Source organism: Choloepus didactylus, chromosome 4 (genome assembly GCF_015220235.1).
Source record: "Choloepus didactylus isolate mChoDid1 chromosome 4, mChoDid1.pri, whole genome shotgun sequence".
Lineage (NCBI taxonomy): Eukaryota > Metazoa > Chordata > Mammalia > Pilosa > Megalonychidae > Choloepus > Choloepus didactylus.
Genome location: NC_051310.1, coordinates 168,686,036 through 168,758,124, shown reverse-complemented (window position 1 = coordinate 168,758,124; position 72,089 = coordinate 168,686,036). Strand labels below are relative to the sequence as shown.

At 41.4% G+C, this 72,089-nt stretch overlaps 1 protein-coding gene across 1 annotated transcript; it reads left to right on the top strand.

The window, feature by feature from the left end:
• Positions 1-19,122: 19,122 nt before the first annotated feature.
• On the top strand, positions 19,123-45,625 carry EGLN3 (egl-9 family hypoxia inducible factor 3). The gene is made up of 5 exons (XM_037834794.1): positions 19,123-19,839; positions 39,458-39,577; positions 41,136-41,272; positions 42,984-43,057; positions 43,902-45,625. The coding sequence occupies exons 1-5, from the start codon at positions 19,483-19,485 to the stop codon at positions 43,931-43,933; spliced, it is 720 nt and encodes a 239-aa protein (XP_037690722.1). The 5' UTR covers positions 19,123-19,482; the 3' UTR covers positions 43,934-45,625.
• Positions 45,626-72,089: the final 26,464 nt, after the last annotated feature.

Genomic DNA, 72,089 nt, shown 5'->3' with positions numbered 1-72,089 from the left:
CACCATATCTAAAATAGCCCATTTTTGGAAGACTAAATTTGAGGACATTAAAAATAGATTTACATGACAAAGCTAAGAGAAGGGAAGTCAGAAGACCAATAACATACTGGGAAAAATGTTTATATCATATTACAGACAAAGGGCTGATTTCCCTAAAATGTAAAGGATTTCTACAAATTAATAAGGAAAAGACAATGCCCTAATAGAAAAAATGGGCAAATGATATAAACAGGTCACGAAAAGAAAACAAATGAAAACACATAAGCTGCTTAAACATATGGAAAAGTTCTCAAATTCACCTCTGGCTAGAAAAAGAAAGAAAGAAAAACCAGCGATACAATTTTTCACCTGTCAGATTCTCAAAGTTAAAACAATAGTAATACTGTAGGTGATGGCTATTTCATGTATCAACCTGGCTACACTTGTCTGCTTGTAACGGTGAGGGTACTTTGTAGACGGAATTTGCATTTATCATCAATTGATTGCATCTACAATCAAAGAGGACATCGCCATCAGCAATGTGGAGAGTCTCCTTATCCAATCAGTTGGAGGTCTTCAAGGCCAGAACTGAGGGTTTCAGATGTCTGAAAAAGAATTTCTATCTTTAGTTCAACATTGGCTCTTGCCAGAATTTCTAGCCAGCTAGCTTTCCCGGGGGAATTCAGACTAAGGACCTCAACCTCACCTTTATTGGATTTCATTTGCTGCCTGCCTTATGAAGTTTGGACTTGCCAGGCCCCACAGTCACATGAGCCAATTCCTTATAACAGATCTTTTTATAAGGAATTCCTTATTATTAGGATATATCAGATCCTGTTTGTTCTGTTTCTCTGGAGAATTCTGACTAATTAATCTGCAAGAGTCTGGGAAACAAGTACCCTCTTATCTTGCCTGTGGGAACGTGTATTGGAATGATTTCCATAGAGTGTAATTTGATAATATTTATCAAAATTATAAATGCATAAACCCTTTGACCCAGTGATTTTACTTCCAGGAATTTGCCCTACAGATATGCTCCCACGTGTGGGAATTGATGTATATACAAAGGAGATACCCATGGTGGTGTTGCTTATAATAATAGCAAAAGCTGTAAACAATCTATAGATCTGTCAAGAGGGGAATGGATAAATAAATTATGGTGCATTCATGCAATAAAATATTAGGCAATTATTTTTAAAATGAGATAGATCTGTATGTCCTGATAAAGAGGAATCCCCTTGACATACTTTTACATGGAAAAAGCAAGGTGTGGAATAATGTGTAGTGTTTGCTACCTTTGGGGTTAAAAAAGATTTCTGTGTGTGCATTTGCTTGTATATGTTTGGATATCTCTGGAAAACACACAAAGTTAGTGAGAACAGTGGTTGCCTCCTAGGATGAAAACTGGGTGGAATGGGGTGGGAGGGAAACTTGCTTTTTCCATGGTATAGGCTTTCCCCCTCCCCCCCATTTGCAATTATTTATCTATTTTTAAATGCAATTTTACTGAGATATATTCACATACCCTATACTCCATCCAAAGTATACAATCAGTGGCTCACAGTATCATCATATGGTTGTGCATTCACTGCCACAATCAATTTTAGAACATTTTCATTACTCCAAAATAAAGAAAAAACATAAAAAAAAAAACCACCCAAAACATCCCATACCCCTTTTCCCCCTATTATTTATATATATTTTTGTCTTTATTTTCTTACTCATCTGTCCATACACTGGATAAAGGGAGTGTCAGTCACAAGGTTTTCACAATTACATGGTCACATGATAAAAGCTATATAGTTATACAATCATCATTAAGGATCAAATCTACTGGATTACAGTTCAACAGATTCAGGCATTTCCTTCTAGCTAATGTAATGCACTAGAAACTAAAAAGGAATATCTATATAATGCCTAGGAATAACCTCCAAATGACCTCTTGACTCTATTTGAAATCTCTTTGCATTGAAACCTTATTTTGTTTCATTTATTTTCCTTCTTTCAGTTAAGAAGTCGTTTTCAATCCCAGGATGCAAGGGCCAGGCTGATCCCTGGGAGTCATGTCCTTTGTTGCCAGGGAGATTTACACCCCTGGGAGTCATGTCCCACATAGGGGAGAGGATAGTGAGTTTATTTGTAGGTTGGCTGAGAGAAAGAGGTCACATCTGAGCAACAAAAGAGGTTCTCTGGGTGACTCTTAGGCATAATTATAAGTAGGCTTAGCTTCTCCTTTGCAGGAATAAGTTTCATAAGGGCAAGCCCCAAGATCGAGGGCTTGACATTAAATTGGGAGTTCCTAATGCTTGCAAGAATATCAGGAATTCCCCAGGTGGGAAAGTTTAATATTTCCACATTTTCCCTAAGTCCCTCAAGGAAACTTTGCAAATACTTTTTTATTTTCTGATCAAAATACTCTGGGATGTCTGTACAGATTTATTCCCTATTCTACGTTCCATGTAATTATGTTGTTTAAATAAACAGACCATACAGGTTAAAGTAGACAGTATGCTACAGAGAATATAAATTTTGTACCAAATAAACATCTCTTAAACAACAGTTAAAACTAAGGAATAGAAGTGACTCTTGTAATATCTTACAATCTTGGAACCTTTATAATAAGCCTTACTGAAGATTCAGTACTACTGCATTGCCAATTGCCCAATCTCTGCCCACATTCTATCCCCTTATAACCTATGCCCTCAAATTCAATTCTCAGCATTTGATCATTATAGTTAGTTCATATTAGTGTGGCCTTACAATATTTATCCTTTTGTTTCTGGCTTATTTCACTCAACATAATGTCCTCAGGATTCATTTACCTAGTTGCATGCCTTACAACTTCATTCCTTCTTACACCCACTCAATTTTCCACTGTATGTATACACCACAGTTCACCTTTCCGTTCACCTGTCAATGTACCCTAAGGTCACCTCCATCCATTGCAAATCATGAATATTGCCGCCATAAACACCAGTGTGCAAATGCCAATTTGTGTCCCTGCTTTCAGTTCTCCAAGTATATACAAATAACAGGGTTGCAGTATCATATGGCAACCCTATACTTAGCCTCATGTGGAACCACCAAACTGCTCTCAAGAGGGGCTGCACCATTCTACTTCCCTACTAGCAATAAATAGGTATATATCTCTCTGTCTACATCTTCTCCAGCACTTGTATCTTTCTGTTTATTTTTTAAACAGTTTTATTCACACACCATACAATGTAACCTAAGTGAATAATCAACAGCTCCTGGTAAAATCCCACAGTTATGCATTCACCAACACAATCTATATGAGAACATTTCCATTTCTTCTGCAAAGAAAGAAGAGGAAAAAAATATATATATAGAATAAAAAAATTAAAAAGCAGAAACAATAACAGTGGGAATCCCATACCCCTCCCTTATTTCCCCTTCTATTAACATTTAGCTTTGGTATGTTGCCTTTGTTACAATTAATGGAAGAATATTACAATGTTACTGTTAAGTATAGATCCTAGTTTGCATCTTTTCCCATATACTACCCCATTTTCAACACCTTGTAATGGTGACATTCATGTAAGAACTGTCTTATATTTCTATATTTAATCAACATCATTATCCACTCTAGGTTTCACTAAGTTATACAGTCCCAGTTTTTATCCTCTCTTTCCTTTTGTTGTCATACATGACCCTAGACTTCCTCTTTCAATCATACACTCAGCTTTGTTCACTAACATACAATTTTGTGTTACCATCAGATGCTATTGTGCTACCCATTTCTGGATCTTTACAATCAATGGTGTTGAACATTTTGCACTCCTTTGGCATCAAATACCCAATCCCTACCCTCTTTCTGCCTCCTGATAACTTGTGTTCTTAACTCTAACTCCCAGAGTTTGTGCATTATAGTTAGTTCATATTAGTGAGACCATACAGTATTTGTCCTTTTGTTTCTGGCTAATTTTGCTCAACATAATGTCCTCAAGGTTTATTCATGTTTTGCATGCATCACAACTTTATTCTATTTTATTTTATTTATAGCTGTGTAATATTCCATTGTATGTATATACCACAGTTTGTTTATCCACTCTTCCATTGATGGGCATTTGAGCTGTTTCCATCTCTTGGCAATAGTGAATAATGCCACTATAAACATCACTGTACAAATGTCCATTTGTGTCCTAGCCTTCAGTTCCTCCAAGTATATATTTTGTATATATCTAGTAAAATTAGAAGTATAGAATTTCTATGTGATTGCTGGATCATATGGAAATTCTATACTTAGCTTCCTGAGGAACCACCAAACTGCCTTCCAGAGAGGTTGCACCATTCCACATTCCCACCATCAGTGAATAAATGTACCTCTTTCACTATATCCTCTCCAAAACTTGTAGTTTTCTGTTTTCTTTCTTTTCCCTCTCTCTTTTTTTTTTTTTTTTTTTGATAATGATCATTCTAGTAGGTATGAGATGATATCTCACTGTGGTTTTGATTTGTATTTCCCTAGAAGCTGGTGAAGTTGAGCATCGTTTCATATGTTTTTGAGTCATTTATAGTTCATCTTTGGAAAAGGTCTGTCATCCCTTTTGCACATTTTTAAATTGAGTTGTCTTTTTGTTGTGAGTTGTAGGATCTTTTTATATATTCTGGATATTAAACCCTTATCTGATATGTAATTTCTAAATATTGTCTCTATTTTACTTTCCTGACAAAGTCCTTTGATGAACAAAAGTATTCAGTTTTGAGCAGATCCCATTTATCTATTTCTTCTTTCATTGCTCACATTTTGAGTTTAAGGTCTAGTAAACCACCTCCTATCACAAGATCTTTAAGATATTTCCCTACATTTTCTTCTAAAAATTTTATGGTCTTAGCTCTAATGTTTAGGTCTTTGATCCATTTTGAGTTAATTTTTCTATAAGATGTGAGATAGAGATCCTCTTTTCTCCTTGTGGATATGGATATCCAATGTTCCAAGCACCGTTGTTTTTTTTTTTTATTAAATTCAGTTTTACTGAAATACATTCGCACACCATACAATCATCCATGGTGTACAATCAGCTGTTCACAGTGCCATCACATAGTTACGCATTCATCACTCCAATCTATTTTATTGTTATTTTATTTTATTTTATATTTTGAAATAAATTCAAACTTACAGGAACAGTTGTGAAAATAATACAAACCCCATAACAGAACTCCAGAATACCCCAACCCCCCTCCACTGATACCCCTATCTACCAACTTTAATATTTTGTCACTTTACCATTTCTTTCTTTCCCTCCCTACCTATCATCCATCTATTGCTCTGTCTTCTAAACATATGAGACCAAGTTGTACTCATCCTTGAACAAACAATATAATTCACATATACATTTCCTATGAACAAGACTATTCATTTATGTAATCACATTAACTATAGTTAAGAAGTTCAAGAAATTTAACTTTGATAAAAAGCTTACATTCTATATTTCGTTTTTTTCCTTATGTCCCAGTTATGTCCTTTTGAGCCTTTTCTCCTCTATTCTTAGATCTCGTCCAGGGTCATCTATGGCATTTAATTGTCATTATCTATTTAGACTGTCTTTTTTTCAATTGTGGAAACATATCTACAGCATAAGTCTTCCCATTCCAACACCTCCCAAGCATTCCATTTAGTGGGATTAATCACATTCACAAAGTTGCCACTATCCATTACTAGAAATTTCCCTTCACCCCAAACAGAAACCCTACACTCATTTTTTATTAACTTCCCATTGCCCCTTCCCCCATTCTCATAACCCATACTCTACTTCTTATCTCTATGATCATATTCTCTGATACTTGCTTTGTGTTTACTGTGGGGTGTAAATTTAGCATCTTAAGTCTATAACAATCTTCTTTTCTTTGATACCAACTTAACTTCAATAGGACATAAACTATGTCCCTATACTCCTCCATCCCCCCACCTTTATGTAGTTCTTGTCAAAAATTACATATTTTACATTGAGTCCAAAACCACTGATTTATCATTACACTTTATGTATTTTAGATCCTGTAGGAAGTAAATAGTGGAGTTACAAATCAAAAATACAGTAGTATTGGTATTTATATTTACCAGGTGATCTTTACTGTAAATCCTTATTTCTTCATGTGGTTTCAGTCAATTGTTTAGTGTCCCTTCCTTTCAGCCTGCACGATTCCCTTTAGTATTTCTTATAGGACTGATCTACTGGTGATGCAGTCCCTCAGCTTTTGATTATCCAGGAATGTTTTTATCTCCCCCTCATTTTTAACTTCCAGGTGTTTATGAATTTTCTAAGTCTCTGATGGTTACTGACTTCTATTTTTATTCCATTGTGGTCAGAGAATGTGCTTTGAATAATTTCAATTTTTTAAATTTATTGAAGCTTGTTTTATGTCCCAGCCTATGGTCTATTCTGGAGAAAGTTCCATGATCACTAGAGAAGAATGTGTATCCTGGTGATTTGGGATGTAATGTTCTATATACATCTGTTAAATTTCTCTATATCTCTCTCTCCTTTCTTTGTTTCTCTGTTGGTAGGGCTCCCTTTAGTATCTGAAGTAGGGCAGGTATTTTATTAGCAAAATCTCTCAGCATTTGTGAAAAATTTAAGCTCTCCCTCAAATTTGAAGGAGAGCATTGCTGGATAAAGTATTCTTGGTTGGAAATTTTTCTCTCTCAGAATTTGAAATACGTCATGCCACTGCCTTCTTACCTCCATGGTGGCTGCTGAGTAGTCACTACTTAGTCTTATGTTGTTTCCTTTGTATGTGGTGAGTTGCTTTTCTCTTGTTGCTTTCATAATTTGCTCCTTCTCTTCAGTATTTGACAGTCTGATCAGAATATGTGTTGGAGTGGGTTTATTTGGATTTATTGTATTTGGAGTTCACTGGGCATTTACGCTTTGTGTATTTATATTGTGTAGAAGGTTTGGGAAGTTTTCTCCAACAATTTCTTTGAATACTCTTTCTAGACCTTTACCCTTCTCTTCCCCTTCTGGGATACCAATGAGTTTTATATTTGGACATTTTATTTTATTTATCATATCCCTGAGATCCATTCAATTTTTTCGATTTTTTTCTCCAGTCTTTCTTTTGTTCTTTCATTTTCCGTTCTGTGGTTCTCAAGGTCACTGAGTCATTGTTCAGCTTCCTCTAGTCTTGTATTATGAGTATCCAGAATCTTTTTAATTTGGTCAACAGTTTCTTTTGTTTCCATAAGGTCATCTTTTTTTTATTTACTCTTGCAATTTCTTCTTTATGCTCTTCTAGGGTCTTCTTTATGTCCTTTATATCCTGTGCCATGCTCTTCTTCATGTCCTTTATATCCTGTGGCATGCTCTCATTGTTTGTCTTTAGTTCTTTGATTAATTGCACCAAGTACTGTGTCTCCTCTGATCTTTTGATTTGGGTGTTTGGGTTTGGGTTATTCATATCGTCTGGTTTTTTCATATGCTTTAAAATTTTCTGTTGTTTTTGGGCTCTTGGAATTTGCTTTACTTGATAGTGTTTGTGATGGTTGGGTTCATGTGTCAGCTTGGCTAGGTGACCCAGCTGTCTGGTCAAGCGGGCACTGGCCTGACGATTGCTGTGAGGATATCTGAGGCTGGTTAATAAACCAACAGGCTGGTTTGTTGGATCATCAGTCAATTGACTGCAGCTGACTGATGACTCATCAAGGGGCATGCCTTCCACAATGAGAGAATGCAATTGGCTGGATTTGGTCTGGGTGATCAGTTGAAGGCGTATAAGCGGGATGGTTAGAGAACCTTCACTTCTTCTTCGGCTGCCCAGTGAAGCATTTCCTGGGGAACTCATCGAAGTTGCCAGTTTGTTTCCTGAGGAGTTCATCGAGCACGTTCATCGAAGATCCCAGTTCATTTCCTGAGTAGTTTGTCGAAGTTGTCAGTTCATTTCCCGAGGAGTTCATCGGACATCTTCCTTGGAGTTGACAGTTTGCTGATGGCTCTGCAGAATTTGGACTCATGCATACCCACAGTTGCGTGAGTCAGTTTTACAATTTGATAATCAGAGACATCTCTCATTGATTCTGTTTCCCAAGAGAACCCTAACTAATACAGTGTTCTTTTAGGATACAAAGGATTATTGAAACCCCAATCTCTAGTTTGTCAGATCTACAGCTTGGTGGCGTACACTTTCTCTAACTAGCCAGCAGATGGCATCCACGAGTCACCTATTCCTCTCAAGTCAGTTCTCCCCAACTTTGTTACTCCCCTTTGAAATTCACTGTTATTCTCTGTTCAGTGCATGAATCCCCACCCCAACACCATTCCCTCCTTCTCTACCCAGTTTCTCCTTAAGGCTGTCAGTCTCCACTCAGTCTCAGTGAAGACTAACTCAGGTAAAGCCCAGGTATCCTTTATCCACTTTCATTGCACCTCCCTGTCTTGTCAGATTTCTGTGTCCCTTGAAGTGCCCTTAAGGGCCTCGGGCCCACTGTTCCTGACTGCAGAGTTGTTTCTTTTCCTTGAGTTTTCTGACCTGTTATTTGAAACACAACTCGTCTTCCTCATCTTATGTTTAACAGGAAGATGGAAATATACTAAAGTTCCCAGGTAATTCTCTAAGCTGCTCAGTCTTTTCAGAGACAAGCAGCCTTCAAACAATGCCTGGGTATTCATTTTCATTTGTTTCCTTTTTGCCAAATATCAGACAAAACAGTTGCTGCTATTGCTGAGCTTTTGAGAAATGTTGAGGAGAGTGGGGAGTAAACCAGGGTTGTAGGAAAGATAACAGTCACATAAATCAGGGAGTGAGGGAGGCAAAAAACATTGAGAAATGGAGGGGTAAGCTCAGGAGTTGCTCCACTGTATTCAGCAAAATGTGATCCCATTTACTTTTCTAATTTCTTTCCCTCCCTCCTTCCTCCCTTTCTTCCTTTCATAAAGAAAAACAGCATAAAATACTCTATTAAGTTTATTTTTAAAATTATTAATATTATTTTGTGGTGCCTTTGAGGCTCTGTCATCACTTGATAAAGTTGCCTTCAGACTTAAAAAAAGAAGACACCTCCAAGCAGTCCCCACACTGAAGATTCCAATTCAAATCTACAATGTTTGGGGGAAAGCAATTTATTTTTAAAAAATTGAATTGAACCTTGAAGAGTTATATCGAGAGTGAACAAAAGAGATATGGCAGAAACCAGCAACTCTCCATCAATCAAGGAAATATTGTCAGAAATGCCAACCTCCATCACCTTCCACAGCCACACTCCACTTCCCTTCCCAGTAGAAGCCAGTACTTGGAGAATAAAGCAGATTCAGAGTAAAAAGTGAGCCACCAGACAAGACTCAGACTTGCAGCTCTCTAGTCAGAGAGAAGAGCCCTAATTGTTCATCCCACTAAAACAACTCCATTTGATAAAGACTGGGCTGTTGGGCTTGGAAGCCCACACTGGCAGGTGCATTAGCAAAGCCTCAGGGCCACGGAACAAGGGTGGTGGTGGGGTCGACAGCTCCAGAACTCTGCCCTTAGCCTCACTAGCTGGTCATGGGGAGAAGTTGAAGTAGGACACCAGCAGCCACAGTGTGTTCCTGTGGTCTGATTGATGGGCAGAGTCTCTGGGATACTTTCATTAAGGAAGTAAATGGGCAATGAAAGACCCAGAGGTTCCTATGAAGTACTGAGATTAGGCCCAACCACATCAAAAGCCTTCCAAACAAGATGAATTAGAAAGAGGGCTTGGGAGGCATCTTTTTCTACTGAAAAGAGCTGGACACTGTGCAGAAGGTAGAGCCACTTCAGAAGGAAAATGAGGCCATGTTATTACAACTACAAATGGGTTGGTGCCCTTCAGGAGACTTGATGCTCACCACTCCAAAGCAAGTCCAAGTACCTTCTTCTCGCCAGGACTACACTATAGCTTCTACCTGGTGTTCAGGTTTCTGTCATGCCCATTCCCCCCCAACCATTCTCTACACAGCTCTCAAAGTCATCTTTTAAAAGACAAAAATGGAATCTCACCTCCTCCACACTAAAAACCCTCCAACAGCTCCTGATCCCACTGGAAAAAAAAAATCGCAACCAGATTCTTTACTGTGGCCATCACAACCCAAATGATCTGGCTCTTCCCCTCCTGTTCTACCATTCCTCTCTCTCTCCACCCACACTGTGGTTCCTTAGGGGCTGGTAAACTTTTTTTGTAATGGGCCAGATAATAAATATTTTAGGCTTTGTAAGTCATACAGTGTCCACTCTGCTGTTGTAGTGCAATGACAGGGGTGGGGCTAGGGTGAGGCAGATGAGACACCTAGGGCACAAAATTTAAGGAGACACTCACATGCAGGGTTAAAAGTGCAAACAACAAGCATAGACACACCAAGAATGGGCATGGTTGGGTTCTGATAAAACATTATTTGTCCAGTAGGCTGTTTGCACTAAGCTCCTGCTTCAGGGCCTTTACACTTGCTCTTTCCTATTCCTGGAATGCTCTTTCCTACAATTTTTGCATGGAGAGCTCCAAGGGCTAGATGAGTCAGTAGACAGATAAAGTGTATATTTGGAGCACCCAGCAAGGAAGGAGCCCTAGAAATGAGAAAATACTTGGGAAAGAATTTGACTTTAGCTATTTCAAAAAAAATAATTGAAGTAGTTACCACAGGAAGAAAATAGTACTTTGTTGACCTTCTTTGCACTTATTTTAAGTGTTGGTTGATTTATTTTGAACTGCACGGGGATGGGCTAGAAACAAGTAGAGCATCATAATCTCATCAGTGTTTAAGGCCTCTAAAATCCCAGTAAGGCCTTGCTGGCTTTTTTTGGTAATTGGCCACTGCTCAAGTGTTGCCTTTCTCCCACCACTCACTCACTAAATGGTGGCCCTGTTAGCATCTGTCTATCACATTCTGTTGTTTTGTTTTCTTACAGCACCTAATTGCTACCTCAAATAATTGTGTTTGTTCATGTGCTTCCTTGTTGACTGTCTGTCTCCCCTTTTGCACGTAAGCCTCAAAAGCATGGGAATCCTGATTGTCTTGTTTCTCTTTGCATCCTGGGCCTAGTACAGTGCCTGGCACATGGAAGGCATGCAAAAAAAAAAAAAATATATTTGTTGACTGACTGACTGAATGCCTAAATAAAGAACCTTAGAAATCAAGAGGCAAAACTATTTCAAGAATGAGTTCTGATCCTAAGTGAAAGTCTCTGCTTATCCTTCATATTGCTTTAAAAGTGACTCAGAACCTGGCTTGGAGAACTGAATCAACTTTAGCTAATGAGGTTAAATCAATTAAGGCAAAAGCAAATTTGTCAACAGAAGAATTTGGACCAGATCAGATTTGGTAGAAAAGTTTGCTACTATATCATGAGAAGATTTTCAGCTCTTTATTTATCTTTTTCTTACTGCTCTTTAGATTTTAATTACATTTTGGCCTATTTTCTAAGGAAACATTTACAGCAAGTTAAACATCCAAAAATAAAGGATTTATTGAAATGAATGAAGTGGAAATCATCATCAAATACGCAGAGCAATTTGTTCAGTATATAGTGAACATCTGATTTGTGTCAGGCAATGTGCTGGGTACAGGAATTACAATGGTAAACAGGTCCCTGTCTTCATCCTCCTGGGGTGATACACACATGAAACATACCCATTTAAACAAGGTGTGTCAAGTGTTGAAAGGCACTGTAAAGGAAATAAACAAGGAACTGAGGAAGACAATGCCCATTTTATTGGAGTGGTGAGGAAGGCCTCTTTGAGATGGCACAAAGGAAATGATGAGAAGCTACTTTTATGAAGGGTAGGGAGAAATGTATTCCAAGGTGATGACATAGCTTATGCAACATTGCTTAGGTAGCAAAGAGCTTGACTCTCTCTTTGTTTCAAGAAAATTCATGTGGGTGAATCATGGTGAATGAAGAAGACTGAGGCACAGTGATGAGCCAGTCATGGGAGGCTTTGCAGACCACATTACTAAGTTTGAATTTTATTTTAAGTGCAGGGTTTTTACAAAGAAAAGTGGTGTCATTTTATTTATGTTTTAGGAAGAGCATGCTGGTTTCTGTGTAGCTCCTAGAGCTAATGAATGAATTCAGCAAAGTGGCAGGGTACAAGATCAACACTCTCAAATCCTTAGTGTTTCTATATGCAGGACTGACAAATGGAAGAAGAAATCAAGAAAAACAATCTATTCACAATAGCAACTAAAAGAATCAAAAATCTAGGAAAAATCTCACCAAAGATGTAAAGGACTTGTACTCAGAAAACTACAAAAAATTGCTAAAAGAAATTAAAGACCTAAATAAATGAAAGGATATTCCCTGTTCTTGGATTAGAAGACTAAATATTAAGATGTCAATACTACCCAAAGCAATTTATAGATTCAATGCAATCCCAATCAAAATTCCAACAACCTTCTTTGCAGATGTGGAAAAGCCAATCATCAAATATATATGGAAGGGTAAGGGATCTTGAATAGCCACCTTGAAAAAGAAGAATGAAGTTGGAGGAGTCACACTTGCCAACCTTGAAACTTATTACACAGCTGCAGTAATCAAAACAGCTGGTCTTGGCACAAGGGCAGACATATAGATCAATGGGAATAGAACTGAGAGTTCATTAATCAACCCTCACCTTGAAAGCCAACTGATTTTTGCCAAGGTGGCAAAGACCACCCAATTGGGAAAGAATAGTCTCTGCAGCAAATGGTGCTGGGGAAACTGGATCTCCATTTGCAAAAACAGAAGGACCCTAACTTCATACCATATACAAAAATCAAGTCAAAATGGATCAAATGCCTAAATATAAGAGCTAGAACTATCAAACTCCTGGAAGAATACATAGGGACACATTTTCAGGACCTTGTGTTAGGCAATGATTTCTTAGATTTTTACAACAAAGCACAAGCAACAAAAGAAAAAAATAGATAAACGGGTCCTCATCAAAATTAAAAACTTTCGTGCCTCAAAGGACTTTATCATGAAAATAAAACAACAACTTACACAATTTGAAAAAATACTTGGAAACCACATATCCCATAAAGGATTAATCCATAATACATAAAGAAATCCTTAAGCTTAACAACAAAAAGACAAACAACCCAATTAAAAAATGGGCAATAGACTTAAATAGACATTCCTCCAGAAAAGATATACAAATGGCCAGAAAGCACATGAAAGGATGCTCAACATCACTAGCCATTGGGGAAATGCAAATCAAAACCACGAGATGTCATTTCATACCCATGAGAATGGTTGCTATTTGAAAAAAAAGAAAATTTCAAGTGTTGGAGAGGATGCAGAGAAATAGGAACACTTTCATTGCTGGTGTCAATGCAAAATGGTGCAGCAGTTTTGGAAGACAGTTCGGCAGTTCCTCAGAAAATCATGTATACAACTACCCTATGGCCTCCAGTCCTACTACTAGGTATATACCCAAAAGAATTGAAAGCAGGAACTTGAACAGATATTTGCCCACTGATGTTCACAGCAGCGTTATTCACAGCTGGAAAAAGAAGGAAGCAACCCAAGTGTCCAGGATGGGAATAAGAAATGGTAAGTTAAGGTTTAAAATGTATAGGGTTCCCCCTTTTCAACATGAAGAAGTTAGACTGGTCATTGCCCAAATATCCCTGAAGATTGAAAGAATGATTAAATGAAAGGGAAGGGTTGTAACAGAGAAGACAGGATTTAACAATTGATTATGACTACTGAATCATTATGTAGATACTTCTTTTTAAAAGGTATCTAATGTATCAGAACAGTTAGAAGGAAACACCTGAAAGTGGAACTGCAATTTCCTCTATAAACTACTCGTTAAGCTGTACTTTGAAATTTATCACTTTTCTGCATGTATGTTATATTTCACAATAAAAAATGTTAAAAAAAAAAAAAAGAATGAGCAATCAAAAAATATATACAGGGTTCCTATTTGGAATGATGGAAATGTTTTCATAATGGATGGGGTAACACCGCATTGTGAATGCAGTTAACAGCACTGGAATATATATCTGAATCTGGTTAAAAGGGAAAATGTTAGATTGCATATATGGTAACAGAATAAAAATTTTAAAAATTTCATGGAATTACACTACACAGACACTGAGCCTTAAGTTAAACCATGAACTTTAGTTATGGTACAGTTGTAAAAATGTGCTATCTTCAATTACAACAAATGTTCCACACAAATTGCAGGGTGTGGTGGTGGGGTGGTATATGGGAGTCTTGTATTTTATGCATGATTGTTCTGTAAACCCCAACTTCGTAAATAAAAAATAAAATCTTATGAATAGAAACATCTTTGGAAAAGCCCTAAAAGTTATGCAAAAAAGTGTTCTTTAAAATACTCCATATTGAAATTGACACTACTGTGCTTCTGTTGTTGATGTCATGTTTCTAGCCAGAGCTTTCTAGACATTTTCAGCTCAAGCAAGAGTTGAATTGGAAAATATTAATGCACATCCTTGACATGTCACACTTCCCAGAATCTGCACATGGCCAGAATAATCAAAGAACAGATGAGAGAGGATTAAATTTTACCATATACTGAGAAACAATTAAGAATTGATATTGAAAGTCACTTTCTTTGCCATCCTGTTAGATCTGGAAAGGAACAGGATGGCTAACTCCACAGGGAAAGGGACATAATCAGATGCTTCTTTCTCTAAACCCAATTCATACCCATGAGCTCAAGATACACAAATGCACTTCAGGCACTTCCCTTTTGTTTTGCCAGCTCCATTTAAATTAACTATATTTTCTGTGTCTTGAGGGGTGAACTGAGAAACACAGCAGACTGAGATGGTAGCTCATTACCAATAGCTATTCTCAACATACCTACACATCACTGAATTTATGTTGGATTTTTGGAAATACTGGGTCATAATTGGAATGGAGCAAGGAAGAAATGCTAATTTGCAGCTTGGAAAATTCCTCCTATGTAGTCAACCAAATAATTTATGCTAAGTTTTGCTTATCTACCTATGGACCAAGATTCAATAAGGAAACCAATAATTAAAATTGTCATTGCAGGTTAAAGTGTTACAGTGAAGAGTTATCACAAAAAAGATGACTTAACTGCAAAAACATTTCTATTCAAAGCAAGTGGCTCAAACTGATATTTTCCTTCCTGATCTCACTACATTGGAATCTCTCAAATGATATCCAGCATTATTATAAACTCACTTACTGTGTGACCTTGGACAGGTTCCATAACCTCTCTGTGCCTCATTTTTGTCATCTTCACAATGGGGAATAATAATAGTATCTATTTCTTTGTGTTGACATAAGAATGAATCAAGGTAATACTTGTAAAGCTTTTAGCATAGTGCCTGGAATATAGTATGCTAAGTGTTACAAAGTGTCGGATAAATCAATAAATAAAATAGCCCTTGGCCACCTTAAAGTCATTCAATATAATGATAAACTTCTTGATTATACTGTTTGGCAAAAGCACAAAAAAGAATATTTAGGTACCAGTTATAAAAAAGGATGTGATGAAACTTTATAAATTACCAGTGTATGTAAAAGATAAAATGTAATGTAAAATGATTTAGCAACTATGAAAAACAGTTTGGCAATTCCTTAAAAAGTTAAACATAGAATTACCATATGACTTGGCAATTCCACTCCTAGCTACATACCCCAAAGAACTGAAAATAAGGACTTAAACAAATACTTGTACATGCATGTTCATAGCAGCACTATTCACTGTAGTTAAAAGGTGGAAACCACCCAAATGTTCATTAATAGTGACCAGATAAACAAATTGTGGTATACGCATACAATGGAATATTATTCAGCCATAAGAAGGAATGAAGAATTGATACATGGTGTAATGTGGCTCAACCTCAAAAACATTATGCTAAGTGAAAGAGGCCAAAAACAAAAGGTCACACATCGTATGATTCCATTTATATGGAATATCTAGAATAGGCAAATCCATAGAGAAAGAAAACAGATCGGTGTTGTCAGGGGCTGGGAGGAAGGGGAAAAGGAGATTAACTGCTAAATGGGTACAGGGTTTCTTGGGAGGTGAAGCTGTTTTAGAACTAGATAGAGGCGGTGGTTGCATAGCAGTGTGAATGCAATAAATGCCACACAATTATTCACATTAAAAATGTGAGTTTTACCTCATTAAAAAGTAAATAAAATTTAAAAAATTTAAAAAGAGGTTAGTAGGATCTCTTTGTTAGACTTGCAAAGGCAGAAGCATTCCAAGCTTCCTCTTCCACTCACCAGAGACATCTGACTTAGAAAAGTGGCTTAATGTCCAGCCCCTCTGGGCCTTGGTTTCCTTGTCTGTAAGAAAATGAAGTTGGATTGGGTGACCACTAAGATCCCTTCAAGTTCAAATTCCAAGGCAAAGAAATTCAACACCCCCCTCTCATCCACATGCTTGCAAATTACTGCATCTGTAATGGCAGATGCACACTGCAAAACAATGTTGGTGTAATTAAATTACAGGGAAATTAATTTGTTTTAGTTATTAATATGAAAAAGTATTTTAATATTTATTATTATAATCACTCAAATTAATGGACAAAGTAACAAAAACAAATGCACTTCAGAAATCAGCCTGAGATTTGCCACTGTGATGCTCAGTTGCAGAGCCTGTGCTCGGCTCCAGCCTGCCTGCTCCCCTCTGTGTAATCACACACTGTGATTTTTGCCGGTCTCTGTATCTCTGACTCCTCTGCCAAATGTATCACCAGCAGCCACAAGCTGAGGGAGATTCTTGATTGATTAATAGGTGCCCTTGCCAAGCAGGGGTGGTGCCAACAGAATAAATTCCTCTCTGAACTGCCTACACTTTGCAATCAGAGTAATCTAGAACAGTTTAAGGCCACCAGTCACTACACCTTGCTGAGAATTATTGTTACAATGTGGATGAACCATAGAAACGTACTCTTTAAGATTTTCTTCCCTTCCTCTTCGTTACAACTTTACTCTGAAATTATTCAAATATTATTTGAAGAGTAATCCACATTTACCCAATCCTGGGATTTAAAGTGGGGTCAACATGTTCATTCTGGGTGGCAGGCTTATAATTCTCTGTATTTTACTGGCCACCACCCCCCTCCACTTTTTTCTGGTGTTCTGTAAATTTCCTTCTAATTATTCCTTGTAGTATCAGGTATATTTACAAAGAACCTTTAGCTAGAAAAATTTTAACCAGCTCTCAAAGGTATCTGCCATATTCCCCATTTAAATTTCTGATCCTCTTCAGGGATATCTGCTTCTGAGATGTACACAGTACCCCAAACTGCCAAATTCACAAGCCACTGCCTACCAGGGCCCACACTCAGGCTGCCTCGGACTATATGTCTCCTGGTCACCCCATTATCCATAATGCCCCAGATCCCTGGAGGGACAAAGCAGTTCCTGTCTATGTGAGGTTCAAGTACAAGTGGGGAGAAGGACCTTGTTTCCTTTTGGTTTTGCATCTCCATTTCATTCCTTGCCGCACATAAGCAGTTCCTGCAGCTTTCATTTTAGGCTTCTGGCTTCAGCCTGGGCATCCACCATGGTTGGATGGGGAGACAAACCTGAAAGACAAAAATCCCATAGAACGCCTAACTGTCCCCTCCACAGGCCTCCCAAACTTTTGTTTGAGATGATCTGCCTGATACTCCCTTTTCCAGTGAATACTCTTTGGAAGACTCTTCAGTCCCTTATGCCAAATAGACCCCTTCATCAGGCTTCCAAACAGGCTCAGACATGTCCAAATCCCACATGGCAGTGGCCATGGCTCAGGGTCAGACCCCAGCTTCCCAATAACTATTTTTTAGGCACCTTCTATGTGCCAGGCTCTGGAGATGCAAGGATGATGGAATTCTGGTCATCACAAAGCTGCTGTGGGAATTTGGAGGACAGGTCCTTGAGTACTGGCCAGTTCAAGCCTTTACCCAGATGTAAAGGTGCCAACTAATTAACAAAGGAGCCAACTAATCACCAGTTTGGTAGAGAACCTCCTCTCAATGCAACTAGAAATTTTGAAGTTACTTAAACACTCCAACACTGACTTCTCCTAGCACCCATGTACCTCTGACTGCTTTTTGCCCATCATAGAGTAACAATATCCCTTTCTTATTCTACTCTTTGTTCTTGGCCTGGACTTTACTCTATCTGTCCCTCTATATTTCTTTCTTCAGATGTAGCGAGGGGAGAACTATTGGAAGGAGGATACAAGAAAAGGCTGTAGTAGATTGTACAAGAAATAAAATGATACCTATAAAAACGGTATATTCTTTTGTTCAATGTAAATGAAGAACTGGCGTGCAACCTAATATAAAATTATAAGATATGGAAATGGATATGCATGCAATTGATGAAACTTCCTTTCCTGATTCTGATCTCTCATGTTTGATATAATAGGAAAGGAAATCAATAATCCAGAAAGCAATCCGCTTACCTTTGGATAACGAAAAGTTTCATCCCTCCTTGATAATGCAGCCGCTTGCTGGGAAAAATGAGAGGAAGGATCCAGAACACAGTTTATCTTTTTGAGGACATACCTATATTGAGCGTATGATTAATTTAGAAGGTAAAATTTCAGAACATCATCTTTTCCTTGGAAGCTTGAAAAGTGAATGGATGAAAACATCCGGAAAAAAACAACATATTTTGCAGGGTTCAATCAGATATGACCCAGAAAGTATTTCTTCATTGTGCACATTCCCCCTCTTTGAGAACATAGGGCCTTGCCCATAGTAAGGATTAGGAAAACGTTAAAGTGCTAATTTTAGATAGAACTGTATTCCCCCTAATCCTGTCAGTGGTTTGAACCCACTGACCTGGGTCAAACCGCAAAGAAAAAGGGAATAATAAACGCATTAGATAAAGCTAGAATGAAACGACAGTTTATATATATACATATTTGTTCCTGGGTTTAATATTTTCTTCAAAAGCTTATGAGGTGACCAGCCCAGATTGTGGCAATGAACTGTGCTACTAATTTCATTTACACTTTCAGAGTTGGGATACAGATTTTCGAGTTTGTCACGGGAGTTTAAGCAAAACAACATGCAAATCGATAGCATTCTAAAAATTCCGTCTGTTCTCCAGCACCCCCCTCCCCCTTGTCACAAACAACTCAGGCAGGCGCGGAGCTCGCGGAGAGTCTTAGCGGAGGGGGATGGGCGGGGAGGGAAGGGGCGGGGACGACGGGCGGAGTAGGGGTTGTCCCGGAGGCGGGACAGCTCAGGAATCGGACCTCAGCCTCTAGCTGCCTCTGGCCGCCGCCGCAACCAGGGTGGCCTCGCATCTCTTCTAAAAGGGGCCCTCCGACTCCTCTCTTGGCCAGTCCAGTGCTGGGTCCCGGAGTCAGCGCTGGGTCGGGCAGCCCCGCACAACTCTCTGGGCCCTCAACAGGATCCCTTCTCCCCAGAGTTGCGAGCAACTTTCCTTTCTCCCTCGGCGCTGCGGTGGCTCGGGGACCGTGGCCGCCGCAGATAGTTGAAGACCTGGTCAGCGCTCCCTACGTCTTTTCCTCGCGCACGCTTAGGTCGTTCACTCTCGGGGTGCACGCTGGGGATCCCCGACCTCGGCTCTGCGGGCGAGATGCCCTTGGGACACATCATGAGGCTGGATCTGGAGAAAATCGCCCTGGAGTACATCGTGCCCTGCCTGCACGAGGTCGGCTTCTGCTACCTGGACAACTTCCTGGGCGAGGTGGTGGGCGACTGCGTCCTGGAGCGCGTCAAGCAGCTGCACTGCAACGGGGTCCTACGGGACGGCCAGCTGGCGGGACCGCGCGCTGGAGTCTCCAAGCGGCACCTGCGGGGCGACCAGATCACGTGGATCGGGGGCAACGAGGAGGGATGTGAGGCCATCAGCTTTCTCCTGTCCCTCATCGACAGGCTGGTCCTGTACTGCGGGAGCCGGCTGGGCAAATACTACGTCAAGGAGAGGTCTAAGGTAGGACGCGCGCGGGCACAGGCGCCCCGTCACTGCTGCCACCCGCAGGGACTGGGACCGTTCGGGAGTGAGTTGTCTGCTGTCTTCGCAGGGCTACAAGCTAACTCTAGTTTCTAATCAAGAAGTCAGCCTGTTTTGACCCCTAGCACCTCCGAGCGAAAGTCCATGTTAAGAGGCTCAGGTGTTTAATTATAATGACCTTCTGTTGACTTTGAAATAATGGCTCTGGTGAGTGCTAAAAGTAGACAAGCGGTGGCTTTTGGTCTGACTTTAACAAAGACTTCCGTTCTCAAAGACCCAAACGAAGGAAAGGATGTTAGAAACCTTGTGTGTGATCCGAGGCACACGTGTACTCATTATCTTAAATGCCTTCTTTAAAGTCACCCAAATATGTACCTTCATTGTGTTCAGAAGGGGTTCCTACAAAAGCACTCTTAGAGAGTTTGCAAAATCAATTGTGATTTTGCAATGTGGCAATTGGTTTGTGGAGTTCGTGGCAGGTGTGGGAAGAGTTTAGCATATGAAAGGGTAAAACGCCTCCGTATAAATTGTAAGATCCCCTCCTCTTCGTTCTGAGTGCTGCCCTTGGCTGGTTGGACCCAGCGACCACAAACTTGGTTGTGAAAACGTGCCTGACACAACCACTTTCCCTCTCCTAACTATCAATTGATGGCAAAATCCACTGAAAACAACCAGTTAAGTGATCAGGAGAGAGTAGTCAAGAAATGATGGAAAGTAAAGATATTTTTGCTCAGGTAGCCGGAAGTGTCTCCCTGGGTGGTGATTTTATATTGGATACATTTACCTTAGATCGACAGAAATACGGGAACATGTAGGTACCATGATGTTGTTGCACTTAGATTACTTTGGGATAGCCTAGCTAGTCTGCCTTTCTTCAAATGATAGTCCAGCCCATTTTTCCAGTGGCAGTTCTGTGATTTACACTTGTTTTATTGTGAACTAGTCAGGTGGATCTCTGAAGTATAGAAAACTTTTACTGAAACATGGTGAGGCTAAGCTTACTAGCCATGAAAGGGAAGGTGAACATTCTTCTATGTACCATCCCTTAAAAACAACTGTAATATTCTCAATTCAAGATTGATCCTGGGATGAAACCAACCATTGTTGTCTCATTTGTCCTATAAGCTGAGGGGAGTTGTCCTAATAAAAGGCAAGTGACAAACAGTGGGAATGTAGAAGTGATGGGATTGGGGTAGTGAGTGAAGGAGGGGAGAAATAGATTGCTATATACACTTTTCAAGCCTGGAGGACAAGAACAAGGTTTCTGAAAAGTATCATTAATAATCGGATGCAAATAAAGTAAATCTTCTTAGAAGAAAATGCTGCTTTTCAAATTTTACTTCAGTTTGGGGAAAATTCAGAGTTAGCTGAACTCTGTAGAAGAGTGCTATTACAGTGTTTCTTTGCTCTTCCATCTTTCTGGTGGTGGATTAGAAAGTTGTTTGTCTTGATGAGTTTTGATTTTGTACTGTGACCTTGCCTGTCTCCTGGATGGGAGAACTGGGGGAGGGTTAGCCTCAGTGATGCAGAGTTGCCTGTAACTTCAACCTGGAATAACAAATGGCTTCTTACCAGTTTTTGTTTGTTTGTTTGTTTGTTTGAAGTTTCTTTTAAACTCAGAGTTAGGAAATTTCCCTCCAGCATACTAGTAACAGAATTTGCTCTAAGAGAAGTCAGAATTAATTGGTAGAAAGAGGTCACAAACATTTGAAAGTTAATTTATTTTTATTTTAATTTTTTTAGCTTTGATTTATTAGATAGGGGTAGGGTTTCAAGCTACACTTTAACTTGACAAATTGATTGACAAGCATTGTGTAAGTCAGGATAAGGGGAAAAAAAGATCTCTAGATATGATTCTTCAGTAATGGTTTATTTTCTGGGTGGAACAAGTAACTTTGCAGTTAACTTTCAGAAGGTGATTGTAATTTGAAATGAGGAGATTCATCTTGTTCCCTGAAAAATTGGATTTAAGTGCTTTCTGTTCACACCCAGATGTCACGCTTTCCTTTGGCTATTTTGCCACAAAGATCTTCATTCCTGTCCTTTAGAAAATTCACCTTTAGATTGGGATATTTATTTCCTGGCCCACTAGCACCAAATGCAAATCAGGCTTGAGCTAAAAATTATAGTCAAAACTTTAAAAAGCCTGATTTGCTTATATAAAGAAGTCTCCTGAGTGATGTCTTAGGGCCTTGGGTCTCTTGTTTGAAATCTTTTTAAAGCATTGTAGAAACACATTCCATTTTTACATGATTTATATTAGTTTCACTTCCATTTCACCTTCTTTGCTCACTTCTCTTCCTTCAATGGAATCCCTTATTCTGTGCCACTTCCTAAAGTAATGATATGGACTTATTTTCCTGCTGCTCTCCTCAAGCAGGTTTCAGTAAAAACTAAAATTTTAAAAGGCAGAATTTGTATGTTTATTTTAAAAAATGTATTTATAATCTTTTATTATGGAAAATTGTCAGGCATACACAGAAAATTTCAACAATTGCCATTATATACATTTATTTTAGACCAACTTTTCAAGTTACTTTTAATTTCTTGGGGTTATGCTTATTAGTGCATTCAACATAATTACTTTTTTTTTTTGCTGGACTTTTGAAGGTCATTAAATAAGCAATGGTGTCCTTTACTTCAGTGAAGTAATAGCAAAGGTAATGGGGCTAAAACAGACACACTGGACATCAGATTGAAATTGTGGATGAGTATGGAAAGAAATTTTAGTGGTCTCCCCTTACCCCTGAAAAAAGTTATTACTCATCAGAATTTATTTACCTCCACTTTGCTGGAGAAGAATCAAAGGGCGCTGAATGACCCTTTGGGGAAGTGGTTTCCTGTAATGTACAGCAGTAGGGCGCCTCCTAACTCCAAGCATGTTCATTGCTTTCAGGCTATCAAAGAATTTCTTATCTGCTCATCCCTTTTGGAGAATTTAGACTGTATCCAAGATAAATATTGATCATAATTTGCTCCTTTTGCTTTGACTGCCTTGAATGGTTTGAAAATGGCTATTTTCCAGAGAACGTGTAATTTATAGAACTAAAAGTCCTTCTGCTTGAAGCAGCTTACTGTAGACTTATTAGTCAGACTTTTCTATATTTATACCTACTAGGTACCAATGTAACTCTAATAATAATAACTGACTATTATTGAACAGTTTACTCTGTGTCTGTGCTGTGCTAAGCACTCTACAAGCCCTCTCTAAATCTTCAAAGCCACAATCTTTGGCAAATTGAGTGATTAAATAATTTGCTCAAGGTCATAAAATCAGTAAGAGGCGGTTTATCAGAGGGGTTGGGGATTTGGGCTTGGAGTTACTATCCTTGCAACTTTAGGCAAGTTGCTTAGTTTTCATCGAGTATAAAATGAGGGATAATAGTACCTTAAAGCTTTTAGTGAGAGCACTGAGTAAGATAATGCACGTAAAATTCTCAGCAGAATTCTGAGGTTGTAAGCAGGAGATTTGGAATTCTAACCTAGGTCTGCTTCCAGAGTCTGTGTTCTTTACTATTGTACTCTTCTACGTCTTCTCCTTTCATTTATTCAGCAAATATTTATGGAGTGTTCACTCTTTATTAGGGTACTGGGCAGGGTTGGGGATACAATAGCTTAACAGGCATCACCCCTGCCTCATAGAGCTTATAGTCATATGGGCTTACGAATGTCAGCATCTGCTAGTTCACACTTGATTAATTCTCAAGCTTAAAATAAAACACCCCAGACATTAAAGGGGCCAGTTAAGTATGTTTGAAGAAAAAATTGGAGTGCTATGCCAGTGTTTTCCTCTTGTTATTTTTAGGAAAAGTGTTTAACCAAGTTGGTTGTTATTATCCCTGCTTGGAATATTTCTGGACAGTGGGCTGTAGTATGAACAGACAGATGAGTTCCTCCCTTGGAAACAACAAAGAGAAATGGTAAAATAGCAAAAGGTATGAATAAAAGAAAATTTGATGAAAGGTGTTTGGTGGGTTTGTTCATCTACTCTTGAGCAATAACCATTCTGGCCCACCTTTTTCATGTGATGTCAGGAATATCCTTTACTTAATGGAGGTTATCTTAGTAGAAGCTCTTGGTTGCAAGCTACTTTAAGCAAAAGTGGGATGATGTGCTCTGAAGATCAGCATATGTCTCAGGACCCAAGTTCAGAAAATTCAATCTCAATTAGGGTACACAGAAGACGAGTTAGGAACTAGGAGCCAGAAAGTCATTAGTCTCCAGGAGAGCTGGTGTATTGATCCTTTTCTCTGGAGTTTTATGGCCTTCATCTTTGCTTCTCTCTGCTTGTCTTCTTTATTTCTTCTGCCTCTCACCTTTCAGTCCAGCGTTCGCTGCTTTTCCATGCATGTGGCTAAAGATGGCTGCTTCAAAATGTCCCACCTCAGCCTTCAGTTTGAGATCAGGGAGTTGACTAACTTCAGGGCATCCAGATTTTCATTCCCTGGGAAAAAGTCTGATTGGGTCACCAATCAGTTCAGGGGTCTAATCAGGGGTATAATCACCCTAGTTTTGGTGGGGTGGGAGGATATGTCAAATCGTATGTCATAAATATGGCTGCCAGGGCCCATGAGAGGTACAGTTCTTAGAGAACTAGGTTTGGAGACTGGACACCCTAAATGGTGTTTCTGCAATTAAAATCTTAAAAATGTATCTGTGAATAGGTATTTTAAGGGGAGAGAACGGTGAGTTTGAAGCACTGAAACATCCTTCTGCAAAGATGTGAAGGATTCCTCTAAAAGGTTTTGTATTTAAAAATAACTTGGCTCCTGGATGAAGGAAACTACCCGAAGGAAATAATTTACAAAGAACACAGTTTCATTTGACTGTGAAGCAAATCTCTCCGTGGATGAGTTTTCATAGTGCTCTTTGTCTATTTTGTTGAATGATGCTAGGGAACAAAAAAGGTAGTTGCATGTGTGCTCAGTTTATAATTTCTTTTGCTCAGTTTTGAACCATTGGCCAGTCCCTCACAACCTTATCTGCTTGCAACGAATCAGGAAATCATTGGGTATGATTTAACTTATTCATTGACAAATTATTAAATGCCTCACACTGTTTTAGACCTGTGAGTGAATGCGAGAAGGGAGGTAGAGATTATAAGGCCACTGGAAAGAGTAAGCTGAGAGTTGAATGGGGTAAAAAATAGTTGTCACCAACTCTGCTTTTTCTTTTTCTGGTTAAATAGTCTACTTTTACACTCAGTCATTTTTGTTTCTCTTTGGGTATTTCTCTAATTTCTCTATTTTACTTAAAATGAAGTGACCAAAATAAGTGATCAAAACTATACAGAAATCTTCTCTATCCAATTCTTTAATCATTAGCAGATATTAGGTTGATTTTAGATTTGGAGAAAGGATATCCTGAGCGGGATCTTGACAAGGGACTGGCAGTGATAGGTATTGAACCTGAGAAAAGGTCTTTAATGGAGAGGGGATATACTGGCTGGGGTAGCTCCATGAGGCAGATGGACCGGGGGACAGGGTCAGTAGATTAAATCAGCTGCAGCAGCATATTATTTGGCAATTTAAAATATAACTTAAAATTGATAAACACCCTTTGGTGGAATGACTTAGCCAATTTGTACATTCAGCTTTTGGAAGTGTCACGAATTATTCCCCTTTTCGACCTTGCTCAGCTCAAGCAAACTTTGTAAATTCCTCTTCCCTGATTCCTGACTCTGTTTAGAAACACTTCAAATTTTATAAATAACAAGCAGACTTGCAGCTTACGACCCCATTCTGCAAACACACCATCTATGGCAGATTTTGTCAATGCCTCTGCTTTTTTGACTCACTTTTCTGGCTTCCGGTAAATCAAGTCACATTTTGCCCCCTGTTCACTGAAGACCAAGGAGCAGCTTACAGGTTAACAGTATGAAGAAAATTATTAATTCTTCATTAATTATTACAGCAACAGACTTGATCATTCCTTTGGAGCAGCATTTTGTTGCTGAAATGGGTGAAATGGGTGTCATTTTTCTCTACAATTTGTCAAATGCACATGTTCTGACAGTAATGATGGCTCAGATACATTGTGCTGGGCAACCGCCAGGGGTGCCCAGCGGGTAGCTGAATCCAGAGACACTGGAATTGTAAATACAACAGACAAATCATTTTATGAAACCAGACTAAGGAATTCAATTTGGGCAGCTTGCCAGGAGCCTTTGATTTGGCTCAGGTTCAGAGCCATGTGTTTATTTGCCAAGCAAGATTAGTTAGCTTGGTTAATTATACATAGAATTTGTACCCCCTTTCCCTTGGTTATTTCAATCTTAAACTGGTATGGCACTTACCTTAATTTTTTGTATCTTCTTTTGATAGGGATTTGTGGATGAATTTCTGTTCTCATTTTTTGGCAAGCAGGTAGTGACCGAGTGTATGCACTTCTTATCTCCTGCCACAACCAAATCCCAGCTGTACAGACCCAGTTGTGTAATGCAGCCTTTCAGATCTTGTACTGGATTCATTTATTACCTATTTATTGAGTGTCCTCTATGTTTCATACAGTGTCCGTATCTTCTTCTTAAGTCAAGCCAATTTTTGATTCTTTAGATCTGCTATCAACATTTCTAACATTCTGGAGGAAATGTGTCTATTTCATATGAAAGAATTTTACCTTCCATAATGAGGACGAGATACTGAATATTACCAAACGAAAATATTTCCAAAATACAAAGAATCAACAAGTATGATAGTAGTTTTGATTTACTTGCCTGTGGGAAGAAGACAAAAAATGAAAAATTCAATTCCATGTGTCAATGACTTAGCTATATTTGGTTCTAATAGGGGAACTTGAAGTTGTTTTCAGATAATACTCTTCTATTTGGGTGTTACTTGGAAGTAATAAATATATACATTTTAAGATAGTTTGTATTTCTTAAGGAGTTCACTCTGTGTTCTCCAGGCACATGGGACAAAAAAATGCCCCTCCTTACCACTCCCCTTCCATCGCTACTCATCTGTCAAGTCAAACCTGGAGGGACTTTAACTCAGAATTCTTAATACCTTACACAAAATTGACAGTGAAGTGTTTTTGGTTTTGTTTTATTTTGTTTTTGATGGTTCCCTTCATATTTGTTTTACAGGTTAATTCAAGTCATTGGAGTGGATAAACCTAAACTTTATTGAACACAAAGTATTGAAGACTCAGGCAGGAACAATGCAATATTATTGGGCGAAACTTTGCCTATTGTGCATTTTTTTTTTTTTTTTAAGAATCTCAAGTTTTGCCTTTTTATTTTTTTAAACCAAATTTTGTTTTTCTTTCTTAGTAGAAATCCTTGAAGAGGGAAGTGTTTTAAAGAGACTTACTTTAACCATAAATCCCCTGCCTTTGATTTTCCCATTCTCCCTCTAATCCATCAGATACGCTTTTGCCAGAGCGTAGTTGTCTAAAACCCAACTGTTAACATGCTGTCTCCATGCATAGTAAACAATCATCATGTTATCTCCCCGTTGCCTGCGGTACGATGCTGCAAACTTCTTAGTGTGGCACATAAGGCCCTCCACCTCTGACCCCATCTGACCTATTACAATTTCCACTTGACCTCCTTCCTTCCCTTCCAATCCTTGAAATGCTAGAAACTGATTTGCCAGGATTAATGAGCTTCTCCACTATCTTCCATTCTTTGAAACTTATTTCTAGTGCATTCTCCCTGAAACCTTCTCTTCTACTCCTAGAACTCTGTGGGTAGCTCAGTCTAGGCTGGCCCAGTATATTTATTTATTTGGCTGTTTACCCTGCCCTCCATTACTTATAAAGTCCTTGAGGGCAGAGATTGTTATGCTTTGTACATACTTGTAGTCTCTAGAGCCATCCCTTACAATTCATGGGTGCTTATTGAATTGATTTCATTTTCAAAAGGAACTTTGATTTCCAAGATGTCAGGGTGTTAAAAAAGTTGTAAACATTTTGTTATTAAAAAAAGTGGTCCCTAATTTGGTGCCAAAGAGTGTTTAAATGTAATTTTTATTAGAGTAGTCTGTTATACATTGAGGAAGGGATCTTAGCTTTGCAAGTTGGTTCTCTTGGTTCCTTGGTTCTGTGCTTTCCTCTGGGAAGTACCCCAGTCCCACTCTGCCCTGTGCAGCTCCTACACTGAGGTCTGGCACAGGTCTCCTCTGTAGTGAGAAAAGCCCGGAATCAGGTGGCAAAATCCCAGTTCTGGTCCTAGCTTAGCCACTGGCAAATGGTATGTATCTCATGACCTCAGTTTCCCACTGTTTTATGAACAAGGTTAGATTTTTATTTTTATACCTTAAATTTAGTGTGCATCTACTACTAAGCACTAGGATGGACATCTTACTTCATCTCATGGTGATCTTGGGCAAGGCAATTCTCGGAGCCTTATTTTCCTCATCTATAATAATGGGTACAATAATATCTATCTACCCCCAGGTATTTAAATTAAGGAATTAAATTTAAGTTGAGACTAAATTTCTAGCTGAAATTTATGAAGGTGAGGTGGGAAATAGGTGCAGACACAGGTACCAACCCTGACAGTATTCCCTATAGGCAGAGCCCAACACAAAAGAGCGGTGCTAGAAAGTTACAGTTGGGATGTTTCCTGCCCACTTTAGGAATCACATCATAAAGCCCGTGCCAGTAGCTGCCCTAGAATTCCACTCACTTCCTGTTCTTCCTAACCACTTTCCTTTTTTAATTTAAAAAAAAAAAAATTTAAGCTACTTTCTGTTCTACAGATTAACCAGCGTAGTGTCCTAATTTCACCTTCTCTTTTTTCATATAGGGTGGGTGAAGCATTGCACAAAAACTCTTGGTTTTGCCACAAAGTAGTTAGTTCTGAAAGTGTAGTCCCTGAACCAGAAGCTTCAGCCTCACCCCTCACCTGGGGACTCCTGTAAATGCAAATTCTTGGACTCTTCCTCAAACCTATGAATCTCAAACTCCCAGGTCCTCCAGATAATTCTCATGCATGCTGAGGTTTGCGAACCACTGAAATAAAAATTAACATATTAAGAAGAGAAGATTGAAGAGGGATGGATGGTGCTATATCTTCCTATAGTTTCTTTGTTAATGAGAAGGAGTTCAGTCAGTTGATCAGATCTGTACTTACTCATTGCTAAAACTAAAAATACAAGTATTTTCAGTTCATTTGGGAAAATTTTGAGAAAACCACACCACATGTTATATGAACATACACACACCTATTAAATAACTTTTCTGCTATGTGTATCAATAAACTGAATTTTCCAGCACTGAAACTTTGAGCGAGATGTGTAACTGATTCTCTCCTGTTGTGTTGAATGGAGGGAAAAAAAAATAACTTAGGTAATGACTGCAGGATATTGCCCCCAACCCCACTTACGCCTAGGAGTCTTGCAAGGATTGCATGCTAAAGGCATCAGGAAGAATGAGAATCATAGTGATTTCTACAAACTGGAAAACAGTTCCATGTGAGCAGACTGTTCTCTAAGTATTGAGCGTCTTTTATTTGCGGTGTCTGTCTTAATAACAATGAACACCACACTGAAGCCCAAGGTGGTCTTTGTCTTTCCAGGGTAAGATGGCTGCCCCAAAGGAGGAGCCAGAGGGCTGAGAGGTGGAGATCTTTGGGGACAGACTTGACAAACTGACCTAGCTTGATTGGAATCAAACAAAGCTATGATTAGGTAGAGGTGGGTGAGTAGTTGCCACTTGCCTTTTCCTACTTAGGGCATGGAAGCCTTTGATTTCTCACTTAAGGGTTTGAGCCTGTATTTGATCAGCATGAGATATCTGAGAATTCTTTGTTGCATTATCTTGGGGTTGAAGGAAGGCAATTTTATTCATGGTCTGTATGAAAATAATAAAATAATAACAGTTTTTTCCCTGTTATTTTAGAAGCAGCGTTTAATGGTAGAAAAGGCAATGGGTTTGGAATTCTGGCTCATCTGCTTAGTTTGGTCCAAGAAGTTACTTTTTGCCTCTGAGTCTCAGTTTCCACAATTATAAGATGGGACTTATATATATCTCACAGGAATATGGGGACAATTAAACTCTAACACCCCACCCCTCCTGGGCCAAGCTCAGAGCCAGGTGCTGCTTTATTTCAAGTCTCTTTTCCATTTCCCCAAATGGGTTATGCTTTCTCTCAGAACCTTTTGCTTTTCTACCCCTCTAGCAGGTCCTCTAGATTGCCTCCCTCCTCTAACCCACAGTGGGTCTGTATCCAGTGAATTATAATTAATGGGGTGTGGTGGCAGATTAGGATGTCTTCTAAACAAGGTTTGTACGTGAGTGGGAAAAAATTTGCTGTCTCATCCCAGGGACGCTTTGAATTTACCAGGTGCTACTCCTTTTCTTCCCAAGGGAAATACACTTTTGTATTTCCTTTTAAAAATCTGCTTAATTGACCACTTATCTTCTGACTTTGAAACAAGTCTGAAATCCTTGGCTGGTGTTGACCCAGCCAAAGGAAAGGTCTTGGAGAGGCTGACTTCCTCCCACTGAATGGTGGAGGGAGGGAAGCCCACAGGCTTTGCCTGGGAGAGATGACATGGGAGATGATCAGCTGCGTTCCAAGCAGATATGCTCCTTGCAGGGGCTACAGAGATTTTATAGTGGAGGGGGCAGGTTGAGGTTGGCCCTGCAGTGGGAATAACCCAAGCAAAGACAGCTTGGACAACCGAGTGCTTTGCCCTGGATTCAAGGTGAACTTCTTTTGCTGCTTGCTTTTGTTAAAATTCCCTCCTTGGAGCTATTAGCTCACAGACTCTATACCAAGCACATTGATGTTTTGTATTTTTGCCATTTTTTTTGCATTTGATTTTTTTTTTTTTTCCATTCTAGGAGAGGTGATAGGCAAGGATGAGCATGAGTCAAGTACTTAAGGTAGTACTGAAGCTCTTAGTTCCCTCAAAAAAAAAAAAATGTGAGAATCTGTTAACAGTAAGCATTAGATTGACTACTTTGGGAACATGACTTGATTATCAAGACTTCCTTCTCTGTAGCCAAACTAACTGGATTGAAACCCCCTGTGCCATTTATTAGCTCTGTGATCTTAGGCAAGTTACCTAACCTCTTTGAGCCTTTATTTCCTTATCTGTAAAATGGGTTATGAAGATTGAATGAGGTAAAGTTTGTGAAGCTCATAGAACAGTGTCAGGCACATAGTAAGCCCTATACCAATGTTCAGTAAATAACTGTGGCTACTAAATTTCATGAGTTCTAATTCTACATTGACTTGGTGTGTGTCATTTCATTCAGAAGACATATTTTTTCAAGTGCTAAAATGCAATTGTAAATATAAGATCTGGTTTCCTAGAAAGTTCTTTAACTTGATTGTTTTCCAGCACAGTGGTGGTGTCCTGTTAATACCCTTAAAATTCATAGAGGACTCCAGGTAAAGTGTCCTCCAGGTTTCTCTGATCTTAAAAATACTGCTTCAAGGCATTTTTCATGATTTTTTTTTCTTTATTACCCATTAATAAAGTCTCATCTTACCAACTGTGTTTAAGTTATCATGGATTTGATTCCTGCAACTATTTTAGGATGAATTTCAGTTAAAAATTTAAAGAGAACCAGACAATTCTTTGACAGTCCTCCAGCCACAGACATTCCTCTTTCATTCTCTATTATGCTCAGAGCTTTTAGAGAACTACAAGTCAAGTTTTATTTTTGGATAAAGTTGCCTTCTGGTATCAAAGGAAGTTAAATATTGTGAGTCCCTACTCCATACTGCTTTAAGGATTAGTCAAGAATTTGTTTTTCTATAGGAATAAGATAACTTCTAGGTCCATACAGTAACTTCCAGGGTCAATGACTCCTTTCGAGGACAAAACAGTGACTCTGGGCAGATGGCCGCGGCTGCTCCTCTTCCCCCTAACCAGGAAATTAAACGAGATATATGTAATGGCATGTTACTATTTGGGGAAAGGCCTCAGAAAGGACATGGTTAAACGCCTGTCTTAAAGTCCTTAACCCTGGACTTCTGACTTCCACCGATTCCATGTTTCCCAGAAAGCCCCCGTTGGAAACATTTCCCTGGTGCCCTGGATTGTGATCGGGAGGGGCAGGGTGTCCTAGAAGTCTTGTTCCCTCCGCCGTCCTCGCCCGCGGGGCGGTGTGCTCGGTGTGGGCCGCCTGCCACCCTCACGCAGCGCACGTAGCCCTGTCACTCAGCCGTCACTCAGCTGGCTGAGAGCCAGGCCTCCACGGGAAGGGCCGCCTTCCCAAACCAAGACAGCCTGTATTGATATTTCGATGTTGCTTGGCCTGTTTACTGAGCCTAATTGCATGGCTCTGGCTGAATCTCCTTCAAGGAAAGGAATTAACCACAATTCAGAAAGAATGACAATAGTCTCTTAAATTCTTGGCCCCAGAGAGTTTCACAGGTGACTCATTCAGAAGTTCATGCATGAGGTGCAGGAATCCTTTGGAAAAGAATCAGAATCTGGGGTCCCTCGTTAGGCTTTTCACGATCTTAGAATCCCCTGAAATTTCTTGCAGATTTCTGTGCGTGGGTACATGCCTATTTCTCTGGGGGTTGGGAGTGGGAGCCAATATTTTCAATGTAAGAATTTCAAGGCATTCTTATACCTGGTATAAATGAATATCATCACCCAGGAGACCTAATTCCAAGATTCCAGAGTCTGGGTGGTTGTTAAGATGCTTGTTTGGATGATCCTGAATCTAGGACCAAGTTCAGAGTAGAATAAAACCAGGGCACTGGTGAAAAAGGTCTATCTGTAGACAGGTCTTGAAATGAAGATGATTAACTCACCGCTCACCTAAGCAAATTGCTCTGATATGTCTAGGAGTGGTGGGCAGACCCTCTTTTACTGGTTCATTTTCATAATTAATGAACTTTCTGTATTATTACAAAATTCAGATATGGGGACAGGATGATTGTTCTACAATGGGAGGTGAGATTATGTGTAGCAGTATTCTGAGCACATAGATATGTCGGGAAAGGAATTATTTTTAGTGGGGATTTAGGACAAACGCAAAGTAGTTTTCACTGTAGAAACAGAATAGTAGAAAACATTTTAATGAGTAATTCGGGGTTTGGAGAAAGGATTACTTACCCAAAAGATAATTGATGACTGTCTGGTGTTCTGAATCTTCTGAATTTGATCAGATACTAAGTCTTTGAGAAGGAGAACATGGTATCTGGACACAACTTACTGGTGCCCACAAGAAAAGCGTTTCCTATTTCCCCCTCATTTTGTTACACCGGTGTCTAACTAGAGGCGTTAAAAGGGAGGAAACAACTAGGCTTGCTCTTAACCAACAAGATAGATAACAAGCATGATTCCAAGATAATTAGTGACAGTTTGCACAAAGTTTCCTACGTTTTTTTTCTTCTGAAGTGCTTACTTTATCTACAACTTGGCAATACAAGGGAACTTAAAATGAATTTACAAAAATTCTAAAGCACTTCTAATGCTTTTAGGTTAGCTCTGTTCAACATCCCATTTGTAGGAATGTGGACATTTTTTGTCCACATTCCTATAAAGGAAGGGACAAACTGGCATCAAGTGTGATTCTGTGACAGTGACATTTTCTTGAAACAGAGAAAGCTTTTCATAGTTGCCCTCATCTTGTAAAAATGCTGCATGGACCTTATATGGTAGGAATTTAAGTGACAATAATGGATCCCATAAGTTATCCTTGAATATCACATACCTCTGACCAAGGAAAATGAGGAAAGACTGAAGCATTAATTCCAGTTTGCTTTCCATTTCCTCAGGTTTTAGGTTACTTGACCTTGCAAAGAGGATTCTAGGCGTTCTCTTCTCTCACTCCTTGTCAGAGTCAAGTGGAAAACAATGAAAACTGGCATTTTGGCTTACTTTGCCTTTAGTTTTTTTTTTTTTTTAAGAACAAAACTCACAAAAACCGTCTCTCTCCCAGGATTTCTCTCACTCTCGACATTACCTAGGTTATGCCTGCTTATGGCTGTCAGAATACTGAAAGATTTTTAATTTTTGTTTTTAAATTGGAGAATCTCAATGTTAGGACTGCTGCTAGCACATATAGTGCTGTTTTTCCATTTACTGAAAGCACCCCCTCCCCCCTGCCCAAACTCAGATAAATTACCAAATGGAGCCCCTTCCTCAGTGGGTGCAGGACATAAAGCATACAACCAGGGGCTGCCCTGCCTTGCTCACTGTCCACATTAAAGGTATATGTTACAATAGGTGCTGAACACTAAACACCCAGAAAAATGACCTCAAAGTGCAGCCTTCAGCTACTCCTACGCAGCTGACCAAAAACGTTGGTAAGTTTGTTGTCTAGACTGTTGTCACACCAATATAAATTTGTCCCATTTCTGGCTAGAAGACTTTAGCTCTTACATTCTCCATTTTGATGAATCGCTTGACTGTTTTTCTAGGCTAAAGAAGGCACATGGTCTCCTGTATTTCTGTAGTTTGTGGTGTATGGTGGTGGGGGGAAGGATTCTGAGTCCCCATTGCTCTGTCCACAGTGGGTATGGGGGAAGGACTTGAGGGGAGAGGAGAACAGAGCAGGCAAGTAGATTGTGGAAGGCATTTTTAAGAACAAAGCAATGCCTTTGGACAGGATACCTCTGAACCTGGTAAAAAGAGAGATGGGGAGGGTGCCCACTCAGCTCAGGAGCTATTGCAAAGTAGCTTGACTTCTTGGGAGACCTTAGACAATGATCTGAGATACAGCCTGATAAACTGATTCAGGAGAGTTCACATAAAAATCTGATTGCCTGCTACTCTTAGAAAGTCTGAAGACTTTGTAACACTGGCCCTCATCGCACACGGCAGCAGGTTCCCTGGTGTGGGTAACATAGCACATCCCACAGTTCTGACCCATGTCCACCTGGTTGGCTTCTCTCATTTAGTTACTTGCAGGTGCCAGAAGTTATTTGAGTTTGCCAGCCCTGGATTTGAAGCTACAAAGCAAGTAGGTAGAAACCTGATCCCTGAAGTGGAGAAATTCTGTAGCCCAAGTTGAGGGGAAGCCAAATATGTACTCATCATCAAGCTTAAAATTAGCTGATGTTTATTAAACACATAGTGTATAACTGTGTGTGACCACACCATAAGCTAGATAAAGAAGATGAATTATCTCTTTTAGTTCTTGTAAACGCATTTTACAGATGAAAAAACTGAGGTGTAAAGAAGTTAAATACATGTTAGCTTTACTTGGGTTGTATTTTATTCGAAGTATGCTCTGTTCAAGACCATTTATAATTCAAAATGAATCCTTTCGAAGATTGGCTAGTCTTTGGCTTCACAACTAGAAGGGTCTGGCATATGGTAGTAGATGAAAATACCAATTTAAAAGTCACTCAACTAGTTTTGAAATTATGCTAATCTTGATAAATTTTTAAAAATGGATTCATATTTATTTCAAATTTTGTAAAGTGAGACGATTAATGTTTTAATTTTCTCAGTTAAAATGTTCAAAATCAAGTCACACTAGTAAATCTGACTCTAAAGCTATGAGTAATGTAAAATACTTTTCTATAAAAATATACGCTGTTGATCATTGTTAGAGACATTGTAAGTTTACCAGGGGGTGGGGTGGCGCATATGTTCCCCCTTCCTACCAAGTGGGTCTAAAATGACCCTCAGTGCTCAGTGGACAGCTGGAGGTTGCTGAAGCCAATTTGTCTTGAAATGGTTTTATATGTAATCAAGTTTTGGTTGGTTTCAATCAAGAGCATTCTATTTAGGCAATGGCATGGCACTCCTGTACCCCAGGACTTGTAGTTTTCAACTTTTCCTTTGGGATTGATGAGAAATGATTTTTATGAAGCCAGTTCACCAGTAACAGTACCCAGTGTTTTCTTTTTCATCTGTGGTATTTGGGAATCAGATTTTGTCACTTGGATTTTGCCATCACATTCTATACATCTGCATACGTCTTCAGAGACTAGGTACACATTTGCTGCCTAAATGTGGCCTCCTAGATGTCTGGAGCACACGTTCTGGCCTGGAGCCAGCCTGGGAGCATCTGGTTCACCTTCCACTGATGCTCCAGGGTTATGGGGTGCTTCTGAGGACGGTGGGAGGCGGGGCGCAATGTGGAATCAGTGGAGGAAATGGTGAATACGAACAAGGGGTCTTGTGGATGCATCTGCATATCCAAGAATGGAACCATAGGCCCATTCTGTATGTATTACTGTAGATCATATCTAATGTTGTTATTTGCGGTCGCAGTTGACTCTTCTGGGGGGGGGTGGCGGCCGGTTGCTAAATCCTATGCTCTCGGGATTGCTCGGAGGGTACCGGCGGCGGGGGCTCTTTCCCGGAGGTGAGGGCGAGGCGGGGGACTGGGCCCGGTCCACGGCGGTGGCGTGCAAGGTGTGGAGGGCGGCGAGAAAGGAACAGGTGGGACACGTTTCTTTGAGGGTGAAGAAGCCAAGAGAGTTTATTAGGGGAGAGTACAAGCTTATATCGGGCGGTTTAGAGGGCGGGGTAGCTGTAGGGGTTAAAGGCTTGGATTGGTTCTGAGAGGGCGCGGAGGTTGTTTGAAAAGGGGCGGGAGTTGCTCCGGTAATGAAGAGGGTGGAGGGTGCGGGTAAGGCACGGGGGGGGGGGGGGGGGGGGGGGGGGGGGGGGGGGGGGGGGGGGGGGGGGGGGGTTTCTCCGGCAAGCCCTCCCCAACGGTTGTACTTTGGGGTGAGGAAATGGGGCCTGCATTCGGCTCCACTTTCTCAGGCCCGGGGGGCCGTGGAGGGCGCTACCACCCGTGCCCCACTACCTTTCCTAGGGGCTGATCAGTTCCCCTGGTCCAGGCCCGCCAAGTCGGAACTCGATAACAGTGTCCCGCAGTTATTAATATTCTGTGAATTTCAAATATGAATCTGGCCAGGAAGTTTTGGCAAAATGAAAAGCCTATAATAAACAAGACATCCTCCCGATCTGTTTCAGTGTTATTGCTCAGCATGCTTGCCGCGTGATAATTAAAACACTCTGGCCATGCTCTTATTGTTCTGAAATTTTCTCCTCCTTTATACACTCTAAATCCCTCCCCAGACTTGATGGGGTTTAGATAACAACACAGTTGAACTGATCAGTTTCCGGAGTTTGTTACTGCCCCGTGCACAAATTGGCACAGAAGTGAGTGGCTAGTAACTGAAGAGAGGCTTGCTTGTCAGTGCATCCTTAGCCTTGTGGTTTGTTTTAGATTATGTCAAAGCCAGTGAAAAGTTGGGAATACGCCCAAGCCAAGTCCCATCTCCTATGGCTTTGGTCCAGAACACCCTGGACTGGCTGTATGTAGTTTCAGCAGACCCACTGAGGCCCCAAATTATTTCTTTCCATTGTTTCAAAATGATGCAGATGGCTTCGGAACTGGGAGAGAAGGGGAATATTAACTCTGGCCAGAAAAATGATCTCTGTTTCTCTCCCTTAAGAAATGAGATACTTTGCTGACGTTTAGGAATTTTGTCCTAATAAGTCCTCAGGAATGTGCTAGCTCTCTCTTTCTCTGTATTTTATAAAGACGCAGCAATTATTAAAGGTGAGGTTGTATCTATCTTTTCAACATTTTAATCTAAGCCGAGTCGTGAAGCAGATAAATACTTCATAATGCCCTGAAGAGCTCTGGTGCTTCTTTTAGGGTTGATGATTAGATTGAGTTTTGATCTTCTTGGACCTTTGGAGGCCATGTAATCCAAGCTCCCCTTTATAGAAAAGAAACTAGCCTTGGATCACACAATTATTTGCAGAGTGAGCCAGATAGCAGGCATCCAGACCACTGACCTTTTCCTTAGAGTAGCACTATTTAAGAAAATAAGATTATGTAGCCTGGATGGAGTGCTTTTTCTATTCAGGGCTTCACAGTGGAGGGAGGCTGAGGTGGTAGGGAATCCAGCCTGTAATTGTTTGTGGCTTAAATGACTTTCATTATTAGCTCAGTGGTGGCTCTTAGAATCCTAATAGCTATTCTCAGGGATGGGTAATTCCCTAGTCTTGATGGGTGACTTCATTTATCTTTCTCCCCAGCTAGGCCCATCATTTTTGTCTTCTACCAGTCACCTTTCCCCAAGCCATCCTTTGCTTGGTGTACCATCATTTGTTAAATCTTCATTGCAGTAGCCTCAATCTTTCCATCTTGAAAGGTGTTCAAGCTAACTTAAGCTCTAAGATTACGTTGTGTTGACATTTTAGATGTCCAAAGGCAGGAGATGGGGATGGGGGTATAAATTGTGAGAGACATGGTTATTAAAATCTTTAAGATCATTGAAAACCCAAGGTACCATTCAATCTTATTATTGTTCTAGTATGTGATGTGTGTGAAGCTTTTTAAAGCTTCCTGCCTAGTTCATGCTTTCTAGCACCACTGGGAGTGACTTGGCATCTGGTCATTGAAGCTGATTAATTGAGCCACTTGGGCGTTAGTTTGGGACTTTATCTGACTAGTCATGGTTCCAACGAAGAGCCCTGGCATTTATCAGGGAACATACAACCATCTCCTGGATTCCTACCTGTATGTTTGAATATATTGAAGATAAACTTTTTTTTTTTAAATGAAGACGAGCTTTTAAAATGACAGAAACTGCTGCTGATTTAGTAGAATGTGAACTCACTCTTTAAAGAGCCATAAACTAATTCATTCATTCATCAATTTTTAAATAGACAACTAGTGTCAGACACTGTTTAGGTACTAAAGATATATCAGTGAATGAATTAGGAAAAAAGATCTCTGTCCTTACCTTATGTTGCCAATTCCAATATCCTGTATATATCACATCCCTACAAAAATATTTTTAAACTATGGTTGGACCCTATGAAGAAAAGAACTGGCTTTTTGCACTTCTATTTTTCTCTGCCATACTTTTTTCCATGGAACAGTGAGAGGTTTGTTACTCTCCAATAGTAATTCTCTAATAGTAATGTTTGGTATGGCTTTCTGCTTTATTCCTCTCCTGGTTGATAAAGGTGGCGCTTAGGCAAAGGAAGAGTATTTCATGTTTTCACCTGACTTGATAATAGTTGGGTTAGGAAGAAGACAAGTATTGAGAAGTGTATTAAGATATCTATGTGGCTTTTTCTGTGAAAGGGATCTGTGTTGCCTAAGATAACAAGTTAAGAGTATAGCTTTCTTTTGACTCTTCCCTCTTCATTCTTCTGTCCTAAGCATTTCATTGAGTAAGCCTGACCTTTCCTCCTTTGCAATAGGTTATGTCTCTTTGTAAATGCATGTGTATTTAGCCATGGTTCTAAGACAGCTGGTAACAAAATTTCCTATGCATAAGAATCACCAGGGGCACATGTTCAACAGACATAATCCCCGAGGCCCATGCAATTGCTTCAGATTTTGTGGGTCTAAGTTGGGAACCCAGAACATGCTTTTTCATAAAAGAGGATTAAAGAAAGGTGGTGCATTCTAATGATGCTAAAGATAGATTACTTTTAAAAAGATGGTCTAAAATGTTCTAGAACTGTGAGAATAGTTTTGAACCACGTTGCATTGGGCTGAACCGTAAGGTATGACCTAGCTATGAACTTTATATGCTGAAGAGTCAAAATTAAAATGTAGACAATTAAGAAGTCAGTGGCCACTTTGTCATCTAGTACCCAAGGAGACTGTCTTACTCAGCGGTTCACAATGGGAGAAGATTGTTTCAGCTTCGCTAACCAGCTTTCTTGGGATTTTTCCTTAGGCAATGGTGGCTTGCTACCCAGGAAATGGAACGGGTTATGTTCGTCATGTAGACAACCCCAATGGCGATGGCCGCTGCATCACCTGCATCTACTATCTGAACAAGAATTGGGATGCCAAGGTACTTGGGAATAATGGGAGTAGAGTATTGGGTTAGAAAGTATGGGAAAATAATTCAGATGACTTAGAGAGGGAGCTTTGAGTTCAGAATAGCCCTTTCTACCATTGAGGAATCTTTTTTTTTGTTTCCTAACCTCTCCCTCCCCCAAAGAATTAGTGCTGAAGTTGATGAGATAAAAATAATGGATATGAAGTTAATTTGGTAGGGGTTAGGTAGGGTGATTGTGTGTGTATGGGAGGGTGGTTGATGAAGAGAGGGTAATTTACTATTATTTAAAGATTTGGGATAATTTTCTTTAGTCTTATCCAGAGCTGGTATGGCTCTCAATGCAGGATAGGTTATATACTTAACCCTCCCAGCAGCAAGATTGTGAGAAATTCCACAAAAGTAGACTGTAGGGTATAAAAACATCCCCAAGAGAGGTTTCCCACACAGTCCTCTCTCAGGGTGATATGTTTCACTGGTGGCCGCTTGCCATGGTTTACTATGGTTTGTGAATGCCAAAGGCCTTGTGAGTTATTTTTGTATTTTAGAACATATAGATAGAAATATGAAGTCTGGTTCCACGCTTACAAAATGTTTTCTGGACTTTGTATGCTTTCTGAAAGTTAAGAATGATTTAGGAGTCTGGAAAGTCAGAAAACTTTTCAATCTTATTTGGCTTTTGAACCTTCTGCATCTCCATTTCCTGTTAGTTAGGGCTGACACTGGCTGTCATAAAACAAGTGATATTTTATCTGGGGTCAGAAAACCTCAACCTGGGAAACCAGTGAATCAGTGAAAAAGCTTATCTCCTCTCCCTATTTGGTAATGTGGCTGGACTGTATCTCTTAGGTCTCTTTTTAAAGTCTTAAGAGGTGCTGTTATAGACAAGAGAGTAAAGTTATCAGGCTGATAATCATTCAACAGATATTTGATCCCCTGTTAGTGGTGCCAGTCAGTGTGCTGTAGGGAAACACTGGTGGGTGAGGCCTGAGTTCTGTACTCAGTATGGTTAATCTATAGGACAGATTAAGTGTACATGAACGAAAGTAATTCAAGGAAGAATGATATATGTCATAAAAGGTATAGATAAAGGTAGTCTGAGAGTTCAGAAAAAAGAGCATATAACTTCCAACTACCACATCAGATAAGGAGCTAGGGAGTTCAGAAGAAAGCAGTAAATTCTAATTGAACAGGCAGTTGTGTGATGATTATCCTAGAAAGCTGTTAATATTAGATTGAGCCATAAGAAATTGTGTGTTTGTCGGGGCGGGGGGTGGTGGTGGTGGTCAATAACAGTTGAATATTGGTCATTCCATATGGTTCAGCCTAATAATACTCCATTTTGTGTCCATGGACTTCATGACTGTGGGGGTGGGATGGCTTTGCTTGGTATGAGGTAGATAAGGAGGAAGACAAAATTTGGTACAAAGTGTGAGGTTAAAATAGAAGTTTGGGGGTAATATGCACTTGGAATGAGGTTGCAGGATGGCTTTGTTTCTAGAAGAGGCTGAAATACCTATTGATAGGTTGCGTCTGAGGCCAGGAAATAATCCACCTACTTTGTCGCCCTCAGCTGCACGGTGGGGTCTTGAGGATATTTCCAGAAGGGAAATCTTTCATAGCAGATGTGGAGCCCATTTTCGACAGACTCCTGTTCTTCTGGTCAGACCGGAGGAACCCACATGAAGTCCAGCCTTCCTATGCAACCAGGTAATAGCCCAGGCCACATTTCCTCTAGAGGAGCTTCTCCAAGCTCCAGTTCCCAGAGAACTCTCTCAAGCTATGTCCTGTGCAGGTGGGGAACCCATCACATCCCAAAGCTGATAGCAAACATGTTTGGAGTCATTAAACATTAAAGAGGAAACTTTGGATTCTTTGGTATAAAAATCCAAAATCAGTTTGAAATAACTATTAACCAATTGCTTTCTATAGGTGAGCATGGTGGATTCCAGTTTTCCTAGTTTTTCTCTTTTCTTCTTTCCATCCCTCACCCCCCCCTTTTTTAAATCTTACTTTGAACTATCCCTACTGAATGTTGGCTGTCACCCATTAAGAATTGATTACTTTTGGATGAGTTTACAAATTGCCAGTTTTATGCAGAAGGGGCCTTGAGTTTAAAAAAAAAAAAAAAAAAAAAAGGAATTTGTTCTGACTTCTTTTCCCTTTTAGCCTTTCCTTGTCTTAAAATTGGGTTGGGATCCTATATCCACCGCCCAACAATAGGATTTATTTTTTTCTTTTTACCTTTTTTTTTCAGCTGATGCATGTGAAGATTTTCAGAGTAGCTGAACAACTTAGTATTGTTTAGAATTAATCTAAAAACTCCTGATTTCTGATTCTGCCTAACTCTCATTTACCTTTGTCTTATAGCTGAAACCAGGCAGTTTGGAATGCTGTCAGGTGCAGCTTGTATTCGGAATAGCTGTTGAGGACAGAGGGAGAGAGCTTGGGCAGAAGTATAGTGAATAAACCTTAGCAAACTTAATTAAATTAAAGTCATATGTGTAAAGTACTTAAGACTTGTAAGTGCCTCCCCCCAGAAGTCACAGATCTGAGCCCCAAAGATGGAGTTGCATATAAATGCCCAAATTGGAATGTTCCTTAGGTGAGCAGGTAACTAATTCTACCACCAAGGGGCACTGTAATTGGACCCTGCCATTTGTGGTAGAATTCCCTGTTCATTCCCCATTCCCACATTGTCGCACTTCACAGGGAAAATATTAGCAAATATTGATGTGAAGCCCTTGAAAAAAAAAAAGCAAGTGCTATAGAAATTCCAATCACTAATAATAATTATGAAATGAAACTTTTTGAAAATCCAAGCATGAAGTGGCTCCTATTGTAGTCTATTACATGCATGGACTAAAGCCTACCTTCATATATAATGGCATCTTGATGGATTGCAATGGAATGCTTGAAGGCATCATTGTTCAATTGCATCTTTGCCCCAATGTCCAAAACTAAAGAAAGCAAGCCAAGAATTTTAAATGTCGTATGATTTAAATAAGTTATTTTTCAAATGTCACCTCCTCTCTGTGCTCTCCCCACCCACTTGGGTCTTCAGCAGAATGGCTTCCTTCTAGTGCTTTCCGTGTAGGTCATTTTTGCCTGTTGCTTTGTTTGATAAATAGCCTGTCTCCCCTGCTAGAAGCTGAGCAGCTTGAGAAGATCTGTTCACATGTATCCTTGAATTCCCAATGTCTGGCGCATACTTGGAATTCCTTAAGTGTTCTATTGCATTTAAATAGAACTGAAATAAGAGAAGTTTATTTTAAATTAAAATGGAGTGTACTTGTTAATAATAAGAGAGAACTTTAAATATTTGCTTCACAAATGACTTTGATGTGGAATTTATAGTAAGCTATTTATTTGTTTTTTGTATTTCTAAACCTGTTTTCTTATGCCTGCTTATCTTTCTCAGATATGCTATGACTGTTTGGTACTTTGATGCTGAAGAAAGGGCAGAAGCCAAAAAGAAGTTCAGGAATTTAACTAGTATGTGTTCAACATAATATTTTTCTGTGACTTTTGGTCAAGTGAATCTATACCTTTTTTATAAAAGATTTTTATGTATATTCTAACATACTGTGTCACTGGCCTACCTTCATAATATAATGACATCTTGATGAATTTAATTCTGAAACCCTGACCTTAACTTTGCTATAAAAATCAGAAAAAAAAAAATGCAGAGGGCATGTCCTGAGAATGTCCACTGGTCATGTAATGATAGTTTATAATAGATGGGAAATAGTTAACATTTTGTCGTTAATGTTAACGTGACATTAAAGTTTGCCCATGATTTTGGCATATTGCCAAGGAAATACAATGGACCCCAGCTATCATGGTTAATTTATTGTATTGGTGTGGAACTGTGACTTTTAACATAAAACTAGGGTTCATGTAATATAAACTGGATATGACTTAAGATTCTTCTGGTCCCTAGTATTTAAGGCAGCATTTCTCAAAATATGTTCCACTGAAACACAAAGTCCTGCTGAGCTGGTTTGCAAGAAGGAACATTTCTGGTCCAAAAACTGTGGCAAATGCTGCATACTATATCCCTCTCTTGAAGAGTCACAGTGCTTGTTGGCACAATTAGCCAAGACTCCAAGAAATCCTGCAGCAAAGAAAATACCTAACATTGCATAACCTATGACCCATTTGGAGTGTACACCTATCAAACACCATAGAAAACACATTTTGGAGAGGCTTTTTTGGAGGCACTCGACTCAACTTAGTTCTGTCAGATGTGAAGTATTTACTGGAGGCTATTTGTGATATTAAACTCATGGAATCTGATTCCCTACACTCTTCGTTCTCTTTTCTGTGCCCACCCCAGGGAAGACTGAATCTGCTCTCACTGAAGACTGACCAGTGCTCTGAAATCTACTGGCCTCATTCTTTTCAGTGATGGTTCCTGAATTCTCTGTAAGAATTGAGATCCAAAGATGGCCTCTCCACTGACTCGGTGGATAAGAAATTCTCCCCTCTGCTGGAATGCTTTGCATCATAACATCCCTGTCTTGTGTGTGGTACTTCATGTTTTCTTGGCAAGACTGCATTGACCTTCAGACACTTCTTTTGCCTGATGCATTTATTTGCTAACTCCAGAAACACCTGCAGACAACCCAGCTCTGATCAGTGATTTAACTGATAATACTGGTGATCCAAAACAGGAGCAAGGAAGCACGGGGGAGGGAATGGATTTTACTTGCACTTTATGTACACTTCCTGATTTGAAAGGAGGAGGTTTGCAGAGAAAAAACATGGTGACAGATATCACAGAAAGGCATCACTGAAGCCTTAACAGCAGGAAAGAAAAATTTGTGTCATCGGAACAATTTCCAGATGTTTAATGCAGGACTTACTGGAGTTTCTGGAGAATTATCATAACCTAATGACATTATTACCTCTAGAAAGGACTGCTGTCATAGTCATCAATTTATAAGTATACATGGGGTGGACATTCCCTTTTCCTGGTCCTGCAACCTGGACTTTCTGCCTCTGCTCACTCTGCTGAAAATATGACTCTCTGATCAGAGATGAGAACACCATTTGTTCTCTATTTTCACTTTCTTATTTGGAGAACCTAATTTTTCAGAAGCCAAAACTAGATATTATTTGTGTTGGCTGCTTTGTTGGAATAGAATTTAAATTTAAAATCAAAGGAAAAAAATCTACCTGGTAGTTAATTTAGAGCCAACCTCTCATAACTGTGTTGAAAGACCTAGGTTTACTGGTTTACAATAAATGTGTGTTCATCTTGAAAACTTTGAGAGGGGAGATGGAGTTGGAAATGTGGGTGTTCCCCTTTTCAGTTTTCTTTTTTAATGACCTCACCCTCCTTTACCAAAAAAAAAAAAAAAAAAAAAAAAAAAAAAAAAAACAGGGTGCTGTATTTTAAAAAGGAAATGGAAATAAAAAATCCTGAAAAGCTGTTTGAATTCTTCAACATTGTCTATCCCTGGCAGCCTTTCTTTAGCAGATTCGACTCTCCGGATCGACTGTGGTCAGAATGATGCCGTTTGCTAGAACTGTGGAAGGTTCATCACTTTCATGGTGGTTCTGCCTCAGTAAGCACAGGTTCCACAGCCTCTGACAACCCTGTTTTGAATGCTTATTTTATGAAAGTTACACTTCCTAGCTTTCAATTCCATTTTTGTTTCTTAAATCCCTTTAATTTCTTGGTTGAAAATCCCACAAACGTTAAAGAGCCAGAAATATTTTCTTTTGTCATTTATGGATATGTAGACTTTCTAAGGAAGTAGTTTATTTTTTTCCTTTTGTGGTTTTGGAAAATTTCCAGAAAAGACTTGTTCTCATTTATTCTCAAAGTTGCTCTATTTTTTTTTTTTCATATTACTGGTCACCTCCTACCTTACTATATAACTTACATATTTATTGTGTTTCTTGTGTTGTATCCTTTGCTCGATTGTAAGCCCAATGAAGACAGGGATTTTTGTATGCTTTTAATCAATGGAATGTATTCCCAGAATTTAGAACAGTGCCTGGCATGTAGTAAGGGCTCACTAAATACTTGTTGAATAAACTTGCTCTCCTGTATACTTGTTGAATAAACTTGCTCTTCTATATTATTAGCATTATAACAGTTTTACTCTTTAACTTCATATTTTGTAAGAAGAGCTTGGTAGAATTTTTGCACAACATCTTTCTATCACTGTTTACTTATAAATTTAGGCTAAGAGTTTTAGAAAGCTTTGGTCATAGTGTTATTTCATATTTTCTCATTTACTTGAATAGGTCATTGAACAATATAAATCTGAAAACTTAACAAATAATATTTATGCCCTCTATCCTGTGGCTACTTAGTAACAATCTCAAAAAATTCAGTTAGAAGGAAAGAAGATTTTATTAGGAATTTTATATTCTGTAAAATCGTAACTAAGTTTTCCATGATTATTATTGTCATGAGAATGACTGAGGCACTATTCTAAATGAATAACAAGTAGTTCCAATAGTATGTCTTGTATTTTTTCATTTGTAGTCAATATTTTGACTTGCCAAAAGAGCAGACCTCTTACGCCTTGCTTATTCCTGCCAGACAAAGGTCCTATAAATTAGTAAACTATATAACAAATCCATTTTTAATGCACACTGGTTTTTCATGACTGAGTTTGAATCCTGGAAGATTAAGCTGGAAATTATATCTATAATACTCAGTATCTGGTTTTTGCTCCTCTGACAGTCCACTTAGGAGAAGACCCAGCCCTGCTGAAGAAACATTATTTGGCAAATAATCCAATCAATTTCATTTATATTCCTGGCAATGAAATGTTAAGAGCCTACCTCACTGTTACGTCACCTAAATGGTACAGAGTCCTTGGCAGGAGATTAAATTTTGAGGCAATATCCAATTTCATGGGAATAAAAAGTCTGATCTAAGTGCATTAAATAGGTCTTTAGTAGAGTAGTTAATACCAATTAAATGCTGGGCTGTCTGAATCATGAATTATCCATTCAGACATAATTTTGTTTTTCTTCTTTAAATAATTCAGGTTTTTTGGAAGCTGGGTCATCCTAATTTCTTTTGCCCATTCAGTCTTGAAATTTCCTGTGTTGTTTTGAAAAGCAGTGATGGGAAATGCCATGCTGGGTCAGCAGTTTATATAAAATAGGAATTTGGACGCGTAAGATACTTTTATATTTGATTAACTCCGAGGACAAGCACAAGTGATGTTTTTTAGTAAAGTTATTTTAAATAAAAATAATTTAAAAATAGTTTTGAATCTTTTGAAGGGCATGAAAAGAATATTGGTTAGAGAGTTGATTAGTTACTGTTGTCAGAAGAGAGGAGTGGAAATAAACAGCTCCTTTCAAAATGAAATTGTCTACCACTGAACTCCCTCTGTTGGATAATAAATGTTGGTTTATATTAAAGACCCAATCTACTTTCAGGCCCTATGTATTCCCATTCAAATGTGTTTTTTTAACATACTGCTGCCTTGCTGTGTTTAGAGGTTAGGTGCTTTGAGAGGCTGGATTTAACTTCTTTACATTTTCAAGGCCAGCATCAGAGGTTAAAGAGTCGTGATGTTGAGAAGCTGAGAACAATGGGTACAATGAATCTAAACCCTCAGAGAATACCTGTATGCCAAGTCCTGGGCTACATTTTCCACATGCTTATTTGCAACCATGGTGGGACAGCTCTTCCTTTTTTTGCAGATAAACAAACACAGAAAAGTTAGGTCGCTTGTCTGACTGAGTGATGGAGTAGCACACTGACATTTGATTCAAGACTTTCAGCTCCTCAGGATTTGTTGTCTTTGGTATCTGCTTCCTGAAGAGGGGATGAGTGGCATGAGTGGAGTTGGGAGACACAGAGCTTTAAATGCTTGTGGCTTGAAAATTTTACATAACGTCATGGTTATCAGTGGGTCCTATGCCCAGCAGCCTATAGGAGTGTCAACTATTCAATAAAAGCAGTGGGACCTGACAACACCAACTTCATGGTTGATTCTCCTCTGACTTTGCATTGGGCTCTTTTCCACATGACTTATCGGATTGAACACTGGGTTTATGCTTAACATTGGCCTCTCACTAATGCTGGGCATGAGCTATATGGAGTGGGCACTTACCCATATATCACAACTAAGCAGCATGGACCATCTGGAAGCAGAAACAGATTGGGATTTCCTGGGTGCAATTTGGAGGCCTCCCATCGGGCCACAGTGCATTGGAACTTTTAGGTGTGCTGCTGCCCACATGTCCATCTGAGGGGAGGAAAGGAATCATTTTTTTTCTTTTTGATGCATTCAGCCTTACAGCTTGAGATGTCAGTGGAGTTCTGTTATTGATGCTTCTCCATCTGGTAAATCAGAACCAAGTGAGAACAAGCAAGGCCCTGTCATCCTAAGAAATACTTTTGTCAACTTTGAGTGATGTGGTTGCAAACCTTTTTTATTCTCAAAGGCACTTGGGCAGTCTCTACCTAATGTTTTAAGGCAGCCAGTAGAAGGAAGTCATTTTAATTTGTTTAAAACACACACAGCTCTTTTGGTTACTTAAATACTATGAAAAACTATGAGTAATGAAAAGCCCCACCTTTCTTTAGTTTAAGTGGGAGAAACATCTCAAATAGCTAGAGAATGGCTATTGTGTTTTATTGTCATAATTTGTCAACAGACTTAAGAGCAGTTTTGGACTGAAACTCCCTCTTTTACGAGTGGATAAACACTGGGTCATTAAAAATTAATTTAAGAAATAGTCTTTGTTCCTATCTCTTGAGGGAAAACCAAATAACCCTTAGGATGCATAGGGGGCTGATGTAGAGGTAGAAGGTGACAGGCTTCAGAGCAATGGATGATGGATGTAACATTTCATTTATCATTCGAGGGCCTGGGTGTGGTATGGCCATTTTGTAAAGAGCATCAGGAAGAATTTAAGGTGGAGCACCCCAGATTCACAATCAGATCTCAGAAATAGGCAAATGCTGGAGTGGGGGTGGGGAGAAGATTGGAAAGGGGCTTCCAGGGAGCTGTTCTGAGCAGGCACTTATCTTCAGGGCTAGGGACATGGACTGAGCGCTGATTAGGGGAGCAGTAGCAAGCAACTGGGGAAGCTTTTAAGTATTTGCCAACTATCTGGATTTTGAAAAATTCATTGAGGACCATGTTACCTGCCATAAAAATGCTGGGAGGTAGGAATTCCTTGAGAACCCTTTTCATAGACACTTATTTTATTTTTAAAAAAGGTGATACAGCACATGGCAAAATAAAATTCAGACAGTTTCAAGAAAGGTGTAGTGGGAACAAATGAGTGTCCCCCACAAACAACCCCTTGGCTGGTTTCTTGGGACTCCCTCCAAGTTCATCCTTCTCGATGAATTCTTCCCGGGCCTGCAAAGGTGGAACAGAGCAATCCTGAGAAGTCAGCACCTTGAGAACTGACCACCCCAACCCCATTTTACCACCTTACATTTAGCACGTTTGCTTGGTCATTTCCTCCTATTTTTATGCTTATTCATCCTGTGGCCCGTGTTCTCCTTGACATGCCTATTTTTTTTCCACCCTGCTGTGGGGAGAGATAACATTCTCAGGATTTAATTCTCATCTGATAAGTTTTATTTTTAACCAACCTCTACATCCTTTCCTCTTTGCTTTTTATTTTCATGAACACACACACTTTTCTGGCTTTTTCAGAAGGTGTGAGCACAAAGTCTGGTGATAATAATATTGAGCTGGGGTTTTTCCATCCAGGAGCAGCTGGTCAAAGTGTGGGGAATCTGGCTAAGCTTCGCAGCAGTTCCAGAAGCAGGGAAACGTTCTCCTTTGCACACATTCCTGTTTTTTAACTGGGCAGTTCACTCTTACCTCCTGCTTCCCCTGTGGGCTGTCTGTAAATTTCCTTTTGTCAGTAAATTTATGTTATCTTGATGAAGGAAACACGCATTAAAAAAAACAGACATTGTGCAGTGATTAGCAGGAACTCGTCTTCTATCAGAAGTGGCCTTGTAGACACTTACAGCTCCCACAGGGTAACAACTAAACCAGAAGTTTACATGTTGATTCTTGGACTAGATTAATGAAACTAGCCAGTGTCCACTCAAATGAAGGAAAAAGGCTTTTTTTTTTTTTGGTCGTGTGTTCTCTGCTTTCCCAGACAAGTATGTTAGAAGTAAACTGTTCTCTCAGCTATTTAGGATATACACTTTTTTTCTTTTTATCCTTTGACCCACCAACCCCCCCTCCCCAAATAGGACTAAATATGGTTATGGCTGAAACTTTTCCAACTAACGCTGGGGTGAAGAGGAAGTTTGTAACCTGGAGAGGGGAGTGAGGTTTTCAGTGACTGGCTGCATCCCCCAGAGAGGACTGTGCATGGGAATGCTGCTCCCAGCGTGAACTTCATGGCCTCCAGCCGCAGTTTGCTCTCCATGGGCCGGTTGTCTCTCAAGTAACACTTAGCTCTGTCATGCCTCACGTATATAGTCACTAAGTATTTCATGTAACACCGCCATAGGCATTTGGATACAAAAGTAGAGATAAAAGAGGATCTGTGATGCAGTTTTACGGAAGATTATTATCAAAGAACCAAAGAATACTGCTAATAAAATAAAATGTAAACACCACATTGTGGTATCCGAACCAGGGACCCAGAAGGAAAGAGATGAGACACTCAAATGAGGATAATTGGAAGAGAGTTAAATGAAGGGGCTTTTTTTTAAGAGATAAAAATATCATTGTATTACCAACAAAGCTGATCATGGAGAATCATACATGTTATATGACTCAGGGGGCTTCTAATCTCTCACCCCAGGATTAGGCAGACTTAGCCATCCAGTACTAGACAGCACTAGAAGTGGGCAGACTCCATACCTCTGGGGTAGAACCTGTCCCTGTAGGATTTAAGGCATGGAGGAGCTGAAGAGAATGTATTGCCAAAGAGAAGGAAGGAAGGAAGGTGCTGTACTAAAAGCATACCCAGCTCAATAAAGGGGCTTTTTACCAAGGTGGGGAGAGCACAGGGTAACTACAAGAAATGTGCAATACCTGAAGCTGTCATAGTAGCTCACACCCTGACTGTCACACCATGAGATCTGAAGGGGTGCAGGAAGGAAGCAGTGAAAGGAAGCAGAGAGAACACTTGACAGGAGCTGTGACCTTTGATGGAGGACCTCAGTCAGCCCATGGGACTCTGCAAGAAGGGAGCCTGGGGAATAAACATCCCACCCTCCTGCTCCGCTCTCTTTAGACTTGCTGGAGCAAGCCTTTGGCTGAGCTCACTTAAATGTCAGTGGTCAACAGAGCTCATGGACATAATCCATGCAGGTCAGCCTCCTGTGGTGCACAGCAGGGGCACAGGGTGGAGAAGATCCAGCCCCCACCCACCTCCCACACCCCATCATTCTTTCCATTGCTTGCTATGCTCCTGCTACACTAGCAATTTCCTGTTCTTGAAACAAGTCAGGCTTGTTCCTGCCTCAGTGTCTTTGCACTTATTTCCTCCACTAGAGAGCTCTTCCCCAACCACTGGGCATGAATGATGATGTGTCATTTGGATCTCAGCTCAAAAATCACTCCCTTAAAGGGGATTTCCACTCCCACTGTTGCTCCCAATGCATCACCAGTCATATTCTATTTCACTATCTAGTTTTATTTTTACATTTAAGATAAAATTTTATTTAATAAAATTTTCTTTTCTTTTCTTTCCTTTTTTCCCCAAGATTCTTTTGTTTTCTTTATTAGAGAAGTTGTGGGTTTACAGAACAATCATGCATAAAATACAGGATTCCCATATGCCAGCCTATTATCAACATCTTGCATTGGTGTAGAACATTTGTTACAACTGATGAAAGCACATTTTTGTAATTGTATTATTAACTATAGTCCATGGTTTAACTGTGTAATTCAGTTCCATGGGTTTCTTTTCAAAATTTTTATTCTGTTTCCATATATACAACCTCTTTTAACCACATTCAGGTACATATTTCAGTGCTGTTAATTATGTTTACAATGTTGTGCTACCACCACAACCATCTATTATCAAAGCATTTCCATTGTTCCAAATAAGAACCCTGTACATTTTAAGCCTTAACTTTCCATCCTCTATCCCAACCCCATCCCCTGATGTGTTGGTTTAAAGCTGTATGAACTCCAGAAAAACATTCTTAAATTTAATCCATTCCTGTGGGTCTGGACCCATTGTAGGTAGGACCTTTTGATAAGGTTACTTCAGTTAAGATGTGGCCCATCTCAATTAAGACGAGTCTTAATCCTCTTACTGGAGTACTTTAGAAAGGAATAGGAAAGCTACAGGAGGCAAGAAGCTGAAACAGAACGCAGAAGAGAAGGAAGAGACTGGAAGACACCACCATGTGACTTGCCATGTGGCAGAGGAGCCAAAGATCACCAGTAGCTGGTCTTTGGGAAGAAAGCCTAGCTTTGATGATGCCTTGATTTGAATATTTTCCTGGCCTCAAATTTTAACCTAAGAGATTCCCATTGTTTAAGCCAACCCATTTCATGGTATCTGCATTGAGCAATTTAGGAAACTAAAATGCCCGTAACCTATATTCTGGATTCTGACTCTGAGTTTGCTTATTCTAATTATTTTATATCAGTGAGATCATATAATTTTGTCCTTTTTTGTCAGGCTTATTTCACTCAACGTGACATCCTCAAGGTTCATCCATGTTGTCTTATGTATCAGGACTTTAATTCTTTTTACAGCTGAATGATATCCTATTGTGTGTATATAGATATAAACCACATTTCATTTATCCATTCATCAGTTGATGGACAAGGGTTGCTTCTATCTTTTACCAATTGTAAATAATGCTGCTTGAACAGAACATTGATGTGCAAACATCTGTTCAAGTCCCTGCTTTCAATTCTTTTGGATATCTACCTAGTTGTGGGATGGCTGGGTCATATGGTAATTCTGTACAAAACTTTCTGAGCAATGGCCAAACTGCCTTCCACAGCAGTTGCACCATTTAACATTCCCACCAACGATGAATGGGTGTTCCTATTTCTCTACATCCTCGTCAACACTTGTAATTTTCTGTTTTTTTTTTTTTTTTTTTAATAGCAGCCATTCTAATGGGTGTGAAATGGTATCTCATTGTGGTTTTGATTTGCATTTCCTTGATGGCTAATGATGTTGAGCATCTCTTCATGTGCTTTCTGGCCATTTGTATGCCTCTAGAGAAATGTCTGTTCAAGTATTTTGTCCATTTTTTAATTGGATTGTTTGCCTTTTTATTGTTAGTTGAAGGATTTTTTTATATATATTCTGGATATTAAACCTTTATCAGTTATGTGATTTATTTTAAATGTTAATATTAACTGCATACTGGAAGTTACATTCTTTGCAACTGTTTAAATTTAGGAGGAAAAATTTAGATGTCAGCTTTAAACTATGCAAAGGGTATATACTTTATGAATTTCCTTTGGGGGTATGCAGGTTAAGACATTTGAGCCTCACTAGTAGGTTCTAGGTGCTCAACAAGGATTGTTTGAAGGAGTTAGTGGTCCGCCTTCTCTACTGGGGAGGGGCTGTGCCTGAACTTTTCACCATGGCAACTGTATTTCCTTGTCTAGAGGGATCTACAAACCTCCCCTCAAAGCTTCAGAAAGATTTTCTCCCCTCTCTGATGGCAACACCCTGGCTCGTTCCTAACTCATGTGGATGTAGAGGAACTGTTAGATCTCCTGAAACCAAAATTTGAAGTGGCTACTTTAGTTCTACATAAAACTTTGGTTTGTGTGTCAGAAGAACCCTGCCTCACTCCTTTCAAGCACCAGTGAACAGGAAATAAGGCTTGAGGAGCCAAGTCTGTGTAAGAGCCATTTGAAGACTTATCATGCTGGATAATTTACAGTGAGATTTCATGGGCATGAGCTCAGTTAGGGAAGGACATGAAGCTGTTCTCCATGGTCTTCCTCCAACTGCCATGACTTTCCTGTCTTAAGCCGGGCTGAGACAGCTGCTACACACCTTTCTGGCCATCTGCTGGCATCTGCCTCTGTTCTGATTAGTGGACCCATGCCATAGAGTTGTTAAATATTTTCTTGCTTTTGAGGACAGATCCATCAGTTTTTGTTTGGAGGCCAGCAGTTTGCTCCAAATTCTGCTACTAATTGGGGGGCCACCAGGATCATCCTCTATGCACTGCTCTCAGTTTTCCTTTGGATGCAAGAGGAAATAACATGGGATAGCTAAGAACAGGAACCAACAACTCACTGGAATGGAATCAGAAGCAGAGAGAGCAGTCAGGGACTGAGGAAAAGCTCAGGCCATCCCTTCCCCTACTTCTTGTGGTCGCAGTTAACTCGTCTGGGGGGGGGGGGGGTGGCCGGTTGCTAAATCCTAGGCTCTCAGGACTGCTCGGAGGGTACCGGCGGCAGGGGCTCTTTCCCGGAGGCGAGGGCGAGGCGGGGGACTTGGCCAGGTCCCCGGCGGTGGCGTGCAAAGTATGGAGGGCGGCGAAAAAGGAACAGGCGGGACGCGTTTCTTTTAGGGTGAAGAAGCCAAGAGAGTTTATTAGGGGAGAGTACAAGCTTATATCGGGCGGTTTAGAGGGCGGGGTAGCTGTAGAGGTTAAAGGCTTGGATTGGTTCTGAGAGGGCGCGGAGGTTGTTTGAAAAGGGGCGGGAGTTGCTCCGGTAACGGGGAGTGGGCGGGCGAGGTAAAGGGGGCGGTTTTTTCCGGCAAGCTTCCCCTGACGGTTTTACTTTGGGGTGAGGAAATGGGGCCTGCATTCGGCTCCACTTTCTCAGGCCCGGGGGGCCGTGGAGGGCGCTACCACCCGTGCCCCACTACCTTTCCTAGGGGCTGATCAGTTCCCCTGGCCCAGGCCCGCCAAGTCGGAACTCGATAACAGTGTCCCGCATTTCCCCCTTCTTTTCTAATTAGAGGAAGAAGCTTACCGGAGAGATCCGCCAGGGGATGAGGGAAAGGGGAGGTGGGGGAAGGGATAGGGGTAGATGGTAGTTAGAGAGGCTGGAGCTCGACGTTGGTGCGGCGCCCGGGCGTTCGAGAGGGGCCTCGCTGCTTGCGGGATGGACGAGGGTGGCGACGCTGTGGAGGGTCAGCTTCTTCAGTGGAGGCAAGTTGTTGATACTGGACTTGCACAAATGATGAAAAGACAGCATTGGCTTGGTTCTTAGCAAGCTGGACAATTCTGCAGATAATGCAGGGCCCTAGGGTGAGAGCTAGAATAATCATTAGTAGGGGGCTGATGAGAGGGAGGAGGTATGGGAGGAGGGGGGTAAAGATGTGGGACCAATAGCTGGTGGCTTCACGGTTTCTTTTGCGTTGTTCTAGTCCCTCTCGGACCTTTTTTAGGCTGTCTTCGGCGAGACCTGTGGAATTGGCATATACACAGCACTCTTCTCCTAGGGCGGCGCAAAGGCCTCCTTCTTTGAGGAGGAGAAGGTCGAGACCTCGGCGGTTTTGGAGCACGACCTCAGAGAGGGAATTGACAGAATTTTTAAGATGGGAAATAGCATCTTGTAGGTGACGAATGTCCTCGTCAACAGCCGCCCGGAGGTGAGTTAGGGCGGAGCCTTGACTGGCTAATGCAGCGATTCTGGTGCCAGCGCCTGCAAGACCTAGGAGGGAGGCAATCGTGAGGACGGTGATGGGCTCTCGCTTTTGCAGAGGGGCAGGAACTGCAGTTGTTTCCAGGTGGAGGAAGAAGTCTTCCTTGCTGTGGTACAGGACCCTAGGGATAAGGACAATTAGGAGGCAAGTTTCTTTAGTTATATTGATGGTTTGCACGTTAAGGCAGGGGGTAAGTCCTGTAGAGGAGCAGAGCCATTGGGAGGAGTTATGAGGAATGAGAAATTTGGCAGAGCTGCTGGGAGATGAGTAGTTGGCACAAGCTGTGAGGTTGGGAGAGTTACTTGAGCGAGGGCGGAAGCACTTTCCTGTAAAGGAGACTGAATGAAAGGTTAGGGGGACGGCAGAGGTATTCCAATTGCATTCCGAGGGGCTGTCCTCTGTGTTTTCTGAAAAGGAGAGGTTGGAGGCAACTGGCTCATACAGGGGGGAGGAAGTGGAGAGGCAAAGCCAGCAAGAGGAGGTAAGATTGGGGTTGGAGGAATTCACTGAGGTGAAGGCCGCTTGGATAAGGCCGAGGAGGGGAGAGGAGTAGCGAGAGGAGTAGCGAGAGGGGGGTAGAGGAGGTCGGGGTGGTGGGGTTGGCGATGCATTGTTTGCAGCTGAGGTGCGGCTGGTTGGAGCTGAGGTGCGGCTGGAGGGCTGTGGAAAAAGGGGGTTAATGACTTTATTGGGACCGATAGCAGAGGGGTTTTTTAGTACAGCCTCCTTTTTTATCAAAATAAGGGAACCTGGGTCGCCTCCTGGAACGTAAATTCGGAAGCCCCAAGTTCGACCGAGTAGCCAAGAGGGATCAGTAGGAAGCTGCACGGTGAGTATAAGCTTTTTGGGGCAGGTGAGAAACTCAAACAGACCGTTGTTGGACATACAGGCATTTTCAACTTCAGTAAGGGTTAGATAACGATCAGAAACGGGAGGTTTCCAACCTGTGGCTATTGTTTCACACCCCCAGTACGGGCAGTAATAGTCCTTTGGGGAGTTGCAATATGATTTTCCAAGATTTACTTGGGGACACATGTAATATTGGGCCTGGTTAAGACTGGTAGGGAAACGACCTGGGGAGAATAGGTCGGAGGCGTAAATGGAAAAGGAGACTTGCATAGAGATATTGGTTCGTATAATTATGTTATCTTCCCACCGCGCTAGTGTCCATTTCCAAGGCTGGTGGGGGTTGGCCTGTGTAGAAGAGGCGAGGGTTAACATGGCTATTAGAAGAGAAGCTATGCTTGGGTGAGGGTTGTGAAGGTGTAGGGGGCTGGCTTTTGCCTGTCTGTATAGGCGCATGATTTGGACGATTTCTTGTCTTTCCTCTTGCGAGTTTTCAGGCCTTTCCGGGGGTGCTCTCGGACGGCCTTCCTGGTCCAGTTGCAAGGTTGTCATCTGGTATGTTAGGCTGCGGAGACGGCGGCGTTCTCGTCTTGTCAGCCGTTTGGCTGCTGGTGGCGGGTCGGATTGCTTTTCCCGGGATCCAGATTGGTTGTGCTGCATCATCTGGGAAAACACAAGCAAACCCGCGCCCCTGGGCGAGGAGTGGGGAGGGACCCTTCCAGGCATTATTTTCTGGGTCCTTCCAGTAGACCATCGGGGCCTGGGTGGGCCTATACGAGGGCCCCCAATGTTTATGTAGGGGCGAAAGTCCTTCTTTATTGAATGTGAGTAGATTAAGGTGAATAAGGGCTGCTATGATAAGGTCCCCTGGAGTTGCCTGGGGGAGCATTGCCCTTTCTTTTTCAATTTGTGTTTTTAAGTGGCGATGGACTGCTTCCACAATGGCTTGTCCCTGTGGATTATAAGGGATGCCGAAATGATGGGTGATGTTATATAACTGAAGAAAGGCCGCAAAGGAGGCACTGCGATAGGCAGGCCCATTGTCCGTTTTTATGTCCCAGGGGACTCCCATAAAGAGAATTCCCTGTCTTAGGGCCTTGATACAGTGTTTGGCCGTTTCCCCGGCGAGGGGGACTGCATAACACATGGCTGAGAAGGTGTCAATCATTACATGTACATACTTGAGGCGCCCAAAGGACGGAACATGAGTTACATCCATTTGCCATCTAGAATTGGGTTTTAGGCCTCGTGGGTTGACTCCCTGAGGTTGCAAGGGGCCAAGCGGCGCAAAGGGCGCACAAGTTGCACAATTGCGGACAAGATGTTTACAGGTATCTAGGGGGAGGCCACATAAATGATGCAACGACGTAGCCGAAAAGTGAAATCTAGAATGCAATAACTTAGCCTGGTTAACAGCATCCCCCGGAGGGGCTGCCGTGTGAGTTAGCATAGCTTGGGTAGTTTGAGCTGAGACCGCTTGGTCTACTATACTATTGCCATTAGCCAAGGGCCCCGGAAGGCCTGAGTGACTACGAATATGGCTAATGAACCAAGGATCTTGTCGATGCTCCAGGATGCTCCTGAGGGTAGAAAGTGCTTTATCAATGGCTGAGTCCCCGGGGAAAACGGTGGAAAACGCGAGGACTCGGCAGACCTGATAAGTGTAGAGGCTGTCAGTGAAAATGTTTACTGGGTGGTTACAGTGGGCGTTTAGCGCGTATGACACCGCCAGAATTTCCCCCACTTGGACTGAATGAAGGTTGACATAACTGAATAGGCGGGGTTCCGGGTGGTCCTGTGAATAAGAGAGGAAGGCGAAACGGGTTTTGGAGGCGTCAGTAAAGACGGTGGTGGCACCCGGGATGGGTGCAGAGGAGGGGAAAGGATGGAAGGGGCTACGGAAGGGAAGCTTGGCGAGCCCCTGTAACAGTTGATGGCTAGGATAGTGGCAGCTGAATTCTCCCTGAAATCCTTCTAAGAGGATTTGCATGTCCGGGTTATCACGTATAAGCAGGCGGGTTTGGCCTGCGTCTAGGGGCCAAACGATTTTTTCCGGCGGCTCTCCGAATACATGAACAGCCAGGGTGACTAGATCTGAAGCTAGGCTGACCCAGAGCCGCACTGCGGGGCAAATTTTTCTAAGCCGGCTTTTAGCAGGGTGCACCCAAAGTAGAGGGCCTTCCTGCCACAGGCAGCCCATGGGTGTGCCGGGCGTAGGAAGGATGAGTGCTATAAGATTGCCCTCTTTAGTGCTGAACCTGTTGAGACAGCAGGCGGCGAGTGCCTTGTTAATTGCGGCAATGGCTTCCTTTGCCTCCTGGGTGAGCTTAATGCGCCGGGAGATTGCTAGCGGCGGGGCTTCAGGGACACTCAGCAGCATAAAGAGTGGTTGGAGCTGCGCGGTGGTGATCGGCAACGCAGAGCGGAGCCAATTGATCTGACCGCAGAGTTGTTGAAGCTCAGTGATAGTGACCCGATCCGGTATGTCCAGCTGGGGAGCGGACGGGGCAATGGTTCTATCAATACTAAACCCTAAGAAGGCTAATGGTGGCACAATTTGAACTTTATCGGGCTGAACCGTAAGGCCGAGGTCAGCTAAATTAGTGGTGAGGTCTTTGAGGATTAGAGGAAGTGCCTCGGCGTCCTCAGAGGCCACCAAGATGTCATCCATGTAATGGATGAGCATGGCCCGCTTTCGCAGGGGGGCCACTGCGTGATTAACATACATTTGGCAGATGGCCGGACTGTTACGCATCCCTTGAGGGAGGACTTTCCATTGGTACCTGCTAGCCGCGCCCGCGTGATTGGGGACGGGAACTGTAAAGGCCAAGCACGGGCGGTCTCGCTCATGTAGCGGGATGGAAAAGAAACAGTCTTTGATGTCAATGGTGGCTACATGATAGTGGGCCGGGATGGCTACCGGATGGGGGAGGCCAGGCTGCGGGGAACCCATGGGAAGAATATGCTTATTGATCTCCCGCAGATCATTGAGGAGCCTAAATTTCCCTGTGGCTTTTTTATGAATAACAAACACTGGTGAATTATAGGGACTAGTAGAAGGCTCTATGTGGCCAGCGTCCAATTGTTCTTGGACAAGGGCTTGGAGTGCTACTAATTTATGCGTGGGAAGGGGCCACTGCTCCACCCATATAGGTTCCTCAGTATCCCACTGCAGAGGAACGGGCGCTGGAGGTGTTAAACGAGCAGTGGCGCACATTATTGGGGGGGCTGTGTGGTAAGCACTGCCCCGGAGGCGGCGAGGATGTCGCGGCCCCATAAAATTTGGTCTATGGTGTGTAGAAATAACGGGCGGAAGGTGCCTGAGTGGCCCTCTTCATCCTCCCACTTAATGGGCCCTATGGCCTGGAGAGAGGTGGAGGTACCAGTGGCTCCCACTACTGAGGGACCATCGAGAACCATGCACATGGTGGCATACTGAGCGGGCATGCAAGAGACTTCTGCCCCTGAATCGAGCGTGCCCGTGTACCATTGCCCCCCTATTCTTAACATACGAGTAGGCTTTTCTGGAGTGATAGGGACTGTCCAGAGAAGCATTTTACTGCCAGTGAAGTGATTAGTTTTATTAGAACCGGCCGGCACGCTGCCTCTTAGGGGCGGGGCTGAGGCTTGCCCCGCTTGGAGTTTAAAGCTTGCTCAGCGTTTTGGCGCTGATTGACACCAGGGCAGCGGCAGAGGTTTTTGGGGTTATTTTTACAATCGCGCGCCCAGTGATAGCCACGCTGGCAGCGTGGGCAAGGAGTGGGAGGGGGGCGCCCATTGCGCTGCATGAAAGGCGGGCGGTTGACTTCTGCATTGGGGCACTCCCGGGCAAAATGACCGCTCTGCCCGCACTTAAAGCAACCGGTGGTGGCGGCTAAGGCGGCAGTGACAGCGCCAGAGACAGCCTGGGCTAGGGACGCGGCAGCTGGGTCAAAGGCGCTGCAGGCGAGTACCCAATCGTATAGGCTTTTCTCCCGCAAGGGAAGAATAGCCTGCTTGCAAGGGGGATTGGCTCCCTCGAGAACGAGTTCTCGAGCGAGAGCCAGTTGGGCCTGGGGATCACTAACCTTTCGAGCGCAGGTTTCTTCAACCCTAGAGACAAAGGTGGCAAAAGGCTCATTTGGCTCCTGGAGGAGCTTGGTGAATTTAGTAGGCCGACAGGCGGAACAGTTGGCAAAAGCTCGCAAGGCGATTCCCCGAAGGATAGGCCAAAAGGTGGCAGGCGCATTAATATAGGCGGATGCATTTATAAACGCTCCCGTGCCCAAGTAGGCTTCGGAGTGATGATAGACTCCAGTGGCCGCGTCTTGCTCGCTTTGCTTAGCTGCTTCCGCCTGGAAGTGAGCACGCCAATCAACGAACTGGCCGGGGTTAAGGATGGTACGGGCAAGCGAGGCCCAGTCTTGGGGGAGGCAAAAGTCCATGGCGAGATCCTGCAGTAATTGGGAAGCGTATGGGCTACCTAACCCGTCCTCCTTGACGGCCCTGCGAAGCTGCTTGATAGTATCTGAGTCAATGGGATACCAGTCGTACGGTTTCTGCGGTGTGGGGGTAAGGTTAAGAGGAAAGCAGCGAAAAGCACGAGAGAAAGGAGGACGCGCTTGCAGAGGGCCTGGCACAGGGGTGGGGGCAGGGGCAGCGTTGCCCCAAGGGTTGCCTTGAGGTGTAGAAGGCAGCCAGGGGTTGTTAGTCGGCAGGGTGGGAGGAGTGGCGGCAGCTGCCGGTAGCGGCTCCAAGGGGGAGCTCGCCGAAGGGGGAGGCGGATGTGGGAGGCCCCAAGCGTCGCAAGACGGCAGCACGGTGGGAGTGGCTAAGGCATAAGATGGTGGACTAGCCCCGTCCTGTGAAAGGGCGGGGCCCAAGGCATAAGATAGCGGACTAACTCTGCCCTGTGAAAGGGCGGGGTAAAGCGCATGCAGTTTCCGGCCCGGCTTAGGGCTGACGTCATCACTAGAGCACTTCCTCCCCTCAGTAGAAGAAGAAGGAGGAAGTTCGCCATTTTGGAGAGGCTTAGTATTGCTTTGTTTTTGGGGGGCGACTTCAAGCGCGTTGTTAATCTGCTCGACTAAGGATTCTGTGTCCGAATCGTGGTTAACATTAGTATCGCTGTCTGAATCTGTTGACTGAGTTGATAGGGCCTCTTTGGATTTAATGGGGCCTCGATCAGGGGGGAGGGAGCCTTGAAGGCAGGAATGGACGGTTATTAAGGTGGGGAGCAAGCCGGGAGGGAAGCGCTTGCTCTCATGTTCCATGGCGTTGGTGACCCGATCAATAAGGCGATTATAAGTAACAGGGTCCCAAAGATGGCAAGTGGTGAGCCATGGGTTAAAGGGCAGCAGGAGGTCCCAGTATACTTGCAGCTGCCGGACAGACACCTTACAGCGATGTGTGTCTAGGAGACCCGCTAGAGCGCGAACTTGAGGTGCTTGGCGTGCAGATAGACGATTACCCATAGCGGAGGGAGAAGAGAAAAAGGGGGGTTGATTATTGAGTAAAGAAAATGAGGTAAACCGTGGCCGTGAGGCCGAAGGAGACGGCGAGAATAGAAAGCAGGACCCTCTAGTAGCGAGAGCAGTTTGGGGGGGCGGTCGCAAAGAGGCACACCGCGCCAAACAAAGAAACAAAGACACAGAGGACCACAGCAAAGTAATGGAGGGGAAGAGGGAAAGCTACTGGAGGAAGAGTGTTAGGCGGAATGGGGGGGACATAGGAAAAGAAGACGAAAGGTAGTCGGGGGCAAGAGCCAGGTTAATGCGGGAAAGGAAGAGCGGCCCGGGCGCGGAGCGGCGTGGGAGAGGCGGCTCCGGACGTGGAGCGGCGAGGGAGAGGCGGCTCCGCGGGGCGGCGAGGGAGAGGCGGCCCTTACCTTGCAGGCGAGGAGAAGGGGAGTTGGAGAGGCGTCCGGGCGAGCGGGTGGTTTTACTGGACCGCTGCGTGGAGAGGACTTTTAATCCCAGGGTCGGTAGAGCATGGGTTAGGGTTGGCCCCACGTTGGGCGCCAGTTGCGGTCGCAGTTGACTCGTCTGGGGGGGGGGGTGGCGGCCGGTTGCTAAATCCTAGGCTCTCGGGATTGCTCGGAGGGTACCGGCGGCGGGGGCTCTTTCCCGGAGGCGAGGGCGAGGCGGGGGACTTGGCCAGGTCCCCGGCGGTGGCGTGCAAAGTATGGAGGGCGGCGAAAAAGGAACAGGCGGGACGCGTTTCTTTTAGGGTGAAGAAGCCAAGAGAGTTTATTAGGGGAGAGTACAAGCTTATATCGGGCGGTTTAGAGGGCGGGGTAGCTGTAGAGGTTAAAGGCTTGGATTGGTTCTGAGAGGGCGCGGAGGTTGTTTGAAAAGGGGCAGGAGTTGCTCCGGTAACGGGGAGTGGGCGGGCGAGGTAAAGGGGGCGGTTTTTTCCGGCAAGCTTCCCCTGACGGTTTTACTTTGGGGTGAGGAAATGGGGCCTGCATTCGGCTCCACTTTCTCAGGCCCGGGGGGCCGTGGAGGGCGCTACCACCCGTGCCCCACTACCTTTCCTAGGGGCTGATCAGTTCCCCTGGCCCAGGCCCGCTAAGTCGGAACTCGTAAACAGTGTCCCGCACTTCTGTTCTCCTTCCTTTCTGATGAAGTTTCTTTTGGACCATGATACCCTAGCTATGTGACTTTCCAGATGTTTTCAGCTTCCCAGTGCCCAAGAAAATATATGATTTGCAAAGTTCATCTTTTTGAGTCAGATCAAGTCTGGACTGACTGCTCTTTGGTCACATGTTCACCAGTGCGGTGGACTGAGTGGGTGGGATAGAGTCACATAGCACCCAACAGAGCTGTTTCAGGATGTTTCTCTAGAAGGTGACATGTGCAGGGCAGGCAATGACAGGCATTCCATTTCTAGGGCATTCCATTTCTGGTAGAGCAGATGGGCTTGTTTCATTTGATATAAGGAGTTTCAAGAATCCTCTCTGCATCTAAAATACCTTCCTTGCTGGACCCTGAAGTTGGTAGCTGACTTGAATTTTCATTGTTGATCACTCAAGGGCTAGTAGATTTATTCACGGACTGCAGAATTGTTCAGCAGTTCTGGGTTTAGGACTAGGTCTTAGTATATGGACATATTCCATCTCCTCCAGATCATATAGGGTAACTTTCCTGCCTTTAGTCTTTGTTAAAAGCAGAAGTGAGGTAATTCCAGATAGTCTAGTCTTGTTATCTGTAGTAGTTATGTTCTATAATGTCACAAACTCTGAATTAGCAGCTCCTAGGTGAAATACAAGGGTACCTGCAAGCCTCTGGGCACAATATTTTCAACCACCCATCAATATATAGCCTTGTTTATGTTGTGTTTCTGTTTAAAGGTACCTTATTTAATATAAAGTGTTGGTTCATTAACATTGAACTCATAGCCAACAGCACTGTAACTCATGCCTGAATGAAGCTTGTCTAACACACATTTTCTCCTTAAGGCACATCACAGCCTGTGCCTAGGAACACTCGACATCACTATGTTTGGGGGGCATTTTAAGTGGTGAAATCACCAACAAAAAGCAAAAGAAAAAAGTGAAAAACATGGCACTAAGTGTACCACAAAAGAGATACTTGTTTGCAGTATGACAACTGAAACAAGAAGGCAGAGCATCGCCTTGTTTGACTTCAGTTGGGAACATGTGCATCTAGTGACAAATTTTTCTCTGCTCTGTTCATGTCTGTGGATGACTGTAAAAGTGCTGTGAGTATTGATTTGGGAGTTACAAATACATTTTAGCAAATAGATGAAATCACAAATACAGAATCGGTGAATAATGAGGATTCACTATACTTTTCACTTGAACAAGAAGGGAACAGCTAGGTTTGCCTAACAATATGCTTCTTTGTCCCAACAGGAATGTTAAACGCTCTGGCGAAGATAGGGTCTGTCATACCAGCTGTTGTAGGCCTCAGCTAAGGGACAGTCTCCCCCAAGTTTCTTTCTTCTTGTTCCAGCTCTGCTGTGGAGGACCTAGACTGAGGCCCCAAAATGCTTAGTTAGAGAAAAGGAGCCCAGAATCTGTGCTCTGACCGAGGGGGCCAGGACAGACCCATTCTCCCTGATCAGGTTTATAGTTTGTGCTGAACTGGAAGGATGACAAACTGAGGTGTGGTCAGTTACAGCATGTGATATACATGTTCCTCTATCTATTAGCAAGCAAGGTGACGTCAGATACTGGCTGTCTTGAGATGACAGGGAAGACAGACTGATTGCTGCTACTGTTAGGCTGGTGTCCAACCTAAACAGAAAGGCCTAGCTTCTGAGGGAACAATACATCCTAATTTGATTTTTACCCAAATAGCTCTCCATCTCTTGAGATTGCAATTGGAGAATTGCCCTTCATTGTAAAGGCAGAGACTTACCATTCTGAACATTTAGAATGATGTAAGTCAGACTTATGTGTGTGTGGGTATGAGTGAGCATACAGAACATTCTAGATGGGCCTTAGCTTACCAGCTGTGTGACATTGGCTAAATTCCTTACCCTCTCTATGCCCCAATGTCTTTGCCTATAAAATGGACCTGGTAATAGGATATATTTCCCATAGGTTATTATGAGGTTTAATGGATGAATGTTTGTAGAGTGTTTACAACAGTGCCTCACACAGAACGAGCACCATATTTGTGTTTGATGAATCAACATAAACATGGTGATTACTGCTACTTTGTTACAAAAAGCAAATATCTCATCTCCGAAGAGTTACAGTCCTCATACTTAATGGTGGGAGGCTGCCCACTTGTCTCTTTGAGCACTGATTTTGTGGATCAGATTTGCCTTCTGCGTCCCCCAGTTCTGAGAGCCTGAGACATAGGAAATTGGGTTCAGGGAGCCCAAGAGCAGAGCAGAACCCACGTCTAGCCCCAGGGAGCTTGGAGGGGTGGAGAACGGGGAGGGCCTTGCTGGGTGGCAGCAGCTGAAGGCACTTTTTCTCATTTTGCAACATTTCCCAAGGTGAGCTCTGCCCTCATACCTCACTTGACTCATTTGTAAAATGGAATGAGTAGATGAGTAATACTGACCCTGACCGAGCACTTAGAGTTATATAAAAATTAAATAATGTCTATAAGACCCACATAGGTTCCTGGGCTTGGGTGGTGACCTATATAAATGAAAGTAATATTATTATGAAGTTTCATCTTCAAAGAGAATAATTACATCATGGCCATTTCTTTCCTTATTAGATTATGGCCAGCTGCCTTTAAAAACATAAAGAAGGGCTTCTGCATTTCTACATTTACTGTAGGTCCTCGTACATGTTTTCCCAAATCCCAGCCATGTGTTATTCCCCCTCCCCATCAGTGTGCCACTATTTTGAGGTTGCATTAGCTACAACCCACTATCTTTTGAAGGAGAAGTGTTTGTGACATTTTACCATCTGTAAGGGCTGAGCGTCTTCCCAGCTGCTGCTCCTTTTCTGAACAAACAGCCAATCTCAGGTGTGGCGGGGTCCTTAAAGGTTATCTTTTTTCTCCATCAGAAGCTTGAATCTCTCGCCTCTTGTTACCAGGTGTGTCCTTTTTCTGCAAAACTGCTATCATCCTATTTAAGCCAGACTAGCTGAGCATCCACTTCTCCTAGAGTAGAAAGTGTGGCAGTGACGTTGCCAAGGGTCTGGACCTGTGAACTAGTTCTTGCTCTCATATTTTTCAAGCTTGGAAAAGGCTCAGCTCTGAGAGAAGGTAAGGACACTCTAGCTACAAAGGTGAGACACTTGGTTTTGACGTCCTTGGGTAAATGGTGCTGCTTTTCGGATGATAAACAGCACAAACAGGCAAGGAATGCTGCAAGCAGCTAAGCACAGCTATCTGTGTTGTGTGTTTGTGAGATGTAGGTGATTCTCTTAGAATCACAGTAGCTTGGCAGATAGTAGGGGGTCAACGTGGTATATTGGAAAAAACATAGACTTTGGAGTCAGACCTGGTTTTGAATCCCAGTTCAGCTGTGCAAACTGTGTAGGTTACCTTACTTTGTGTGCCTGTTTCTTCCTCTGTAACTGCTTCCACTCCCTCTGTTACACATAATAACCCACTTACAAATTGTTTCTTATCTCCATGAAGCGGGGCTCTGCTAGCTGCAAGATTTTAGTGCCCGTAGGACAAATGCTTCTACCAGGAGGCACCATTTCTATCAAATTTGGACTTTGAGAGAGCCATCTGGCCATTAATGGCTTTAGGAGTCATAGGTAAATGGGCACAAGTGAAAAGTAACAGTGTGTAGGCTGGAGTGATTGCTAAATTACCAAGTGGGAGTGAGGGTCCCTGCTGCTCAAGTCTGATTCAGAGAGATATGGATGAAAGATATCCAGGGCTCCCCATGGGGTCTATCCTCAGACTACTATGCCCCAAAATAAAGGTTGACAGACAACTGTTCCAACGCTACCCAGGAAGCATTGTCAAGTGTTTAGACTCATTGTGAAGGACGGTCCAGGTACAGCAATACCAGGACAGCTGTAGGGCTTGTTGAAGGAAAAGGAGCATGGACTGGAGACTGAATAAGTTAGACAGTTACAAACTACTGCGTCTCAACTCCAAATCCACCCTTTATTTTCTTGGTAATGTAACTAGACTCTGCAACAGTTTCTCCTTTGCCAGTTAGCCCAGGGTTAAATTTTGTCAGTAGAGGGTGCTGGAGGGACACTGCAGGAGTAAGGGGCTGCTCTTTCTGTTTCCAATTTGCTTCCATTCTGCATGCTTCCATGGTGGCCAGTGGCATATATACACCCAGAGGCGCTTAATTTATAGCAGGTTTTGTTGCCAGTTCCCAACCCCTGTGTTCTGCCTGAGGCACTCCAGGCTTCCCAGCCACCAGCCTCTTCTCACTAACTCCGGACCAGCTCTGGCGCAGGACCCCTAGAGCATTTCTCCACCATCCACTGGGAGGGGCCATATTCTTTCTAAAGAGGCCTGAATCCCAGCCTTGGGATGGGGGCACTCCCTTCCTTCCTTGGCTACTGTTCCTCAGATCTATGGGTTCTTTATCTATTAATATGTAATCCCTGTAAATAATTATTCAATTTTAACCCTCCCTCTTCAAATTATTTGGTAGTTTAGTTTCAGTCTCCTGCCTGGATCCTGACTAATATAGAATTTGCTACCTGGAATGGTCCCAGGAGCTAGATACACCTCCAACCCCTCTGTTCCCCACCCCTTTCCCCCCAGCACACACATTTTGGGGATGTTTCTGGTCTTCCTTGGACTTGAGTGCAGTGCTGAGAGCTCCTTGCAAATGGAAAATAGGATGCAGGTGATCTATGGCATGCAATGGTGTTACAATTAAACAATTAAACTATCACCCTGGTTAAATTGTGAGGCAATAATGAAGCAAATGCATTAAGATCCAAAGCAACTGTTGGGCTCAGCCATTTTGGTAGTAATTACGACCACAAGGAATTGACATGGGGGTATTTTCCTGAGTATGTTCTAGAGGATTTGCAGAGAGAAAATGACAAGCTCACGTCATGGCCTGAGAACCAGAAAGCTTCTGTGACAACCCTAAAACAACTGTTGTTTCTCATAGCCATAGGGCTGAGTTGAAAATCAAATAAAAAATTTAACTGTGTGTGTTGTTGAATTAACGATGGTGGAATTCAGTCTCACCAAGCTTCTCCTGTTAAAGTCGGGGCATTGATTGGGGAACAAATGGATCCTGAAACCTGGAATGGGAATATCTGGTTGGATTCAGATAACAATGACCATCCTGAAAACCCCAAATCACACTGAGCTGGTAGAAGTACCTTGCCCCGTGGTGTCTGAGGATACCAGCATTTCTTTGCTTGGAAAGTCTGTAATATACTTCCTTGGGTAGATGCCTTAAAAGGGGATGCCCATTCTCTTCAAGACCCACCACAACCATCTCTTGTGAGCACTAGCACGATAAATGGGGTCAAATCCCAGCATGTGCCAAGGGACAGGTCTATACTTGGAAGAAATAACTTACACACAAAAAGAATTGCAGGACCTGGCTAACATATCAGGAGAAACTTGGAGAATGTGTGGGAGTGGATTCTAAGACCCACTGTGGTTATGAATTTTCCCTTATACTTTTACAAGGCCTTTTGCTTTTTGTACTTGAAATCCTGGGGATAATGCATAATTGCTTGTTACTGTTAAGGTTTTGGCGGACTGTAACTTTTTGAAAATAAAAATCCCTGTTTGTTTTCTCTTAGTGATAGTGGCCTTGACTTTATTTGGTCTGATATTTTTATACACATCTAATTAGCATTTTTCTGGTATATTTTTTCATCCTTTTAAACTTTTTTAGTGTCATTTTGTTTTAGGTGTATCTCTTGTAAATAGCCTATAGCTTAACTTTCCCATACGTAATCTGTCTGTTGTCACTGATGTGACTAAAAATGGTTTGGCATAACCATTTTTATCATGCTTTCTTGTTTTCTTGTTTGTTTTGTTTCCTGTCTTTGATCAATGTTTTTTGTTTGCTTTTGCAGTTTTTGTTTTTTACTCTAGTGGCTCAGAAACAATACACTATATTTATATTTTTCTACAAGTTAACCGTAAATTTTTGATATGTATCTAAACATTTTATTCCTCCATAATTAATCAGAATCTATAGCTTCCTCTTGAATCAGAGAACTTGTTTGCATGCTTTCAGTTCCTTCTTCCTCTTTTCCATCGAGCTTCTTACTTGAAGATGATCTCAGATATTAGTTCTAGAGAATTTTTGGACATTGTTTTACTGCCTTCTAGGTTGTTTTTGCTCTTTGTATTGCATGTCTTCCTTTTGGATTTTTTTTTTTTTTCTGTTGGAGGGAACATCCTATAGTAACCTTTTTTCAGAACGTGTCTGCCACTGATTTTGCTTTAATTATATTGAAGCCATTTTATTAGACATACACAATGCTAGAATTTTTCAATATCTTCCTTGTGAATTCAAGTCTTAGAAAAATCATTATGAGATAACCTGCTTTCTCTGGTCATGCTTTTTGTCTTAAAATCTCTCGTCTGATATTTATAGAGCTAACCAGCTTTCTCTTTTGAAAAATCTTTTTGATTTTCAATCTTTTGGTATCCTTGGTTTTAAGTATGGCTCTTATAAACTGCACAAAGTTGTACTTCTGTTTTGTATCCAATATAACATTCATTGTCCTTTAAATGGACTGTTGCAGTTAAATTTTGCCCCAATGTTTTATTTTGAAAAATTTCAAATCTACAGAAAATTTTCAAAATGTTAACTAATTGGATTCACCAGGTATTACATTTTGCTACATTACTTTCTGTGTATACACATATAAATACATGTCTGTGTACAAATGCATATGTATATATACTTAAAATGTATATGTACATTTATAAACTCTGAGGGATAATTAACATTCTTCTATGTATTCATAACATAAATATGCACTCTGAAATTTGTTTTTTATAATTGTACTATTAACTGTAGTCCATGGTTTAACTAAGGTGCAGTTCCATGGATTTTTTTTTTATATTTTTATTCTATTACCATACATGCAACCTGACATTTCCCCTTTTAACCACATTCATATATACATCTCTGTGCTGCTAATTACATTCACAATGCTGTGCTACCATAGTCACCATCCATTACCAAAACATTTCCATCACTCCAAATAGGATCTCTCTCTATATATATTTATATATATGTGTGTGTGTGTGTGTGTGCATAGAGAGAGAAAAAGAGAGCCCAAGTGGACTTTATTAACCATCAAAGACAAGATGTAAGCAACTGATACATTAAATACACTGCTGGCGCAGTAATCAAAGTGGCTTTTTTAACTGCAAATTTGAGATATATTCACATACCATATAATCCATCCAAAGTATACAATCAATGTCTCCCAGTGTTATCACCTACTTGTGCAATCATCACATTCAATTTTAAACCTATTTTCATTACTTCAAAAAGAAAAATAACTGGTGTTAAAAACAAACAAACAAACAAAAAACCCAAAACACTCCATACCCCTTATGCCTGCCTATTTCTGATCCCTAGTGTTGGTGTGGCACACTTGTTACTGCTGATGAAAGGATATTAAGATATTATTGCTAACTATAGTCCATAGCTGGCAGTAGGTACTTTTTTCTCATATATCAGTCTATTATTAACTCTTTGTACAAGTGTCATACATTTGTACTAGTTCATGAAAGAACTTATTTATATTTGTAATGTTAATCTTAACATCCACCTCAAGGTTCACTGTGTTATACAATTCCATATTTAAACCCCTAGCTTTCCTTCTAGTGACATACATGACTCTAAACGACCCCTTTCAACCAAATTCACCTACAATTCAGCACTATTATTTATAATCCCAGTAACAAGCTACCCTCGCCTCTATCCATTTCCAAACATTTAATTTCAAACTTGTTAAAATTCTGTACATAATAGGCAACAACTCCCTTTTCTCTAACTTCAATCTATCTCTTGGTAACTATATTCTATATTTTATGTCTATGAGTTTACATATTACAATTAGTTCATATCAGTGAGATTATACAACATTTGTCCTTTTGTCTTATTTCACTCAACACGAGTCTTCAAGTTTCATCCATGTTGTCACATGTATCAGAACTTAATTCCTTTTTATGGCTGAATGATATTCCATTGTATGTATATACCACATTTTATTTATCAATTCATCTGTTGGTGGACACTTGGCTTGTTCACATCTTTTGGCAATTGTGAATAATGCTGTGAATATCAGTGTCCAAATTTCTGTCTGGGTCCCTGCTTTCAGATCTTCTGGGTTTATACTGAGTAGTGGAATAGCTGGGTCATAGGACAACTCAATATTTAGATTTCTAAGGAACTGCCAAACTGTCTTCTACAGTGGCTGTACCATTTTACCTTCCCATCAGCAGTGAATAAGTGTTCCAGCTTCTCCGCATGCTCTCCAATACTTGTAGTTTCCTGCTTGTTTAATAGCAGCCATTCTTACAGGTGTGAGATGATATCTCATTGTGGTTTTGATTTGCTTTTCCCTAATAGCTAATGAAGATGAACATCTTTTCATGTGCTTTTTAGCCATTTGTATTTCTTCTTTGGAGAAATGTCTATTCATGAATTTTGCCCATTTTATAATTAGGTGGTTTATTTTTTATTGCTGAGTTGTAGGATTTCTTTATACGTACTGGATAACAAACCCTTATCAGATATGTGGTTACCAAATATTTTCTCCCATTGAGTTGGCTGTGTTTTCATCCTTTTGACGAAGTTCTGTGAAGCACAGAAGTATTCAATCTTGAGGAGTTCCCAATTAGCTATTTTTTTCTTTTGTTGCTTGTGCTTTGGTTATAAGGTCTAAGAAGCTACCTCCTCTCACTAGGTCTTGAAAATGTTTCCGTAAATTTTTTTCTAGGAATGTTATGGTACTGGCTGTTACATTGAGGTTTTTGATCCACTCTGAGTTAATTTTTGTATAGGGTGTGAGGTAGGGGTCCTCTTTCATTCCTTTGGATATGGATATCCAGGTTTCCAGCACCATTTATTGAGGAGACTATTCTGTTCCAGTTCAATGGATTTTAAGGCCTTGTTAAAAACCAGTTGACCATAGGTCTGAGGGTCTACTTCTGAACTCTCAATTCAACTTCACTGATCAATATATTTATCTTTATAGCAGTGTATGGTGTTTTGACCACTGTGGCTTTATAATCTTTAAAATCAGGAAGTGTGACTCCTCTCACTTCATTAATCTTTTTCAGGATGTTTTGGGCTATTTGAGGCCCTGTGCCCTTCCAAATAAATTTAATAACTAACTTTCACAACTCTGAAAAGTAGGTTGTTGGGATTTAGACTGGTATTGCATTGAATCTGTAGATCAATTTGGGTAGAATTGACATCTTGATGACATTTAGCCTTCCTATCAGAACTCTATATTTGAAGCCTTAACTTCCCACCCTGTTGCCTGGTAACCTATATTCTAGATTCTGACTCTGAGTTTGCTTATTCTAATTAGTTCGTATCAGTGAGATCATACAATGTTTTTCTTTTTGTGTCTTGTTTATTTTATACAACCTGATGTCTTCAGGGTTCATCATGTTGTCGCATGTATCAGAACTTCATTCCTTAGAATATTATTATTATAATAGAATAGTCTATTGTAGGTATAAACCATATTTTGTTTATCCATTCATTG

Coding starts and splice junctions, on each gene's coding strand:
- EGLN3 (XM_037834794.1), top strand. CDS start 19,483: ATGCCCTTGGGACACATCATGAGGCTGGATCTGGAGAAAATCGCCCTG. Junction 19,840..39,457: donor ACGTCAAGGAGAGGTCTAAG/GTAGGACGCGCG, acceptor ATTTTTCCTTAG/GCAATGGTGGCTTGCTACCC. Junction 43,058..43,901: donor GAAGTTCAGGAATTTAACTA/GTATGTGTTCAA, acceptor TGCCCACCCCAG/GGAAGACTGAATCTGCTCTC.